The sequence below is a fragment of the Callospermophilus lateralis genome, unplaced genomic scaffold, assembly GCF_048772815.1.
Source record: "Callospermophilus lateralis isolate mCalLat2 unplaced genomic scaffold, mCalLat2.hap1 Scaffold_86, whole genome shotgun sequence".
Classification (NCBI taxonomy): domain Eukaryota; kingdom Metazoa; phylum Chordata; class Mammalia; order Rodentia; family Sciuridae; genus Callospermophilus; species Callospermophilus lateralis.
The window spans coordinates 2,777,171-2,849,259 of record NW_027516693.1 but is presented as its reverse complement, the minus strand read 5'-3'; the positions used below and the strand labels follow the sequence as shown (position 1 = coordinate 2,849,259).

The following is a 72,089-nucleotide window of genomic DNA, read 5'->3' as shown; positions in this document are numbered from 1 at the left end:
TGCATCTGAAAATATTGTAATATGCATAAAGCTCTGTTAACACAGTTATTTATATAAAAAGTGTAGCTGCCTTACCTTTTATTTAATTTACATACTTTTTTTTACTTTCTGACAGGTTCTTCTCTTTGCATGTTTATTTACATACCAAAAAAGTCTTTTCAGATAAGTCAACTAAAACTTTGATGTACTGTATAATTTAAAACTCCATAAAATGTTTTATGTGTTGCAGGGCTTTATATGAACTTTTAGGCTGATAATATAGAACTTTGGGACTATTTCATCAATGATTACTGTAAAATAACACCATATTTCTTAAATATGATGACAAAGAGAATATTGTCTTTTGTCTGAGATCATGTTTAGGAAAAATTATAAAATTTATGTTCAGTCTATTTGTTTCAAATAGGAAAACAAATTTCTATTTTTAAAGATGTTCTTTCTTAACATATGATTATGAACATAATATGAGCATCTCGTATTCTTAGATAATCTTGTATTTTTGCTCTAACCTATACAAAAGATCATGATTTTTCCTTGTAAATGTTAGAAACAATAGCATTTTTCCTTAACTGTTTCTAACCTGTAAAAAGGATTACTGGCATTTCAAGTTATTTGGACACAATGTGTCAATTCAAAGATGACCAGTTTTAGGAATACAGACTGAACTCTGATTCCCTCAAAGCCTTAGAAAAAGAAGAACAAATCAGCAGCAAATACAATTTAAGGCAAGAAATAATTAAAATCAGAGCTGAAATCAATGAAATCGAAACAAAAGAAATAATAAAAAAAATTGAAAAAACTAAAAGTTGGTTCTTTGAAAAAATAAATAAGATTGATAGACAACTAGCCACGCTAACAAAGAGAAGAAGAGAGAGAACCCAAATTACTAGCTTACAGGATGAAAAAGGCAACATCACAACAGACACTTCAGAAATACAGAAGATAATTAGAAATTATTTTGAAACCCTATACTCTAATAAAATAGAGGATAGTGAAGGCATCAATAAATTCCTTTAGGCCTATGAGCTACCCAGATTGAGTCAGGATGTTATAAACAACCTAAACAGACCAATATCAAGTGAGGAAATTGAAGAAGCCATCGAAAAAACTACCAACCAAGAAAAGCCCAGGACCGGATGCATATACACCAGAGTTTTACAAGAACTTTAAAGAAGAACTAATACCAATTGTCTACAATCTATTTCAGGAGATAGAAAAAGAGAAAGAACTTTCAAATTCACTCTATGAGGCCAACATCAGCCTGATTCCAAAACCAGATAAAGTCACTTCAAAGAAAGAAAACTTCAGACCAATATCCCTATTAAATTTAGATGCAAAAATCCTCAATAAAATTCTGGCAAATCGGATACAAAAACATATCAAAAAGATCGTGCACCATGACTAAGTGGGATTCATCCCTGGGATGCAAGGATGGTTCAATATAAGAAATCAATAAATGTAATTCACCACATCAATAGACTTAAAGATAAGAACCATATGATCATCTCTATAGATGCAGAAAAAGCATTCGACAAAGTACAGCATCCTTTTATGTTTAAAACTCTAGAAAAATTAGGGATAACAGGAAATTACCTCAAAATGGTAAAAGCTATATACGCTAAGCCTCAGGCCAGCATCATTCTAAATGGAGAAAAATTGAAGGCATTCCTTTTAAAATCAGGAACAAGACAGGGATGCCCTCTCTCATCACTTCTATTCAATATAGTTCTTGAAACACTAGCCAGAGCAATTAGACGAAAGAAATTAAAGGCATAAATATAGGAAAAGAAGAACTTAAATTAGTACTATTTGTCAATAACATGATCCTATACCTAGCAGACCCAAAAAATTCAACCAAGAAACTTCTAGAACTAGTAAATGAATTCAGCAAAGTGGCAGGATATAAAATCAATACCAATAAATCAAAGGCATTCCTGTATATCGGTGACAAATTCTCTGAAATGGAAATGAGGACAACTACTCCATTCACAATATCCTCAAAAAATAAAATACCTGGTAATCAACTCAAAAAAAGAGGTGAAAGATCTATACAATGAAAACTACAGAACCCTGAAGAAAGAAATAGAAGAAGACCTTAGAAGATGGAAGGATTTACCTTGCTCATGGATTGGTAGAATTAATATTATTAAGATGGCCATACTACCAAAAGCACTTTACAGATTCAATGCAATTACCATCAAAATCCCAATGACATTCCTTGCAGAAACAGAAAAAGCAATCATGAAATTCAACTGGAAAAACAAGAGACCCAGAATAGCTAAAGTAATTCTAAGCAGGAATAGTGAAATTGGTGGTATAATATATACTTTAAAATGAAAAGAATTTAACTTCAACTGCATGGGAAAAAAAACTGAATGTTAACTTCTTTCCTCCCCCATATTTTATGTTATTGATGTCATATATTTCTACATTGTCTATCCATTAACAAATTATTGTAGCTGTAGTTACATTAACAGTTTTGTCTTTTAACATTTATAATAGAGTTAAAAGTGATTTATGCATCACATTACATTACCTGAGTATCTGAATTTTATTATATTTATATCTTTGCAGAGAGTTTTATACTTTTATGTATTTTAATGTTAGTGTCTTTAAATTTCAAGTAGAAGAGCTCCTTTTGACATTACTTGTTAAGCAGTTCTAATACTGATGGACTCTCACAGTTTTTGTTTGTCCTGGAGAAAAATCTCTACTGTTTTTCTAGATGACACACTTGTTATATATAGTATTCTTCCTTCCCAATTTCTTCTTTCAGCACTTTGAACATAGTATCCCCTGCTCTTCTAGCCTGCAAGGTTTTTGCTGAAATGTCAGCTGATAGGTTCATGAGAGGTACTTTAAATGTGATGAGTTGATTTTGTCTTGGTGCTTCCAAAATTCTTACTTTATCCTTGACTTTGGACAATTTGATTATAATATATCTTAGTAAAAAATCACTTTATAATTTACATATTTGGTATTTGTGTGTATTCATTGATCTGGAGCTGTGTTTCATTATTTCTTTACAGAATATCTTTATCTTTTTCTCTTTTCTGCTTCTTTAGGGACTCTCTGAATGCATATCCTGGTTCACATATTATTGTCCCATTAATCCTCTAGGCTTTCTTCACTATATATATATATATTTTAATTTCATTTTGTTCATTTTACTGGGTAATGTCAAATGACTTTTCCAATGAGCTTGGTGATTCTCTTTGTTATTAATAAGTCAGTTGTCAACACTCTGTGAATTTTTGTTGTTGTTAGTCATTGCATTCTTCTATTCCAGAATACCCATTTGCTTCTTTTTGTTTCTGTGTAATTGTTAAGCTTTTCATTTTGTTCTCATATTGTTTTCCTGATATCATGAAGTTATCTGACTTCTCTTACAGCTCACAGTTTGAAAAAAAAATAATTTTGAAAGCATTGCCATGCTGTCCATAGGTCTCTATCTTTTATGGTCAGTTACTGGTGCTTTACTTTATATTTTTTTCTTTTGTGATGTCATAAGTCCTTGATTATTTGTGACCCTTTGGCCTTGCATTTGTTTCTGCATATTTAAAGAAGTAGACATCTCTTTCTTCCTTTATAGGCTGATTTTGAGAGGAAAAGCCCTTCACCACTTAGCTTGTCCATAGGTTCTCGGTGTGCAATTTGGCAAGATTCACAAGGGTTTGCTGGACATGGGCAGGTCAGTCTGGTGCCTGGGTCATCAGGTGAGTGAGCAAGGGCACACCTGGACCTTGGGTCCACTCAAATGGACCTGGACCCCACTAGGGGCCAGAGACTTTGAGGCTGACCTTGAGTCTGGGTCTTTGGGGGAACAGCTAGCATTGAGTAGGGCTTTGAGCCTAGGGATGCAGGTCTGACCTCATGAATATGGGTGCTAGCTAGGTACCTAATCTACAGAGCCTGTTCTGGTACTAGGCACTTGGGAAAGAGCTTGGCATTAAGGATTCCTGAGTGGACCTTTTGCTAGCGTCCATGGTAGCAACCCTGCCCTTTGGTGGTCTTACAGCCAAGATCTGTTAAAGTCCAGTCAGGTGGCAGAGTTCCCTAAAGAAGACCAGATGCTGGGGTTCATTTTCCAATCAGATATTCTATTTATTTACTTCTCCCATGATGTGGTATCCTTTTCTATGTTCTGTTGCCTGTGTTCGATAGAAAGATAATGCAGGAAATGTGAGATTGTCCTTCTTAGTGAATATTTTCTTATTTGTGCTCCATTTGGTGATGAAATCTTACACCTGGATTCTTAGTGTACGTAGTTTTTCAAATTGGTGTTTCTGTGAAGGAATGAGCACTGGAAAGTCCTAGTTTTTCATCTAGCTAGTTTCATTCTGAGATTTTAAAAGTATGCATCCTGTTTATATTACATTATGGTATTATTTTTAAAATATGGTTATAGAGTAATGGCTTAAAATATATTTAAATTTTTGAGAAACCTTTCAAAGTTTTTAATCTTAAAATATTTTCTATTTTAGTAAGGATATATCTATCAATAAAAGGTATAAAGACATGAGCTTAGGAGTTCTCGTGTCTTTTAAATCAGTTCTGGTTCAAATCCTAGAAAATTCATGATACCCTGGGCAGAGACTGAAAAGAAAAATCAACCAAGCATGAAATAGTGTCCTTTAGTTGCCCATTAGGCTAATAAATGATGTGAATGTAAAATGCCACCTTGAAAATTGCTGTTTTTATTTGTATAGATAGTTGCATTAGATAGGCAAATAAAGGGATAGAGACAGGAATTAATTTTGACATGGAGAAGTCTAGACACGAAAAACAACCATTTTCTGCTGTTTTAGGGGTTAAGCATCACTTTAAAATCTTATTTAAAGAGTCCTAGTGGACTCCTGGGAGCCAAGGGTGATTCCTTGTTCACTGTTTGAGAAATAGGGAGGAGAATTCCATAAATACTGACTGAGGTGATTTGAAAGCCACAGACATCACATTTTTTTTTTTGCATAGAGGAATTCTTTATTACTTTTGATTATTTCCCAAAGAACATATATTCTATGGAAGGTACTAATAGTCAGGGTTTTATTTTCACCTCTGAGATAGAATCAGTTGACCTTATGCAAATAACAAATCTCTGAACTTTTTTTAATCTGTTAAGTAGGAAGAATGCCCTCATCCTTTGTAGGATTATTATTGTACTTAAAAAAAGAGGTGGGTGTACAATTCCTCTAAAAATGATCATGTTATGATACCTATCTGAATATATATATTTCAGTTTTTGAATGCATACTTTTATGGTCTGATCAGAAGTAACCTCAAACATATGCTCCAAATAGTCAAATTAATTGAAGTTTGTTCATTCAGTAGCAAGACTATTTATTAGTATCCAAGAAAGGTAAAAAGTAAATATCAAGTAATGTGATTAGTAATGAGTTAGTCACATAATAGAAGGGGTAGCATGTAAATGACTCTACTAACATGGAATATCAACACTAAGGAATTATTGGACCCATGCATGCAAACCCATATGGAAAATAATACAATGCTTCTTTTGCCTTAGAATCAATAGAGTTCTTTTCTCTGACATAAGAGTATAACAGTTAGAGATCAATATGATAAGGGAGCCTAATTAGGTAGTCAAAAATTCTTTACCTTTTTTTTTCAATTTTGAGGTTATATATATTAATCACTAATAGTTTTTTCTACCAGGCAACTCTAAACCCAAAGTAGAGATAAGTCTTTTTAAAGTAAAAAAGTAAAAATTAATTTATTTTATCTTAGAACATAACAAGCAATGTTGAAAGTTGGAGACTGGTGAGGAAGGAATGGATTATATGGAGATGTTTTTAGTTCAGATATTGACTCTTTTGCCACACATAAAATCGCCTAAATGTTAACCACTAATAAATAAGATTTTAACTTTTTCCTTTAATATGAAGCTACTCTAGCAAAAACTCAAAAAGTTATGCAAAGTTTACTTTTAGGCTAAATTGTTCACATTAGTTATATAAATGTTTTTGTGATCATCATAATCTTACACTTTTGATCTAGAAATATTTATTCATATATTAAACATCAAGCTTTTGAAACTTTAAGAATGCAATGGAATACATAAAAGCTAATAAATTGGCAAGTGGCAAAGCATGACATCAACCCATTTATCTTTTAAATACAGCTTTATTCAGGTAGCTTTAAGTAGAAAACCTTTACAAATGTCACATTTTATTTATAAAGCAAAAACAAGTAGTTGGTCCTAACTCTGTTCCTTAATACTCTAATTACTGGCCTTTCACCTATTCTGACCTGGGTTATAATATATTACTAGAAAGAACAATAAGGCAACATCTAAAGTAATACTACTTCTACAACATTCCCAGCTATTTTTTTTTTTCATCCTGTAAGGAGAATTTTTTCTTTAGGGAAGTTTAAGTAGATAGAGAAACTGGAAAATTATCTATGAATTTGGAAAACACACACTGTGACCATTTCATTCAGTGTTTGGATGTACATGTCTCAGGTGACATTAGACCACCTGATGTGAATAAATCAGTTGGCACACAAAAATACATTCCCCTCATCCATGTAAACTTTTAAGAGAGTGTTTCACCTCATTCCTCAAAAAAGTGGGGTTGCAGTAACCATGTCTACAGTAGAAACCACTTGTTCCCTTCCCACCCTGTAACTGTATCTCTTGTTCTAAGTTGAAACACTCCAGAAATGCACTCTCATTCTCAAGGAGAAGAACATCGCACCCAGAGCTGGTAAAAATCGCTTTTTTGGTGGGCAAGCATCTTAAGTATTATTCCAAGGATCCCCCATACACAAACAAATTTGTAGTACATCTGTGCTATTAAAATTATATGAAAGCAGGATTATAAGAGGGAAAAATGTCTAAAGACTCCTTTTTTCCCCTCTAAATAATGAATAAAAGGTTGAGAAACACTGCTTTGGCATAATAGAAAAATATGACCAAACATTTATTCATCTTGTTCCAGCTTCAAAATTAAATAAAATGCAATTTTAAAATGTAAATGGCTAATGCAGTCTGAAGGTCACTTAGGTAGGCAATAAGTGGGGAAAAATTATGTGTTGGGGGGAAATAATTGTCATTTGTTAAAATTGATGAAAAACTGACTATTCATCAGAGCTGACAAATTGCTAAAATGGGGTGCACTCAGGGGTGTAGAAGGCAAAGGACAATGGAATCCCTGTCCAGGGGGCTCCTGATGGCAGAACTCTTGTGTACAGTGTGGTCAGTGAAGAATGTGGTATTTGACTATCTTAAAAGATAAGCTAGGAGAGAAGAAACCAGAACCATATATGTTTCCCAGTCAGTATTGTCAGGGGCAGGCAGACACGTGTGCAAAAGGCAGACACCTGCTCTCAGTCACAACTTCTCAGTTTACTTAATGCCTCAGAGAGAGAAAAAGTCATGGCATTCCAACAAGAATGTCCTGTGGTTTCATTTCAGCTTGTCATGAACTTAGAGCCATTGAATGAAAAGATAAATCTGAAACAGATTGTATTTTCACCACCACCCTCCCCCCTCATTAAGAACATCTTCCTCCAGCTGACTGAAGGCCTGTATCCCCCCGCCACCAAACCCTGTCAGGCAACAAGAAGCCAGGAGGGAAGATTGCCCTGTCCTCAGGCCTGTAGAGCACAGGTTAATTAAATCTGTATGTGAAAATTTCCTGCCTTTGGTTCCATTTTGCTCCCTCTTCAGGCTAAATAAACCTGCATATTTGTAGCACCTGCATTTGTTTCTCTAAATTGTAAATGTTTCTGCGGGATCAGCGGGGAGAAGTAATCTAGCTCTTTCTCAGTTTGATCAACCTACATAAAGGCCATTTTTTTCTATTTTCATCAGCTGGGTGGATGAATCCAGCCATCCAGAATCCAGGAAGTGTTCCTGGGCTAGACTGCCAATAACAAATCCAGAAATCTCTTTGGCTACAGTTTTCTGGTCCCAAAGTCAAAATATGGGTCTTGGTGTGTTTTAATGTTTGCAGATGAAATTATGATCAGAATTAAAGATAATATTAGAAAATGTAAAATCAATCCTCTAATGTGTGGGCTGTGATATAAAACTAAGATCCTAGAAGTTACTATAAAATAGAACAAAACATAGCATTAAAATTTCACTGTAATAAACTACCATTGCAAGAAAATAGGGGCATTGCTATGCTCTGTGAACTTTTTCCCTTCAGTTGCATTATATATTATTGTACTACCTTGATCCAAGTTTCATTCAGAATGACAAAAATTTTGGAAGGTTCAGTTATTCTGATTTTACTTTATGTTTTCTTCTCACTTTGAAAGGGTCTTTGAATGAAAATATAAAAATAAGGGAACTCTAATGTCTGCTTGTCTTCTTGGCATGATTATTTTGTTGTTTATAAATAAATATACTAAAAAATGAATTTCATAATGTCTGTTTCCTATATAATCTTTCTTCATTTTCTACGTAGCTGTTAATGGCAATTCTTTTCTTCTAGTTGATTGGGCCCAAATCCCAGTCTTTTAATCTCAACTTTTCTTCAATATTCTAAATTAGTTTATATCATAAAGTTGATAGCTTTTGTTTTCAAAATATATGCTGAATTACCACTTGTTAACACCCCACTTTCACTCTTGGGTCCAAGCCATTTGGGTTTTTGTATTAGTTTCTGGTCTGGTCTTCTTTCTACATCTGCTTCTAAAATCTGTTTTCAAAAGAACCTTCAGATCATCTGCTAAATCATATCAGGTCATATTTCTCCACAGGTCAAAACATATGGCTATCATCTGAGAGTAAAATGTGAAAGTTTTTACTATGCATTTAACCTGCCCCCCACATGAGCTCCTACCCCATTTCTAATGCTCCACCCTTGGCTCACTGTTCTCCAGTTACAGCATCCTCCTTGCTGTTTCTCAAACTTTTCAAGGAGGGATCTACCTTCAGAATTTTGCATTTGCTGATTCGGCTTCCTGGAATGATCTGTCCTTAGATACCTTCCTGACAGGTCCCTTTCTTCCTCCATGTTTTTTATTCAAAAGTCACCTTCCTGTCTGTCACCACCACCCCAGCACCAAGCAACTCATAGAATTATATACCCTTTTTCTTTTCTGACTTTTATCTCTTTTAACGGGTATACATTTTACTTATATATATCTTGTGTTATCCAGTTTCCTAATACTAGTATGAGAAAGAGGATTTTGTCTATTTTATTCACTATTGCATTTCCATCATACAGAACTGGCCATGACATTTAATAGACACACTCCAAATAGTTGTTAAGTAAATGAATACATTTCCTAGGTTTTCTTTTATTATCCCTGATTTCAAAGATTGCCCAGTTCATCTAACAGAGGAGAATATAGCATTTGGAGACAATTTTTAAAACAATCTTATAATCTTTGATCTGCCTTATCTGTTTCAGTGCTCTGTAGGGGGACTTTGAGTGTGCATTAATTTAGGAAATTTTTGAGGCAAAATGATTACTGTATTTTGATCATATTGGGTTCTGACTTCTTTCTGAGTCTTACTACCTTGCTTAATCAGGTTCTGTTTCACCTATTTGACCCAGAGAAACTGGAGTCATCACAGTCTCTTTCACTAAATTCCATTTTGGAGCATCAGAAAGGAGTCCCCTTTGGCCCTATAAGAGGGCTAAGGTTAATTATAGTGCTCAAGTTTCTCAGACTACACAACTTAACTTCATTAGCAGATGCCTTTACTCCAAATTTTCTTTTTCTTCTTCTGGGTAGAAATCACACCTTTGGGTTTTGAAACTAGCTGATATATCTAAAGTCTCCACCTGGTACCTCATCTCCCTCAACTACTGCAGGTATAACACACAGCTATAATCATGCAAGTGAGCTCCAGCTGTAAGAGCTCCCTGTGTTTGTGAATGAATGGAGAACATGAAAAGAGAATCTAAATGTTAGCAAAAATAGAAAGAAGGGAGAGGAAGGGAGCATGGATGCTATGGAGAGGTCCAACTTTGTGAAGCCTCGGTAAACCTGGTGGCTTGGCTCAGCTTGAAAGGGGAAGGAATTTGTGCTTAACTAAGAAATTCAGGAACTGAGTCATGTTACACTGAATGCTTATTTAGGTTTACCTGGAATTACAGACCCAGGTATTTACTGAATTGTGATCACAGAGGAAAACTTTAGTCAAAACAAGTAATAGTGTTATGTATCAAATGTTGGGGGCAAACAAATACATGGAAGCACAAGGAGGGGCCAAATGGGTAATAGTGCAAAGAAAACACAGGGAAGTGGTTCATAATTGAGAAGATAAATGGCCAGTGGGTACTCAGGAACTGCTTTCACATAGAGTAACATTAGGGTGGATTATTCGCCTTATGGTAATGCCAGGGAGATCAGGAGACCTTTTCTGTGATGAGGTGGGACGATGCCACTCTTCCTTAAAGACCCTTACCAAACAAACAACAGAAACCTGGTAGCATGGAGGTTGACTTCCAATGGCTACAAACAGTATAAACTCAGTGCAATATCATTAGAAAACCTTTTGGAGGAGTCTGTTTAGTCATATGAGGAAAGACAAGAATGTTTTCTCCAACAAGCAGTTTAACAAAAGATCCCTCAGCTCTGCCTCCTAAAAATTGGGAAACATGATGGACCAAATTATTTTGCACAAGGAACCCAAGGAACACCAGAGACATTAATGGCATCTTTGGAAGTGACTGGAAGTACAAGAATAGATTTTCACCCTAAGCCTGACAATAGTGTGACACATGCTTTCAGTGTGCCAAAAAGCATCATTGCTAGTACTTGGATAGTCAAGTGTAAGTTGTTCCAGTGCTTTAGCTCATTCTTGACTAGTCAGGTGGATTCAACGTTCAAAGCACTTCGGATCTGTCAAAAATGACACCCAGAATCCAACAAAGAGAGGGAAATGCTCATTCAAGGTGACCTGAGTTCATGGAGCCCACGGGATAATACACACAGCATTTAAGTACCAAGTCAATATGAGTCAAAATCACAGTAGTCCAGGTAATGATCAGCAAAGCAGGCTTGGTTCAGATTGTGTGTGTCAAAATCCCAGCTCTGCCATTTGCCCACTACTTGACCTTATAGTTATAAAATGAATCCAAGCATCAAATATGAACTCAACATGGAAAATAGGAAAATTAAAAACATGTTCAGAGGCCAATGTATGGGGAGATGTTTAAGAAGGGATATAATGCTAAACTGACCCAAAAGCATGAGATTCAGGACTGGTGTTCCATTTTTACATGCTGCCATTTCTGAACTATTAGGCAAGCTTTAGCAGTTTAATGAGCCCAGAAAGAAGTTGACATGAAGAAAAGTTAAATATATACAAACAATAACACATGCTAACATCCATGGAACTTTTATATACTTTACAGCACCTTTATGTAAATTGATGTAAAGCACTTACATCAACTATGTGAACTAAATAATACTATTCTTATTCTATGGATTATAGATTTTAACGTTTTTTAAAGCCAGAAATATTGCTGCACACCTGTAATCATAGAGACTTGTGAGGCTTTGGCGGAATGATTGGAAGTTCCATCCTAGCCTTGGCAACTTACTAAGACTCTGTCTCAAAATTAAAAAAAAAAATTAAAAAGGTCTGAAGATGTAGCTCAGTTGCAAAGTAACCCTAGGTTCAATCTACAGTCCCCCTACCCTCATAAATAATTTGATAAATAATATGCACTTGGCCTCTAGCTAGTTGTGTAATTGTGAAAGAAACAGGAAAAAACACAGTCCTGTCTGACTCAAAAACCCATGTTTGCTTTCACTAGAACACGTCACATCACAACACAGCCCAGCAAGAGGATTATTTGTCAGGTAATGAAAGGAAGCTTGTCTATCTTCTGTGTCACTCATCTGTGAATGAATACAGAAACCCATTTTTAACAATTACTATTCCTGAAACCATTCTAATATTTCAACAAAGGGTTAGGCAGAGATTATGATAGAGAAACAGAATAGAACCAGGAACAGAGAAGCAAAGTTGAAAGCAAAGAGGGGAGACACACAAAGAAGATACCCTAGACAGATGACAAAAACAAAGTCCCAGGCCTTCCTCCAATGCAGGGAGAGAGGGATTCTGCTCAAGTGTGAGCATCCCATGGGAGGTTGCAAGGAGAGAAAAATGAGAGAAGGAAACTAACTAGCCAGACTGAGGTCCTTGAAAACCAATTATTTCAAGTACCTAAGTACTGTAGTGACTTAAGGATGTGAACTTGGATGTCAGACATGCTTCTTCGTATTTCTTTCTGAAGAGTTCTTAGAGGTTATGAATGAACCTAAATAATTTTATTGTGACACATAAAATTTTATACCCAATAGGAAAAGATTCAAAAACTTCTTAAGTTTGATACCAATTCACTGAGTCACCAGCATGTGCACGTGTATGTGTGCACACACACAAAACTCTCCTTGTCGTAACTCTCAATACCAGCATTTTAGTGTTGAACTTTTGGCTTTTTAATTGGAACTTTCACTAGTTACATTTTCCATCACACTTTTCAGAGTAGAATGACGGTTAAGAAAATATATTTTTAGCTAAACCAGTAAAATTCTAAAAGGCGATGTTCATCCTCGCCCATAGAGTTATTTCAGTATTTCAACAAATGTTTTCTTTAAAATGAGACAATGCAAATGAGCTCCTGTCCCATGCAACTATTTGTCAGATGGAACACTGTCTGAGCTGGGGAAGCAACTGTGACCTCACTAACTGGCAGTGTTTCCACTGTTACCAATTCTCCTGTATCCATTCATTTCCAGAAATTGCTCTCTCCCACACACTATTTTTCTTCATCTTTTAACTATCAACTATTCCATGGGTTGAATTCTTGACCTCATTGCCTAGCCTTTTGCATTCACTTTTCAGTGTCAAACTTTTACCTTAGTAATTGCTTCATTCATTTTTTCCAAACATGAGTTTGTTCAGGTCTTTCCAATGCAAGATCTATTCTCTGAATTGATTTCTGTAAGATCTACCTTTGATTTTCATGTTAGTCATATTTTTAGTTTTATCCCTTGATTGCCTGTTTGAACTGCCTAATATCACCTCAGGGAGAGAGCCATGGGAAATACACACATCTCTCTCTCTCTCTCTCTCTCTCTCTCTCTCTCTCTCTCTGTATGTGTGGATATATGTACACATACATATCTATCCAACTGCTATCAACATATGTATTCATTCTTATGTATTAATCATACTGAAGAATTTAAATAATTGATCATATGTTCTGTACCTTGATGTGCCTGTTAGAATGAGACACCCTCCTTCTGGTGTCAGGGAGGTATGGCAGCTGTTGTCAAAGAAGCCAGGAAATAATACCAATATTACACAGAGATTGTCAATGGAATGACTTAACCTCCACAAATATTACTGTGATTTTGGATATTCTCTTCCTTAGATTTTTCTCTTTTCCTGAGTTCTATATACTGGTGATCTATCTTGTGCTTTCTTCATTAGGACTATAGTGACTTACTCTAAATCTCAAACCAACTTTGTCTTTGGTGTTGCCAGTATGATAGATCAAATAATACATCATAATTTTTGTTTTTTGTCAAAAGCCATAGGATAGAATTGAAATCATATAGTCTACAGCCAGATGTGCTGAATTCAAATAGTGATCATTGTACCATTTGCTACTTTATGATTTTCTGTGGCTCGACTTCCTTATTTGTAACATTGGAGAAACTGCAGTACTTACCTGCAGATTAAATTATGAGGAATCTGTGAGCTAACTCACACATGGACAGTGTTTTGTACAATATCTTCCACACAGAAAATGCTATCTATGTGTTTGCTGTTATGATTATTAAATAAATAACCTGCTGAAGAGCTCATTTCAAAACATAAATCCCTCAGTGGTCTCTCCTATAAAATTGAAGGTGTATATTTTCATGAAAAAAATAAGCCTAGAGATACAACAAAAAGATATTTTAAAATTCAGCAAACTTTTAAAAATATATGCTTAAAGGAAAAAGTGAATGATAATTTTCTGATGAAGTTTTAAAACAATATTCAAATCAAGTCATTGAACTTGAATGGGAAAGTAGCCAGGGCTGTTTTTTTTTCTGTTTGACAAATAAACAAGACTAGGGGGAAAATAGAAAGCTAAACCTTTCATAGCTCTCTGTATTGAGAAGTAGCTCATTATATGCCCCTCCTCAGCATCTCTCAACAGAATAACAACACTTGCAGTATTTACATTCTGTATCCTGCCAAAGTCTAAAAAAGAAAAAAATCATCTGGGCTGAAGAGAAAGATTGCAGCAGAAATCTTAACTTAGGTAAGACTAAACCATTAATAACAAAGGGGCATCATTGCAAAAACAACTAAGAGTCCTGCAAGTGTCATGGTAGCATCACAGCCTTTGATAAATACAAGGATTTATTTATTTGTATTATTTCATCCACCTTGTTTCCTGCATTGCAATTGTTCCTTTGTGTAGTGCCTTTGTTCTGCTCAAATATTATTTAAAGAATGTATTTTTCCTATAGGAGCCAGTGATGCTAGGTTCCCATAGATGTCTAGCTAATGCTGAAAATAACTTGATTTTTATGATTACATGAACCTTGACATGGGGCTCTGTCTTTAAAATACATTCCCTACCTGGTTATTTTCACCATTATTTTTTTTCACTAATTAGTTAAGCATAAATCTAGGAAAGGTGACTGATTGATATATTTCTTTCCTAATGGAAATGGTGTTCCAGGGAACAAGCAGATGTAAGGAGACCAGTATTAGTGAGTGTGGGAATAAAGATGAGCTGTCATGAAGGGAGGAAGGAGTCAGGCTGTTGAAGAAAAATATTCTTCACTCCCCTATTGACTCTGCCATTGGTGTGATGAAGCCAGTTCCCACTTGAGTGAGGAAAATAAGAAGGGAGACACAGAGACAAGATGGAGAGGCAGGAAAAGAAGTGGCAAAATGGCAGAATAGCCAAGCTGCCAGCTTTATTTATGTCTATAGGTTACTTTAAGTCATTGGCATCATTAATACATATAGTTCACTGTATTACTAGGCAAGTTAAAGACTTAGCAATATTTTGCAGCTTATTCCTCAGTTGCATACTACAGTTACAATATGCAATGTTAGGAGCTTTGTGCAGCTCTCAAGAAAGTCCATTGTCTGAAGTTACTGTTAGGTGGGCAGATCCAGGAGCACCTGAGCTTGAGGAAACATTGTAGCTATCTAGCAAGCAAGTTCCTTTACTCCCAGGAACTATTTGCCTGCAATCAAGGTTGGAGGATGATGGGGCTCTAGCACAGAGGCTTCTCAAGCAGGGCATTGCCATACCAGTTAGACATTGCATATATATGTATTTATTTTACTAGATCCTAGGAGAGTTTGCAGGGCATTCTAAGGATGGGAAACAGAGCCCCTATTACCACCTGGGAGTTTGCTTACCAGGGGAACACTTCCTTGTACATATCCACAGTCAGAATCCCTACACACTTGCTCTTGGGAACCAATTGTAATCATATTTTCTCATTGCCATGTAATTTACACCATAGTGACAATGCTTCAAATTGGGTCTTTTTTGTTTTCCCCTTAAGAGCGTCAGTTTTATAATACTTACCTATGCAAAACTTATTATGACTAATTAAATAATATGCCTAATATGCCTATAAGCTACCACTAACACCCTCACCTGTTAGTTTATTTTGAAGAAATAAAACACAGGACAGGTATATGTTGAATTGGTGGCAGTTTATTTAGAAATGACAATATGTGTGAATTCTTTTTTTGGGGGGGAGGGGTACCTGGGATTGAACTCAGGGGCACTCAAGTACTGAACCACATTTCTAGCCCTATTTTGTATTTTATTTAAAGACAGGGTCTCACTGAGTTGCTTAGTGCCTTGTGATTGCTGAGGCTGGCTTTGAACTCAAAATCCTCCTGCCTCAGGCTCCTGAGCTGCTGGTATTATAGGCATGATCCACTGTGCCCAGCTGTGCTATTGTTTTAAAGAATAGATTTCTGTTTCATATTTTTAAAAAATTCTCAATCTTGTCCCTATCGAATCCTCTATTATATATTATAATCTATTTAGATAAATCTGGTTGTCCATGACATTGTGAGTTCTTTACTGGTGGAACTATTTATCTTCATCTATGTAGTGTCTAGTTGTATGTAGCAGACTCCTCATGTTTTCTTGACTTGCTGCTTGCTTATCTCTTTACTTTTAACAGAATGAATATATCACCTGTCCCAACAATGTCAACATTATCATGAGAATCAAACAAGAGAATGGATTCAGCCACTGTCCGAAGTAGAAACCTCACATAATTTTTTAAAATGTGCTATAAGATGAAGAGCTTGATATGAATATCAGTATTACTAGTTGCTCTTTAGAGACAGATATTGTAAAAAAAACTTTGGTCCATATAATGATTTGCTGCTTCCTAAATACATAATCTTTAGAAAAATGATAACCCTGAGTGTTAATGCCTTAAACTCACCAATCAAAAGACATAGGTGTAGATTGGATTTTAAAAAAGACCCATATGGATCACTCACTATGGAAATAGGCAGGGATTTTCATTCTCATACCAAATAAAGTAGACTTCAAGCCAAAGTTAATCAAAAGGAACAAAGAAGAACATTTCATACTTCTCAAGGGAATCATACACCAACAAATAATAACAATTATAAATATATACACCTCAAACAAAGGAGCTTCTATGTTCATAAAAAAAACCTCTCCTCAAGTTCAAGAGGTAATAGACCACAGTGCAATAATTCTGGGTGACTTTAACATACCTCTTTCACCACTGGATAGGTCTTCTAAACAAAAGCTGAACAAAGAAACTATAGAACTCAATAACACAATAATGATATACAAACAATGATCAACAAATATATGAAAAAATGTTTAACATCTCCAGCAATTAGAGAAATGCAAATCAAAACTGCTCTAAAATTTCATCTCACTCCAGTCAGAATGGCAGATATTAAGAATACAAACAACAGTAGGTGTTGGCAAGGATTTGGGGAAAGGGGCACACTCTTACATTGCTGGTGGGACTGCAAATAGGGGCCTACAATAAGGAAAGCAGTATGGAGATTTCTTGGAAAAGTGGGAATGGAACCACCATTTGAACCAGCTATCCCACTCCTCAATCTATACCCAAGGGACTTAAAAACAGCATACTACAGGACACAACCACATCAATGTTCATAACAGTACAATCCACAGTAGCTAATTTGTAGATCCAACTGAGATGCCCTTCAGTAGATGAATGGATAAAGAAAATATGGCATATATACACAATGGAATGTTACTCAGCAAGCATTAAAAGAGAATAAAATCATGGCATTTTCAGGTCAATAGATGGAGTTGCTAAGTGAAGTAATCCAATGCCAAAAAAATCAAATGCAGAATGTCCTTTCTAATATAAGGATGCTGATTCATAATGGGGATGGAGCAGAGACTGGTGGGAGGAATAGATGAACTTTAGATAGAGGGAACTTCTAGGGGAAGGGGAAGATGGGTTAGGAAAGGCAGTGGAGTGAGATGGGGATCATTACCCTAAGCACATAGGGACATATATGAAAACATGAATGACAATTTAAAAGGAACCCTTCAGCCAGATACAGTGGTTACACACCTGTAATCCCAGATACTATGGAGACTGAGGAAGGAGGATCCCAAACTTTGAGGCCAACCTGGGTAACGAAGCAAGAATCTGTCTAAAATTAAAAAAAAAGAACAACTGTTTTAAAGGGCTGGGGATGTAGATCAGTTATATAGCACCCCTGGGTTCAATTCCTGGTACTGCAAAGAAACAAAAACAAAAATGTCAATTTTGCAACAGTCACGAAGATTTTATCCATAGGATTCCAGAATAATGTGTTTTCTTTCCTGGAAAAAGTAAATGTTTACCTTTCCTGTAGTCCCTGATAGTTAACAACAGAGCATGATGTTTTAAAGCTATTTGTGCAGTGACCTTATGTACTCAAACCAAACTTGTCCTTAGTTGCCTCAGGCAGAGCCAAGCATTTGCCCTTGCAGACAATGGGGGTGGTACTTATCCCTAGTTTTTTCAGACTTCTCTTGCTCAGCACTTTTCAGTGACTGAAAGTTTGAGCCTGCCTGCTTCTGTGCATTATTCTTACCTCTTTTATTTATTATAAAAACAATAAGCAATTTTTGGAACAACTGGAAAAAAACTACCCCAACGATCCCATCACCCAACTGCAAAGGAAATGTAGTCTGTGAGTGCAATCCTGAGTGTTCTCTGTGTTAACAAATATGTTTAAGTTAAAAAAAAACATGAATGATGTGACTCTACTTTGTGTTCAAAAAAAAAAAAAAAAGGACTGCGGACATATAGCACATTCTGGACAACTGTTCATTCACTTTTCTCCCACGAGATTGAACATTCATACATTGTTTGCAAAATAATCTAAAGAAGTTCATCCCAGTTATCTCAATGATACTGCTTATTTTGTCATCACCACTACGATATCTGTGGTCAAGAAGATTTCCAATGTATTGATCATCCAACCTATCAATAGGTAATAATTTAGAGAAGGTACAAACCCAGCCTACTTTAAATGCATTTCAATTCCATAAAGGATAAACAAAATTCCAATTCAATTATTTACCATGTTCAACACCAACAGACAAATGTCTTCTAGCAAAAGCCTTTGGAAAGTTTTAGGCAGAACATAACTTAATTTTTGTAGTACTGTTATTCAAAGTCCCTCTGCCATCCTCTTTTACAACAACATAATATGGTGCTTGTGAAGTCAGAGGCAGCAGCCTTTAAATTTTTGTACTTCATAGAAGATACCTCCTTAAACCAGTGTGTCAATCTGCATGTGTTTGACAGGTAGTCTGCTTTCCCCATTTTTCTTTTCTGCATCTAACCTGTGGATGGAGCTATGTAAGCTTAGGGCTGTCTACTTTTCAAGCAAGCATACTAGACTAAAATCTGAAGCACAGGAAAAGACATCTCTATCAGTACCATTTTTGGCCTTTGCTTTACTTATGGAAATATTCACTCTAAATCATCTAACTGCACCATTTTTTAAAATGTGTATATGAAATTATGTCTGATGAAAATATGCATACTCTTTGATGCATATTTTCTAGACCCTAGGATTCAGTGGCAACGTGCTTTTGCTGAAGCTCTGAATTAGGAAAGAGAACATCTTATATGTCATCATCTATCTAAAGAGAGACATCAGAGAGATTCATTAAATTTCATGATAAAATGCCAGGAGAGTCACCAGATTACATGTTTGCAAACAAACTTGTGCCAATTGAAAACAAACACAACTTTCTCAATTTAAAAAAGTCAGTATCATTATCCTGTTTCTTCAGTGGCTGCCAAAGTTTACTAGAAAAACATTTGAATTCTGGCTTGTGAAAATGTTTGGATTCATCCTGGCTCCTCTGGGCTTTTGAGCTCCTTACATATACAATAATCTGCTTATGTATCTGTCTCTTGGTTCAGTCTGTAAACTCTTCTAGGCTTGGGGCTATAATGTCTTCATTTTTCAATTTTGTGGACCTTCCATGGTAACTGGTGCATAGTAGATGCTCAAAAAAAAATCACGTTAGTTCACTCTTCCTTTTGAACCCAAGTCACAACGGAAAGGCCAGGAGAAAAGGTGATACCCAATAAAAATTGTGTACTAATATTCAGTCAGGTGAATGAAGCTGTGATCACTGATATCTGTAATTTCTACAAGTCGATAGTTACCTCCCAGGGCACCTCTGGACTAATTAGATTAACTGTTACTGTCAGGGCTATCTAATTGCCTGTACTGAAGAAAGCAAATTGCAGACAGTAGATATCAGTGTAAAATCAAACAGAAAACAGGTGTTTGCTAATTAAAACTGAAATTTTAATGAATGATCCGTGCAGTTTTGGTGAATAAATACCACTCCTGGCATCTGCTGTATAATTAGGTTCTATCTCTTTCTGTTTCTCTCTGTGTGTCTGTCTTTTCCTCTCCCTCCCTCTATCCATCTTTCTTTGTCTCTGTTTCTCTCCCACTCCTTTTTTTCACTCCCCTCTTCTGTCCTCCCTGACCCACTCTTTCAAAAACATTCTGGCAAATAGCTGTGAAATGTCAAATTAAAAAAGATAAAGCCTAGTAGTCTTTGTTACCTGCAAAGGAGGCAAAAGCAGATGTTGCTGTCTACATAACTGTGAACAAACCAATCATAAACACTGAAAAGTCTACAGGTCATCCATTTATATAGACACACACACATGCATATATATGTGTAAAACAAGCTATTAGATAACTCAATATAAGCTATTAGATAAATTTATCTAATAGTTTATACATTAAGGACAATAACATATTGTTAAAAAAAAGGTGACAGAACTTAAGAGGATGGGAAATGATCATATTAAAACCTTTTAATGCACAGCTTGGTCATAGTACCCTGGGGGAGGCTTAGTCTGAGTTCTGGTTCATCTACCATTTGAGATTTTATTTTGAGTTAATTGGGCTTCCTGCTGAGATGACCTCATCTGATGGATGTTGCTTTTTGCTTTTCGATCCATTTGAAAGTGAAAGAGGAAAAGCTAATTTAAAAATATAATAATAAGTCTGTGGAATATGCTTGGTAAGCAGGTTTAACTGTATGCTTCATTTTTAGGCAAGCTAAAACAGGGAACTGACTTAGACTGGCTTAATAGTAAGGACATCAACAAACACCAGAGCATTTTTGTTGAAATCATCACTGTAGAAACATTTTCCCCCCATCAGTCTTTGTGTGTTTGCGTGTTCTAGTAAGTGAATTTCTAGTTGCAACTATTTCCTGCAATTAAATCTGATTGCAGTATCTCAGTCACAGGAGTTCTGAGGAATTGGCAAAACAACTGAGTCAACTAATAAACAATCAAATGTGTTGAAATTTAAGGAAATCCAAGTGGCTCCTGGACAAGTCTCTACCTTGTCCTTAGGTGCTAGATAGAAACCCAGAGGCAAGGAGCATGGTAAGCATGCACTGTATGTAGGGACCTTTGAGCAAGCCACCATCGTCACGGAAGAATGGAATCCAGGCAAGGCCATGGTCCAGTGGAAGAGCACTTGATGCACGAGGCCTATCCTCACACTGCAAAAGAAAAAAAAAAAGAAATCATGTAAATGTAACTGGGAAATGGAGTATGTACCAAAGCTCTTAAGCAAATATTTCAAATAATTTCTGCAACAGTTTTTATCCTTTTTTCAATTTCTTTTTAATGAATACATATCTTCAGAGAACTCAATAGAATTGATTCTGTCTTTCAAAATCAAAATGCCACAAAACATCTTACAGTGTATACACACACACACACACACACACACACCCCACATACCCACACACCACACATTTTTTAGATGATTATTGTCTGTGTATTTTTGGTCATGTATGAAACACACTTTTATATGCATATACACAATATCAACTGTGTTAAATGGCTATGGATAAAAATAGACTCATTAGGATATTTCAGGGCAGGATCTCACCTTCTTCTAAGTGATTTATGATGTTAATTTTGGCACTCCCAAATAATTATTTCCCTGGTCCCCAAGTCCTCATGTCAGCCTCAGCCACCATGTGACACTCACTATGGTTAGCCTCTCGGGTGCTGATGGTCATTCATATTTTTCTTTGCTGTTTGTGAGGAACCCAGAAGGAGTTCCACACTGATTGGGACATTGACAGTGTCCATTAGGAAAGGTCAATGTCTCAACCAGTGTTCTCACTTCTCTCAGTCCTCAGTCCTCTACTTCTGGGTCATATGTTGTCACAGAGGCCCTGAGCAGTGTGTTTAGCTTATTTTCAGTGTCTCCCAAAATCTCTTATGAAAAATAATTCAAGCAGCTAAGGGTCCTCAATTCTTGGATTCCAGAAGCTACAACCTAGTTTTTTTTTTGTTGGGCAAAGAAGACTCAGCTTTGGCCCCTCTTCCCCTATATGCCTTCTCTTCTACTGTTCTTTCCCTGAGAAAATTTGCCCCTAGTTGAGATTATTTCAGTGTTATGCACTTATAGATTATTTTTTTAATTAAATATCAATTACATATGAAAGGTCATTTGTGTTGATATGTACAAAGTCTGACTACAACTAAAATAAGCTAGGCTGTTAATCACTGATAAAAATGAAGGATACTGACAATATTTTTAAAGCCCCTTGTTTCAGAGATAACCATTTCTCTAAATTTCTAAATTTTGTTTATCATGGATTGAACCCTGAGGCACTTAAGCACTGAGCCCTATCCCCAGTCCTTTTTATTTTTTATTTTGAGACAGAGTCTTCCTAAGTTGCTTAGGGCCTCACTAAGTTGGTGAGGCTGGCTTCAATCTTTTGATCTTCCTTCCTTGGCCTCCTGAGCCTCTGGGATTGCAGGTATGTGCCACTGTGTCTGGCTTATTGCTTTAATATTACTAGTTTTAAAACATCCTTAAAAAGTACACTTATTACTTTAGTGCATTACAAACCATACATCAAAGATTCTTAAGTCTGGTGCTCTTCTATAACTTGCTTATTTTATTTATCATTTTGTCTTGAAACCCATAAATAAATTTCAAGGTGTTTAATTATACGAATTGTTACCAAATGGTAAATCAGCCTTACATACCTGGGAACATTAATACAGCCATTATGCATTACCCTTTTTATATATTGTTGAATTTGATTTACTAATTTTTTTAAAGATCTAATCATCTACATTCATGAATGAACTTTGCCCCAGTTTTCACATAGTGTACTATATATCTTGTTTTGGAGTAAGTAATTGGCATATGTCTCCTTTTCTCTTCTCTGAGGGAGAACATTTATTGTGTTATTTCCTTACCTACTTTCATCATTGTATTCCCTTTGGCTTTATGCCAATTATGTTTGCTGTCATAGTTAGGTAGAAGGTATCTCAGTCTCTGGTCATTGTGTGAAAGATCTGTAGATATGGAATATTTAATTAACATGACACATGAAAAATATTTCTACTAATTTTGTGTTAATTTATTAAGAAGATGAGATATATCTGTAAAAGTAGCCATCACTGCCTCAATGAACACACTCCAGTTTCTTTCTTTTCTCCATCTACAAATTCTGAAGTCAAGCTATTTTGTCACTTCAACATACATTTATCATAATCACTTTTTCATATGCCCCTTCTCTTTTTTTTTGGAGGGGAGGCAGGTACTGGGAATTTAATTAAACTCAGGGGCACTCAAACACTGAGCCACATCCCCAGCCCTATTTTATATTTTATTCAGAGACAGGTTTTCCCTGAGTTGCTTAGTGCCTCACCTTTGGTGAGGCTGGCTTTGAACTGGCCATCCTCTTGCCTCAAACCCCTGAGCTGCTGGGATCATAGGTGTGCATCACCATGGCAAGTGCCTCTTCTCTTTTGAACATTGCATCCCAGATAATTTATTTCCATCTGCCTCTCACTTCATTAAATGTCTCTTTCACATGTCTCATCTGCTAATTTATCATGTTACTTATTTATACAAATTTTACTAAATTAAAACTCTTTTGTCTTTTTAAAATTTTTCAGTTCACGTTTCCTTATACCTTTAAAATACCTAGAAATATTAGGCCCACATTTATATGGTCAGGTTATAAAATTTTTTGAGTACCTACATCTATAATCTTTTTTTCCTGCCAACTCTTCCTTAGCAATCGCTAATGATTTTTATCATTCTGCAAACTCATTTCCTCTGCAACTTTATTGTTGTTGCCTGTGTTTCTATATCTAAAGTGTATGGTTTGAAAGAAAATTTGAATTCACTTCTGTCTGGTGGCTGAGGACACCAGCAACCCAGGACCAATTTAAAGTATCCAATTTAAGGTGATTCTATTTTAGTGTTGTTAGGATGGAATGAATAATATGAATTTACCACCCAAAGTAAGCATAGGTGGGATTGCAGTTGACATTCCTATGAGACACTTTTCTTTTTCTTCACTTCTCCTCTTTTTTCCCAAAACGGAGATTGGCAACCAATCCTGTTTCTGTTTTCCTAGGCAATAAACAATTTTGTTGTTGTTTTCATTTGCTAGTTATTAATATGTTTGCTTGTTTTTCTTGGTAGGATGGCAAGGGGGATCTCAGCTTCCTGTAAGGGTCTCTTATCTGACCTCCCTCTTTGCAGTTTTGTTCCTGCATGTTCATCCAGCAGTCTATTAAGATAAAGCTCTAGCCTCAGATCAGCATATGCCCCAGAGAAAATATTGACTTTGTGGTTTTATGTATTTCCACTAGTTATTATTCTTATTTCCATAAATTATTTCAATAATCCTTTTTCTTAGCATTTCTGTCCTTGGATGCATCATGTAGTTGTTCATTCATGTATTGTAAAATATGCTATTCATATTTTATGTGAGCCACATAAAATTTTATGTGTTTTGTCTCATGAAGTCCCTGTGACTGTCTAGTTTCTTGTTTATTTTTAGTATATTTTTAAAAGCAGTTTTAGAAACACAGCAGAATCTAGAAGGTATAGAGATTTTCTGTATTCTCCTTGCCCACATAGAGGCATAGAGTATATTGTTACAATTGATCAACCTTCCTTGATACATCATTATCACCCAAAGTCCATATTCACTTTAGGGTTCACTCACTATTGTTCAATCACTATTCTATGGATTTGAATTAACAAATGGTAGAATATAGTAGCAAACAGAGTAATTTCACCATCCTGTGCTTTGCTTCTTCATCCCTCCCTGCCCCTCAACCTCTGGCAACCACTGATCTTTTCATTTTTTGCATAATTTCGCCTTTTTCATGATGTCATATAGTTGAAATTTAGTTAGTAATATGTATTTAAATTTTCTCTTTTTATGACTTGATAGATCACTTCTTTTTAGTGATAAATAATGTGACATTGTTTAAATATACCACATGTTATTTATCCACTCACATATTGAAGAAGATCTTGCTTACTTCCAAGTATTAGAAATCATAAACAAAGCTGCTGAAATCATCCATGTGCATGTTTTTGTGTGGACCTCAGTTTTAAATTCATCTGGGCAGATATCAAAGTACACAACTGCTGGATCTTATGATCTGAGTATGTTTAGTTTTGCAAGAAACTGCCAACTATTTTCCACCATGGTTGTACCAGTTTGTGTTCCCCTTTGTAATGGAGGAGAGCTTCCACTGTTCCACACCCTTGCCAGCATTTGGTTTTGTCAGTGTTCTGGATTTCAGCCACTCTACTGGGTGCAACGTGCATTTTGTTATTGTTTCAGAGATGAGATTCCCTCTGCTGTCTTCATAGATAATAATCGCTATGAACAGTATTATGGTGGAGAGAAGAATGGTATTGCCTTACTAGTTGTGTTTCAGTTTCAACCAAGTCATCCAAACTGTGTTGCTACACACAGAAATTTATATTTGTGGCCTTTATCCTAAGAATCAGTGAAGTGGATTAACAGAATGACATCTCTGTCTCTGCTCCTGTGGGTAAATTGTGGAGGGCCATGAAAGCAGAAAGCACTCAGGAAATCTTGAAGGATGATGGTAGAGGTGATTACATCACTGGGCTAAATAAAGAGATGATAAAATTGTGTTGGCAAATGCAAACAATGATGTAAATGTAAATGTCAGGGTGATATGGTGGTGATTCACATTTGTACAGTGGGATGTAAGGGGAAATCCACAAGGAGCCATGCCAGTTAGTATCAAGAACCTGAGAACTTTCAAACCTAATGGGAGAGATAAAATAATTTAAAACATGCTTTAAATATTATTTATTACCACGTTGCTTCAAAATATATTTTAGTTGGGATGCTTATAATTTTTTCCTTAGCTACACATAACCTTGCAAAATGGGATCACAAGACTTAAAGCTTGATGGCCAAAGCAAAAGACACATTTTCTGATGTTTCTTTGCTCACAGTGGATGTTTATGGCTATTGACTTTTCTTTTTGTTAGCATTTGATTATTAATTTTGAATGGTTATTTTTAGTTATATACAACATTAGGATTTATTTTGTCATAATCCCAAAACACATGGCTCACTTCAAAGGTGAAAGCCTTTCCTTATTCTGACAGTGTCCACCTTCAAAAAGTCTCTCTTAGTATCTCTGCCATTATTTAGAGAATGACTATCGTAAAAGCTTCAGCCTCATTAAGTCAACATAAGAGATTCTGATTAGTTTTAAGGAAATAACCCCTTTTGATGATGCTTGCACATGGGAATCATGCTCGACCATTGCGCATCAAAGCCATATTCTTGCTTTGTTTTGCTCATGGAATATGCAGAAGACATAGCACATGTAATGAGCAGATCTAATCTTAAGAAGTGTGCTCACAGCCTTGCATGCTAACAATAAGATTTATCTCCAAGCTGACAGCTTCCAGGTAGTGTTTTATTTTCCCAAGACAAATTTGAAAATTAGCAAATTAAATCACACCGTTTACATGGTAGAGAAGTACCTAGTTTGAGGCGTTGTTCTTTTTCTCTTTATGCATGAGAATATTTTTCATAGCTAGAAGAGGACCAACCCCTGCTATTTCCCTGCTCCTGGCAGCTGGCCAGCTCTTCCATCTAAAGTGATCAAAGACTGTAAACACGATGTGATAGAGCGAGAGATCGTTTTTTTAAGTAGTAGGGCTTTATTGTTGTTTTATGAAGCAGTAAAACTCTGCAGGCATCATAGGTGAGATTTCGGGAGTCCAGGGGTCGTTTTTATCTTTTAGGCTCTAAATGACAGGATCAAAAGGGAGTTACTTCATAAAAATTCCAATTCCCCATCCCTGAGCAAACTAGTATCTTGGGAGGATTTAGCAAACCTGATGGGGAGACTCACCACGAACACTTTGTACTCATCATCCTGCATGAGAAAGGTCCTCGTTATGACAAAATCTGGCCTTGGGGAGATTAAAGTAACATGTTCTTTATTGCCAAAAGAGATAACTTATGTGAGCCTGACAGGAGGTTATCGTGTTGTGAATGATCTCTAATAAAGGAGGACAGATGCAAACCATGAACATTATATATATATATATATATATATATATATATATATATATATATATATATATATATATATGCACTTCTCCCATTGTATTTATAGAACTCAAAATGTTTTCACTGGCTCCACTTACTGTACATAAATTAGCTCAACTTAAATAAATTATGAGCATTTCTATATCTTTTAAGAATATTTTAAATGCCTTAATTTAAGCTTAGAGAGGTTCTTACTATACTCAGAAAGTATCTTTAGGGTATTAAAAGATTACTTTATGATGAGAATAGGAATAAAAAAAATGATAGTAAGTAAGGAACTTCGGTGGATTTGCCATTCATAATTCAATGGTTCTCCCAGTCAGTTAATTTGATATTCAGATTCATGATTTACCTTCGGTCTTAATGGACATTATTTGTGCCAATAGATTGAAATACATGCAACGCATTGTCTTTGTCAGTTTGTATACTATCAACAAATATACTGTAAACTGTGTGGTTTAATTTTCAAGCATTTATTTCTCACAGTCTGGAGATTGAAAAATTCAGAATCAAGATGCAGGCAGATCCTGTGACTGGTGAGGGCCCCCATCTTGGTTTTCCTCATATCCTCACAATGCAGTGTCCGAGGAAGCAAGCTCTCTTATGGGTCTTCCTTATAAGCACAAATCTCATTCTCAGGGTCTCCACCCTCACAACCTAACGACATCCTGAAGGTAACACCTCCAATTGTTAACACACCAGGGAAAAGGCTTCACATATAAATTTTGAGGGAACCCAAGCATTAGTACATATCATATCCTATCAATATATTTTAAATACTTATCCTTCTGGAAATAACTACATTAATAAATTGACTTATAGTTGTAATAATCCCCCAAACTCAGAAGAGTTGTAGGAAATGAGTGTTGTTTTAAGTTAAATTTTCCCACTTCCTGTGATTCCAAATCCCTTCTTGTGGAGCAAGTGCCTATGATCTAAGATACTCTCCATGTTCATGTCCCCCCTTTTCTGCACCTTGCATGCTGTTAGTATATTGACTACTTCCCTCTTGTCAAGTCTCCCTACTGGCCCCATTCAATGTGTCTTTAGTACCTCACATTCGTTCGCAATTGAACATTTTAAAGCCATTCCTAATTACTTTCTCTACCTCCTTGTTTAGTTACTTCTCATTTTCCTGAAGCTCCTCAAAATGTGAGAGAATTTTTCCCATTGCTTCTTGGCACCAGAAAATATGTTAGCTTGTTGATTGGATTTCTCATTAGTATCTGCCTTCTCCATATCCTTGTTGCATATACTTTGTTTAAAATAACAAAACAAAACAAAACTCACATGGTCATAATTCTGACCATATATCACCTCGGACTGCCTCAGTTTCAGAACATTCTCTGTCTAGAATTTGTACTTTCTGTGTTCACTTCTTTACTTTCACCTGGCCTTCTTTCACCACTCTAATTCTGCAGTACCTCATAGTGAAAGTAAAATATTTTTAATATAGTTTAAATTAACTCACCTAGAATCACTAGTGCTGATCTTCAGCCAACCTAAATGTCTTATTTTCCATTCAGTATACACTCATTGCTCAAGACTTTCTATAGTTCTTCCTCACTTTTTTTCAACCTTCACCCCTATCCCTTGCACTACTTATTTTTAGCAGGTTTTTTAAACTTGCTTTTCCTCAATTTTCTTCTTTCACTGCTTTTTTGACTTCTGAATCTTGAAATTATTCTTTTCTAATTTTTTCTTAAACTTGAGAAAGAAGTTACCTATCCCTTCTGAAGCTAAACACTTAATTGATGTTCTTATCAATGATTTCCTTTATTTATTAAAGCTTCAGTTGTAAAACTATAGACATGGACATCTCTCATTCTCTATGAATATACTTTAAAAGTGTTTTATTTAAATAAATTTGTTTTCTGTATTCCTGTTTCCATTAGGATATCTTCATCTTATTTCTACATCACTTCTAAACACCTAGTTACACTATCTCAGAAAAGTATTGCTTCTTTTAAAAAAAAAAAACAGGAATTAAATCCAGGAGCACTTAACCACTGAGCCACATCTCCAGTTCTTTTTTATTTTTTGTTTAGAAACAGGGTCTCGCTATAGTGGTTAGGGCCTCACTAAGGTTCTGAGACTGGCTCTGATTTGCAATCCTTCTGCCTTATCCTCCCAAGCTGCTGGCATTTCAGGTATGCAGCACTATGCCCAGCTCTGCTTCTTTTTTACACCATCAAGTTTACATACCCATGTACTCATATACTTTGTCTTTTTTTCCACATTAAAAAAAGGAGAAGCCTATGCTCCTATCTCACATGGCTGCTTCTGCATTTGCTCTGGATTTTATACTGTCTTACCTAAGATGATTAATATTATCTCCTCTTTGTGGCAATATTTTTCCTCTCTACTGGATTCTTCTCCAAAGCATTAAATTATGAAAATATAGCCCATAGTAAGTATGCAATGACCTTCCCTTTCCCACTTACCTGTCCAGCTATCATTCAATATCTTCACTCTTCTACCCAGTAAAATTAGGAATCATTGCCTAATTTTGTGTCAGCATTTGCTTACCACCTACTATTTCCTCAACTTACTTTAATCAGACTGTGTCCTTATTACCAATGCTGGTCTTCTGGGGCTACTGTAATGAAATGTCATAAATTTGAAATAGCAGGCACTTTATGCTCTCACAGTTCTGCAGTGGAGGTCAGAAGTTCATGATCCAGGGGTCAGCTAATTTGGTTTCTAGTGAGAATTTTCTTCCTGGCTTATAGTTTGTGGCCTTCTTGCTGTTTTCTTACATGGCCTTTTCTCTGAGTGTGCAAAAGGAGAAAGAAAGATGTAGATCTTTGGTGTCACTTTCTCTTTTTGTAAGGACACCAGCTATACCAGATAGAGTCTCAGCCTATGACCTCATTTAGTGGTAACTGTCTCCATCAAAAACTTGTCTCCAAATAAGTCACAGTGGGAGTTGGAGTTTCAATGTATGAGTTTGGAGTGGGGTCTGCCCCTTTGTCCACAGCACATATTTAATGAAATGGCTCTTCTAACCATCATTCATACCTTCCATTTTCATATTCTAGCGTTGGTCTCTCTCTGCCTCCTTCTACCTGTTCACATCATTAAACATAGTTGAGTACACTGCCCTTCCTCAAGCACTTGATCATCTTCCATTTTATTAACATGACTAGTTCTTAAGATCTCACATGTGCCCCTAACATTAGAGCAAATCAAATTGAATCAAAGTCATCTATTAATTACTTGACAAAATTTTGCATCATTTTCTTGCTTGATCAATTGATTTCTTGGCAACATTTGCCACTCTAGAGCAAAAGTGGATAAAGTACCCATGCGACCTACATGGTGATCAACATGATCTATGGGTGTGGGGAAAATACATAGAACTTTTGTTTTACTTTAATTTTAAAAAGAAATTAAGCACTAAAACATAAAGTAGCACACGCTGTAATCAATCCCAGCAGCTCAGGAGGCTGAGGTAGGAGGATTGCGTGTTCAAAGCTAACCCCAGCTATGGCACTAAGCCACTCACAGATATCCTGTCTCTAGATAAAATACAAAATAGGGCTGGGGATGTGGCTCAGTGATTGAGTGTCCCTGAATTTAATCCCTGGTATTCCCCACAAATACATATATAAAGTATATGGACTCACCAGAGCCCACAGAAGTTTCATGTTTTCTAAGATCCAGGAGTGTCCTAAGGAAAGAAGGAGTCCCCTGTGCAGATGGATGTCAGCCCTGGTGACCCAGCTTACTTAGCTCTTTTCAGCATATTGAGAAGAAGGTTTATTTAAGCATGGCCACCTAAGTGGATTTAAGCAATATAGAAATTTTAGGTGTTAGAACTCTGGCATACTTTACACTGAGATAAGATATATATTTTTGCAGCATACAGAGGTTGAGTGTTTGTTCATGGTAAAGAGCTTCAAATTATTTAGTTTTACAAATTATTAAGTGCAAAAATATTTAAAAATCATGTTATGTTACCCAACAGCTATTGACACACATACGTGTGCATGCATGCACACGCACACACATGTTAAGTCCATCAAAGGAAAGTTAGTGTTGATGAGGAGGGAGTGATATTAATTTTCAAACTAGTTCTAGAGAATATAATCATCAATGTGTGAAAAAATTGAAAATAAACCCATGAAAATGATTTTTTAACTCTCACATTTTATTCTACCAAGATTTTAGTCCATTTGTTATCCATTTATTCATTTTTTATTAATCACAAAATTTTTGTTGAGCCCCTACTTTTCTACTTTTGAGCTACTTTTCTAGGCACCCCTGGGGTACATTCATTAACAAAATAAGGAAGATCTTTTCCCTCATACAAAAAACATTTCAGTAAAGGAAAGACAGAAATTAAACAGCAATCACAATGAATGAGCTAATTGTGTGTATTTTAGATGATGATAGGTGCATATAGACATAGAATAGTAGGGATGATAGAGGGTATAGGTTGCAAATTTAAATGGCGAATTCAGATGAAGAACAGTTTGGGTAGAAGCCGCAACAGGTGTAAAGGTAAGACAACATACTGGAGGAATAGCAAGAGCAGGCTGCTGGGGTGGGTATGCAAGGAGTGAACCTGAATAAAAGTCTAAGGGATGACCAGGATGCCCGGGGAGACCATCCAGTCTGTGCTGGACAAGGACACATTACACATGCATTCCTGTGTCCCTGTTCTATATTATTGAGTACCCTTTGATTTTGTTTTTGCCCTTTCAGAACTTTGGATAAGGAAATCAATCATGTCACAGGGTGCTTTTATTACATATAAGTGAAAACCTTAATTTTAAAGCTGTCAATGAATAAGGTGAAGTTCAATTAAAATAGAGCACCCACCACTCCCTGGTGTCAGGACCAGAGCATAAGAACAGATTGCTGAGTTCAAATTAGACCTTCGAGTATCTTTTCTCTGACCTTGGACCAGGCTTTGTTTTTTTTTTCTTAGGTTGATGTTAAATCCCAGTGTTAGACTTTCTCTAGTTAAACTCATGTTTCTTTACCCAAGAAACTGATGAAAACTCTGAACTTAAACCACTGTTTTGTTTTCTAAAATTTCCCACAAATTATTGTGAAGTTCACCCTATGCCTGTTCTGAAAAACAAATGCATAGCAACTGGGTAATTTACACTAAAAATCTTGAGACCTAATTTCTTAAGTCCTTAAATTCAAAATTTCAAACCTCATAAACTCTTAGTCTTGAGAATAAAAAGCTGCTGCTCTGGCCTTGAATTTTCATTCTAATTAAATGCTGCTTTCTGAGAGTGAGCAACTCCTCTAGATGTTAGAATTTGTTTATTTTATTTTTTCTTCAATTTTATCCTTTAACAAAAATACATGATGATTTCTCCCTCATGAATAACTGATCATAAGAGAAAGTCTCAAATGAATTCCTTGATTAGCATCTCCAAGTGAAACAGAGATTTTAAATCCTGGCTAGGTTTTCCCTCTGATTATTTCTGAGAGAAGGAAAATACAAAACACCCAGAGGAGAGACTTTAAGTTTATTTCTCTTTTTGTACTTTATACAATAATGACTTTCTTTCCAAACCAAATCAGAAGCTCATTGACCAGAACCCAATGCTCGCTCACACGAAATTCAAGCCTGAAATGGTCAGAAGGAAGCTGTCTTTTCATTTTTTCCTTTTGTTTTGTACAATATCTTAGGAAAAATAAAACAAATTGCATCATCATGAATCATCTGTCACCTCATCACTGTTGTGTACTCCTCAACGTCTCCACCATTTAATGGTCAGCAAGACCTCTGAGCACCGGCAACTTACCATGTCCTACCTTGTGATTAGCATCAGTCACTCCAGAAACCTGCCAAGAAATCTCAAACAACTTTTTTTTTCTCCTGAAAATAGAATAAGAAAACATTCTGTTTGAGCTGACATATTCTGGGTCCTCTTTCTGTGCCAGACTCCATGCTAGATGTTTTTGAGGCCAAATATTGCAGAAGAAGGCAGAATGAAAAGCTGCCCAGACTGTGCTCAGTGCAGGATGAATTTTCCCCAGAGGGATAAAAAAATATAATTAGAAATCAAGACCTTCAATATATTGCATGTACTTAGGCTGACAAAACATTCAAAGAGCCAGCGGGATCATTTCCTGTAATGGAAGAAGAAGAAAAAGAAAGCTTAATAAAATCCATTTCAAATATCTGATTAACCTAAAATATGAGTTGATGTTGATTGTTTTATTTGGCACCTAGGTATGTGATTTTTTTTCTTCTTTGTCAATTAGAGGCAGTGGCAGGACCGTGCAGAGCATCTGGCATGGCTGGGTTTTAGCACAAACCTTTTTTTTTTCCAGATTGAGTTTTTTTTATTTTTTTATTAGTTGCTCAAAACATTACAATGATCTTGACATATCATACATTTGATTCAAGTGGGGTATGACTTCTTTTTGTTTCCACGTGTACAGATTGCAGATTGAGTTCTGACTGGTACAAAGTAGAAGAAAGAGTTAGAGCAGTGGGGGTTCTGAATAGCATCCCAGATACCAGCAGAGTAATTAAGCTTTGGCTAACAACATTTAAGTAAAGGGAGTCTATGGCAGGCATCTTAAGTGGGTACAACGTTTTCCCCAGAGCTTAGCAGAAGTCTTTAATTGTATTATTTTCCCCCTTTTATCTTGTTATCTATGGCTGTCCTAGAGGATCTAGCCATCAAACTTGTCATGCTGAATGGAGAGCATAAAGCCTAGGTCTCTGAGAATAGTAACAGGTGGACACAGTAAATATTTGGGAACAGAAGGACCTGAATTTTATATCCCTCCAATCTTTCGGCTTACTCTACATGTGCCCTGCATGCTGCACTTCACTTTGCAAGTGTCCAGAATTTGTATGTGGAATCATGGAATAAGCACTATGGCTGCCCCACCAAAAACACCCCAGCAATTCCCAGTAGCCATTAGAATAATGTCTAAATCCTTAACAATGTGTGCTTGTTCACTCTCAGTCCTGTTCAGTGGAGCCATTCTAACCCCAATGAAATTGCCTTCAACTTTTCTCTTTCCTTTCACCCCATGCTACTTTCACTCCTCTATTGCCTCACACAAGAAAAGGCCAAGCACGGATAAAGAAAGGCTAACTCCCCCTGGTTTATGCTGACTTCACAGTCCTTCCCCATCCCTGCCCCACTGCCAACCCTCCCCTTAGCTCTTCTACCACAGCTCATTGAGCTAATGGCCTTTCCTTTTCTTTGTTTTTCACTTTGGCTTAGTGCCTGGCACAGTGCCTGGTGAAATGAACTCCCTAATTCACCATAGATTTGTTTAATTTAATTGAACTGTTAGGGAAACAGGAGACCTTGGTGCTAGTATCAACTCTGGTGTTATAGCTTGAATTAACTTTTCTGAGCTTCAATATCATAATCTATAAATCAGAAAATTGATAATGATCCTTGTAGTAGGATACTTTGGTTTCTAGAAATATTTTTTTTCCCCAAATGATGTACAACCCACAGAATTTTGGACATTTCCTTATTACCAATATCCAGAAATTACAGACTGATGAGCAGATTAGAGCATTATGACAGAATTGGCAGAATATATGAATTGATATCTTAGGGAAGTGTCATATAATTTTGACTCTTGATTTTTGGAAAATGCCCCCATTATTATAATAATGATTAAATTCTCATTTTTAGGATGCCTCTATTCACAGTTCATGGCCATGCTCCATAACTTCATCAATCTTTGTAGAACATAAAATTTATTGTGTGCCTGAATTAACTGTGGGAAGACTGTCTTTTTCTCAATTTGAAAGTTGATTTGGTAAATCCTCTCTATATGACTTCTAAGCAAAACTTGTGGGAAGAAAAATGAGAAGAAGAAAAAGTAGACATTTTTATTGTTAAAAGAGAGAATAAATCTCTCCTGGATAGAGGTGCTATTAATATTCTGTACCACATGGTCAAACCAAGTTATGTTTCCTGTACAGGCTAAGAAACTGTAGGGTAATAAACAAGACTTTTCATGGCTTCATTTTTCGACCTGTTTGTGGAAACACTTGACATTTAGCAACATGCACTCGGCTGTTCGACAGAAAGTGGAATTATTACATCTTTCCAGCAACTGTCCACAAGGCAAATCTCACCCCACACTGATGCTAGATGTCTTCTCGAGCCTCGAGTGGAATTCCCTGCAGAGGAAATTTCAAATGCAGTGAAAATAAAGGGTGGGGGACATTTAAAATGATGGCAAGAAATAGCACTTAAGTGCATCAATTTTCTAGGTTCTGTCTTATTTTTCTGATGAGAATGAAAAAGAAAATATAAAAAGATCAATGTGTATTCTGACACCTCAATCATCTCTCCTACCCCCAGTCTCACAAAAGGAGCGATCTTTAGTAAGTAAAGATTTTACTGAGTAATTGTCATCTTTACAAAGCTCCTGCATTCTCTTCATAAGTAGGGAGAGTAGAAATGTATCATTCTATTGCAAAAGGTACAAAAATGAGATGTTGGGAGTGTACTTAGTAATGTTAGTAATTGAAACCCCCACCCTGGCAATTTTTTCTTTGCTGAAATCCTAAGACTCCTGAACAATGCCATTGCTAGGCAACAGATCAGACATGTCCTTTCAAGGCGCAGGTGAATAGGAAAGTATAATGTGTGCTCAATCAGAACCCTCGTGGCTGAATCAGTCCTCTGCATATCAGGGTATGGATATGGAGGACTCTTCCCTTGTCCTCTGCACTCTTTGTGGTGATATGTGAGAGGTACATTTAAGTCACAAGAGCTCAGGTTCTGACCCCAAAGGTGGCATTAGGAATGTTAATTTGTCAAAACCATAGAATGTCTCTGCACCTCAGTTTTCCAACATGTGAAAGAAGGCATTTGGGCTAGATTAGTACTTCTCAAATATCACCCGCATCAGAACAATCTGAAGAAGTATGCCCATAATTTCTTGTTCAGTAGATTTTAGAGATTACCCAGGCATCTTTATTTTGAAACAATCTTCCCTAGTGATTCTCATAGAAACTAAAGATGGGGATTGTTTACTAAACACTTTCTAAGAATCTTTTCTGTTCTGACTTTCTATAGGTTTAAAATTTTGAATTCAATGAGTTTGAAATGGTTTGTAGGTTACAAATCTAGTGGACAACTCCTCAGGAAGAACTTGTCATCCCCAAACCAGAAAAGCTTTGAATATTTTGTAAGCCCCATTTAACATTCCTTTCTAATCTCTAGAAGCAACATTCCTTAGCTCCTATCATTCCTCTTTTCTTTGCTTTGTGCAATTGATGGCTTATACTTACATTATCCAAATTTTATGCTAGGATTTCTTCTAAGTCTTTTATATTTATTAATGAATTGAACCTTTACATAATTCTATCAAATAAATGTAACAATTAGCCCCATTATACATATGAGAAAAATTAAGCAACAAAAACTTTAAGTAATCTATTCAAGGTACAACAGATAATAGTAGACTAGGCTGTAAGTCAAATCACTATGCTGTTCTGAATACAACTTATTGGTACAGTTTTGCTATTTACATAATTTGTGGTATCCTCCTGACTTATTCTTATATTTTAATTCCTTTACCAAATCCCTAATTTAAGTTGATGTCAATTTATCCTTGTAAAACTTAGGAACTTACTGAACATTTTAAAACGTGAGAATTGTGCTACCATATGTAGAGGTAAATATTTCTGTTTTCAATTGCATAGTATTTTCGATGACATACAGGTTGTTCTGTAGTTCTGTTCAAAAATCATTTCTACAAGTGGTTTTGACCATAACTTTGCTTACTTCAAGAGCACAAATTTGCTATCAACATCCAGATGGTTGACATTACATGTTAAATTGCAGAATTTAAAACTCTTTACCCTCTATTTGTGTTATCTATAAAGGTACTCATTGTGGATCACCTCCAGGCTGAGCTCTCATACAAAGCAGTCAAGATACTACAGATAAATGTTACCTGTTCATAAATCTAAATCAGCCTTTCCCCAAATCTTTGAAAATCCTATTAGAATTCACATTTCCTAGGAAATCCTAATTCAAACAAAACAGAATTGAATTTCAAAGCATTTCTAACTCCCAGAAGGATATTTTGCAAGTGTGATTGTAAAGTGTTTGAATACATTTGTGGAACTTGTCTCAGACATAGATACTATTCAGAATTTTATATAAAAAGTTTCTTTTAATTCTGATCTTAGCTAGTTGAATCTGATATCATAAATACAATCATGTGTCCAATGCAGTTCTCAAAATATTAAAAACATAATTCTTATATAGTGATAATTTGTCGGATTTTTATTTAATTCATTAATGAGGGAACCAGCAATTTGAGAAAACTAATTCAAAACTATGTAAAAGAAATATATAAAAGAATTGTGTACATGTATTGAATATATCACATTGTAGTCCATTAACATGCAACTTTTATGTTTTTATATATTAGTTTAAAATAAATTAATTTTAAATGTTAAAAGAAAAAAGATAGGATTTTATATAATCAATGAACTAGGAATGCTAATGTAAAATTCTTACATTAAATTTAAAATAAACTTCTTTGTATCTTAGACTGCAATAAAATCATAAACTTTAAAATTATCTTTCCTGGTTAAAGAAATAAAGTCATCTTGTTTTATTGTTATTCTAAAAGTTAACCTATAGCTTTATGAATTGTAAAATAAATGAGGAATAATCAATAGTAAATAATATGTTGAGCATATTTACAATCTCCAAGGGAGTTGGCCCTTGCATAAAATGATGAAAAATTCTCCAGCATAGTATTAAACTTTTACATAGTCTATATTTTGCTTTATTTTTAATTTTTAGATAATTTGAATACATTAATTCATAAAGCCATCAAGCATTCAGAAATTCAGTTCATTTTGGTGGATTATAGTTATTTTAAGTGTTCAGGTTAGTATTATGGGATAGATTTTTTCCACCACAGAAAAATGTATTATGGATCAGGAGAGATTGTATTAGTACAGGTGAGAACAAAGTGGATGAGACCATGAAGAAAGGTACTGCAATAGTCTAGGCAATAAATGCTGGACGTGGGGATGCCAAATGCTTGTCCAGAATTTATTGCCTGGACCAGGATAAATGAGAGTCCATAATTATTTAGGCCATGAGAAGTGCATAAGTAGGGAAATGTAGTGACTGGTACATAGAAGTTGATGCATAAATATTAATAAATAAATATGTCTGATTTTAAACAACTGACTCCAAAATCTGGTCTAAATGTTGGTGTCCCCTTAAAATCCATATGTTGAAACCTAATTACCAAGGTGACAATATTAGTGGTCAGGAGTTTTTGGGAGATGCTTAGGTAATGAGGTCAGAATGCTCATGAATGAGGTTAGTGCCCCTATAAAAAGGCCCCATTACCAGCCTCCTTTTAGGAATATCAAAACACTGTTAGATAAGAAGAAAAAAACTTTGGCCTTCTACACCACAGTAGAGTGACTGGAGTTGATACCAGGTTCTCACATTTTATAAGCAACCAGAAGAAAGGTGTCTGCAGGCTTCCCTGTTCAGACAAAGAAATGACAAATGATGAAGAAATGAAAATGCTAATTACCCTAATTTTATCATTCAGCATTTTATACATGTATCAAATTTTGATTCTGTACCCCATAAATATCTATAATTATTATTTGTCAATTAAAAACTTTAAAAAGAGGCCCCATAGAGCTGTCTTACTTCTTTCACTATCTGAGGATAGGGAGAAGTCATCCCTACCAAATCTGCTGCCACCTTGACCTTGAACTTCCCAGCCTCCAGAACTGTTAGAAATGAATTTTTGCTTTTTATGAGCACCCACTTTTTGTTCCTTTTTGTTATAGCAGCCCAAATGGACTGAGACATTACTCATTGGCTAAAGTGAATGAAAACACGAGTAAAAGATTGAGTACGTGGCCATTTCTTTTTAAAATATTCTGAGGTTTGAGATTCTGTTTCTAACTTGTTTTATGTGTCTGTCATTACCACATCTACTTTTTGGCTAGTAACTTTGGTTAGTGCACTTATAATTTTTTTGCCAAATATCTTCTGTGATCACACATCCTGTCTCTTCTGTGTGGAAGGTTTTTCCCTCAGAGATCTCCATGGTTCTCTCCTTTCCTTCATGTTTCTGCTCATATAGCATACATTCCCTTGCAGGTACCTTCCTAACCAAATCTGAAACAGCAATCTCACCCTAGGTTCTCCTTGTCCTGCTTTTCTTTTCTTCATAGATACAAGTATTAACAGTAGTATTTCTCATTTTTTAAAAACAAACTTTAGTTTTAGAGGACTTAGGTGGTTCACAACAGAACTGTTTGGTCTTGTCAGCCCTCTGCTCTTCCACTATCGACATCCTCCACCAAAGGTGGTATTTGTTAAAAATCAAGGAGCCTGCATTGACCCCTCCTCATTATCACTCAAATTCCATAGTTTTTACACTAGAGTTCACTCTGGATGTTGTACCATGGGCTTTAACAAATGTACAATGATGACTATTATCCTAGTATTCAGAACAGTATATACAGAATAGCTTAATTGCATTAAAAATCCTTTATGCTCCACCTAACACTTCTCCCTTCAACCTAAGCCCTGTAACCCACTGGTCTTTTTAATATCATGTGAATCAAAAGCAGCTTGCAACATTCTTAAATTAACTCTCACAAACAATAGTAAAATACTTAGAGTATAGGAATCATCTTTCATGCATGTCTTATAACACCTAAAAAATTCACGTTATTATAGAATCATAGACTTGCTGACTGATCAATTGATTGATTGACTTTGGGAAGTGGGGGGTGGGAAAGGATCTGACACACAGTTGTTGTAAATAGCATAGAAAAGGGCATCTAATTTCTACCAAGCAACTGCATTATTATTGTAAAATGTCTTGTTTAATTCACCCATCTATTGTTTTTTTATAGAAATGAGACTAGATCCAGAGGATGATTGATAGCTGTATTTTCAAAGCATTCATATTAGAATCTTCTTTAATATCAGAAAATGGCTTAAAAGTCCAATCTATACGATCTGTATGCACCTGCAGAGTCGAGCGTGTCTGAGTTGCTTCTGCTAATGTTTCCAGGAAACTAACCTCCATGCCAAGTACATGACTTGTTGCCTGGCAACCTCAGGAGCCAAGCTTTCACTTCCTTCAGCAAGCACATCTCCTATGTGAGTCCATAGTTATTTTGGGAACTCACCTCAGAACACTTTGACCTGGTGTTCTTAGTCACAGCAAAGTCAAAAGAGATTTTTTCCAGAAAAAAAATCATAAAACAACTCTGCTCTAAATATCTCACACCATTAAATTTCTAAGTAGAAATCCTCATATTTTGATGCATTTTTATCATAGTGAAGCCTAGGCTACTTCATAGGTGCACAGAATTCACTTCTTTTCAGTATGACCTAGAGTGTTAATTTTTAAATTTTGGTTCAGAGACAGTAGCAATGGTAAGAATGAGAAACTTGCCTATTTCAATAGCTGGGCATGCTTGACTCTTAACTGCTTGGGAAATGTAATTGTAGATTACAATTTGCAATGCTTAGGTGAATAGGCAGTAAGTTTAGCTTTTCATAAAAATGACTTGTTCAGTCACCACAGACACTAGATGGGGTAGGTGCTATTATTTCATTTCACAAGTGAGAAATCTGAACCACAGAGAGATTAAGTAATTATAAGAAATTTTGCAAGTCACAATTGACTGTTAAAGTAGTATTTAGATTTATGCAGTTTAACTCTTTTTTTTTTTTGCATTACTAGAAATTGAACACAGGGGTGCTCTCCCACAAAGTTACATCTTCCGCAGCACTTATTATTATTATTATTATTATTATTATTATTATCATTTATTTTGAGATAGCATCTCACTAAACTGCTGAGTTTGGCCTTGCACTTGCAATCCTCCTGCCTAAGCTTCCCAATACACTAGATTACAGACATATACTACCCTGGCTGGCTCTAGTTTTTCTTTCCTTAAGACACTGGAATCAATTCTGATCTCAAGAAGTTTTAAGAAATTATTTTTTGTGACATATATACACAATGGAATATTATTCAGCAGTAAAAGAGAATAAAATCATGGCATTTGCAGATAAATGGATGGAGTTAGAGAAGATAATGCTAAGTAAAGTTAGCCAATCTCCAAAAAACAAATGCTGAATGTTTTCTTTGATGTGGGGAGGTTGATTCACTGTGGAATAGGGAGAGGGAGCTTGGGAGGAAAAGAAATTTAAAAAATTCTAAGCCACACCAGTGGCATCAAGGAATTAATTTGTTTTCTAGCCAGCCTCTATCTGTAAGGCCTAACTCTTATAACTGGGTTCTGCATTGTTTCCCAGAGGGAATTCCCCTCCTTCTAAAAACACTTTATTTATCTCATCTTCACTCTTCCCAATCAGAAGGATATACTTCTACACAGCAACTTCACAAGTTAGGAAAGAAAGATTGGGTTTGTAGGTTGGTTCTCTCATTGGCACATTCACTTATTCATCAACTATTATTTAACAAGGATACACTTTGTGCTGAAACTACAGAGAACAATTCCAAAAAGGCATCATTTTCAATAACAAAAAATACATGATCTTTGGTGTCTTGTGACTTAACCCAATCTTGTGACTTAATCTTGTGACTTAACTCCATTTTTTTCTTTGATAAAATCATAACGCTAACAGAGTTGCTGGCTAATTGGCTTTTGTGATGATTAGATAAGGTAATTCAGGCAGAGTGCATAATGCTTAGCAGAGCATTTAGCAGAGATTATTCAGTAGAGATACATATGGTTTCAGCTTTCTGTAACACAAAGCAATAGGCATAGAGAATATCATACCCTAATACATTAAAGTGATGATAAAGAGAGACGCAAATATTAATAGAAATAGTTTGAGGACATCTAACTATATCTTACTCCTAGGAAGGTGGAAACCATATTTGCATTTCTTTTTAAACATGAATGAGGAGGTAGCCAGTTAGAGGAAATAAAGACAGTAAGGAATACGAAAAGAATCCCAGGTAGAATGGATATTACAAGCAATAGCAGAAAGATTAACAAATATTTAAAGAGTGCCTCCTATATGTTGGGCATTTTTGTAGGCATAGGGCATTAGGGTCAATGACCAAAACAAAGTTCCTGCTTTAATGGAACTTATACTCTAGTAAGAAGAACTAAAAGAAAGATATGCCATAACAAAACAGACATGCTGTGTTAATATTAGAAAAACATTATGAAGCCAACTAAATAAGGGTAAGGAGAGTAACAATAATGAAAGGTTGACAAGATAATATGAAAAGGTCAGGAAGGACTCCCTAAGCTGAACGCAAAATAGAAGGCCAGAGAGAGCAGGCTGAGCAGACAGCAGAGGAGTGGGCATAGTTCAGAAGGGAAGAACAACTGCCCAGAACCTGACATGTGATCATGCAACAAGGAAGCTGATATGCCCAAAGAGAGGGAGTGAGCAGGAGAGACGTAGGAGATGAAGCTAGAAAGATGTCTGGGTATGGATTGCACAGGACTTTGAATGACTCCTAAGGACTTAGATGAGGTTATATTAAGAACAGAGTACACATATTGTTGACCTAGTAAAGTTATTCATTAATGTCCATAAATCAGGTATTTGAGCATTATGAGTCTCATATTCTCATAGAGTCACAGAGTATTAAATATGGACATTCACCGTGTCTGTTATGGCTATAAATCTTATACTTGATTATATAATACAATGTCAAAATAATTATAACAACACTATTGACTACTAAGTGAAAAGTGAGCATTCATATGTAACGATTGTGCAAAAGACTGAACTTTTTTTTTTTCATTTCAGCTTAAAAAAAATAATAAAGCAAATGCCTATCATCCCAGCAACTCAGGAGGCTGAAGCTAAAAGAACCACAAGCCAGCCTCAGCAACTTAGTGAGGCCCTAAGCAATTTAGCAAGATCCTGTCTCAAAATAAATCTAAAAAAGGGATGAGGATGTGACTTAGTGGTTAAGCATCCTTGGGTTCAATCCCCACTATCAAAAAAAAAAAAAATAAGATAAAAATAAGTCTCAGAGTTAAAGTGCTATCATTGCCAGAGACCAGTCAGTCCTGAAAGGAAAGTGACTACAACACTCAGAGTGACCAAGAGATCTTTTTTGTGGTGGTGTCTGATTGACAGGAGAAAGAAGAAAAAGAGAGAGGGGGGGAGGAAAGAGAGAGAAAGGAAAAAGAGAGAGAGGAAAGAGAGAAAAAAGAGAGGGAGAGAGATAATGAAATGAGAGAATAAAGAGGGAGCCCGGCAGGAGAGAGTGTTTATAACCAAAATCTAATGGAGTCTCTGGGTCTGCAAGCTGCCTTGTTGGTGTACAGTGATAAGATCATACTAAGGGTGTCATCTTCTCCCTTCAGGCAAACCAGGCAGGGGCCAGATGTGGATTTCCCTTGCACAAGACATGTGGGGGTGGAGTGCTCAGCCTTGAGTGGGGTTGAGTGTTCAGCCTTGAGGCAAACAAGCAATAAGGAACCAGATGGATGGGGGTCCAGTGTCCAGGCTATCCTGCAGCTAAACATTCGTTCAGCCTGCTCTGCAACTAACAAGTTCTCCTTGCATAATGCCAGGGAAGGGAAGCTTACCATGTTAGAACACAGCTGACAATGTGATGTGCTTTGTGATGAGATGGGTTATTATGCCTCTGTCCTCTGCACCCTGGTCTCCCCCTTGTTTATGAAGATTAAATGTGTGTGCTTGTTCATGTATGTTTGTGTGTCTTCTTCCCTAAATAGGTCTGACTGACATGTCAATTAGGCTAGTTTGAAGAGGAAAGATGAATGTGCCACAATGAAGTTTGGGAGACTGGCAGTGTCTTAAGAGCCCTCATAGGGCCAGTTTTAAATTTTCCAAGGTCAAGTGTAAATTACTTAGCCTTTTAAGCTCAGAAACCTTAGGACACACATTGTTCAATCAAACGAAGATTCACATTAACTGAGGTCACGGACACTGAAGTATAAAATCATAAAATTCATTTATTATTGTGCAATAAGAATTACAAATGCGAAGTGCACTGAAATCTTGAGTTCTTCATCCAATGCATTTTTTTCCAGAGAGCATGCAACACAAAGCTGAGTAGGAGATTTCACAGAACCAGAAAAAAAATAGGTAGATAATTTAAATTCCTACTGATATCAAGTTAAGTTTTTGTTTCTGTTTCCGTTTTTGGTTTTGGTGCTCGGGGTGGGATCTGGGGCCTCATGAATGCAAGGCAAATGCTACCACTAAGCTATACTCCCAGCCCAAGCTAAGATTCTTAATATCAATAATTCAGATGAGTTGAATCTTTAGGCCTACTAGTCTACCAGACAGTGCTCAGATGAGCACTGCAAATGTTTTCCAGAGTATCTCTCTATTGTCCATGGTTTTATGATTGAACTTCTTTTCTTTCTTTTTTATGTAATGCAACAATAAACAGGGGTTCCTATATGGCCCATTTCTTACATGGTCACACTTTAAAGATACCATAGTCTAGCAAGAGTAATTAAGAAACAATTCCTGCGTTTACTTTTAGCTTTCAATGAACATTAATGAGGATCCAATTCTTAACCCACAGCAGGAATCCCACCAAAAGAATTCCTTTTCTATTTTTCTCTAATTCTCTAACAAACTGCAGGTGCCTTGAGACTCCCATTAGGCAATTACTTTCAGCTGTCTCCCTGAAATACCCTGGGTCATCCACCCTGTTTGGAATCTTGGCTTTCTGCTTTCCCTAGTGTCCCTCTGCAGCTCTACTCCTTAAAAGCAGCTGTTCATATTTATAGTCCTGGTTCCCAGCTGCGCCAAGTTGGTCTCCCAGGGCTGAAGGAACCAGCAGCCTTCCTGCCTCAGTCTCCCCCAATCTGTAATAATCAAGACTCTCAGAGTGCCCCGGGAATTGCATTTCTTCTAACACTCAGCCTGGTTGTCTCAGGAGAAATTCAAATAGAGAATTCTCAAGGATGAATTCTGGTAAATAAAATTCTTCACTTTGTTATATCTCTATATAGAGTAGCTTATTCAAGAAGTTAGCTAAAGATCAGGTTGGTTTCCTCAAGTGACCCTGTTTATCTCTACTCTGGAATATTATTGGCAGATAATATAATCCAAATACCTAAGAAAAAATATATTTTTTTTCACTGTAGCCCCTGGGACCTTGGGACTCCAAAGGGACTGTTAATATTTTCATGACACTTATGAACCTCCCCCATGGTTCCATTTTAGTTATGTCTCCATTAAAACAGCAAAGAGAGCAAACAAACATAACTGCCTGAAATCTTTCTTGAAAGAACTAAGATAGCTTGTAAATTTGTTATGTAACCTTTTATTTTATTTGGCTGCCAGACCCAATCTAATCATATATCAACATACTTCTGGCAAAAAAAAAACACAGGGGAATCCCCAATTTTATCATACAACTGTATATTCAGAGACCACAACCTTGCAGGCAATAATTCTGGAGTGCTGATTTCTTCCTGGCCAGTAGCCAAGTAAAATAGGGTAACATGAAAATAGGAACTTTATCTACATTGAGCTCTTTTGTAGAGATTCTTTTGCTGACAGTCCTAAAATCAGCCATGGTGAAGATTTCTGGAGAATCCCAGTTAAGACATTTTTATGGAGGAGGGGTGCCACTATAATACAATCATTAAGTTATGGAAGTTTATTTAAATGATTAAAACAGTATGCATATCTTAATATTACTTTTGCATTTTGTTTGAATTGGTATGCTAAAATTTTATTAAGAACTTGTTTGTATGTTAATGATAGCCATTTTTTACAAATTGAAATCTAAATTCTTTGTTGGCCTCATACATGTATTAATGTTCTTTCCTCTTCAATTTTGTAAAAAATGTTTATAATAAAATTTCTGTTATTTCATTGTTTCACATTTGGTAGAATTCACTAGTGAAGCCTTCTGAGATGAAGATTTTAATTATGGGAAGGTTTTGACTGCCAATTCTGTTTCTTTTATCAATGTGGATTTTTTTGTTTATCCAGTTGTTCTTAAGTGAAATATGTCTGAAGTGGATATTGTACATTTTATTTAGATTGTCAAATGCATTGAAATAAAATTGTTAAAAATATCCCTATATGGTATTGTCTTTATAAGATCTATCTAATGCCCAGGGATGATACATGTCCACGATATTGGCAATTTTTGCCTGTTCTCTATCTTTTCTTTTTAATTTCCTAATTAGTTAAACTAATGGTTTATTCATTTACTTCATCTTCTTAAACAAGCATCTTCTAGTTTTATTGATTTGTTCTATTGATTCATTTTTTACTGCACTTATTTCCACCTATACAGTTATTTCTTTTTCTATCATTTACTTTTTTGGGTAATAAATATTTATTATATTTAAATATGTGTTTAATGCTATACATTTCCCTCTAATCACTAATTTAACTACATTAAAAATTTTTGATATGGCTAATTTTTTTTTAAATCTACACAAAATTTTATTGCAATCATACAAGGGTTACATTAGGTCAAATACAACAAATACTATGATGCAATTTTACATTTATTAAACTACAGTTCAAAGCACAAATTTACACATTCTAAATACACTAAACGTATCTAATGAAGTCACATTTGCCTTCCACTGACATCTGATGTATCTGGGTGAAAGACATTAACTTTACAAGACTTTTTAACACGAATCCTTAGTATAAAAACTGTGTACTTGGTATGTAAACGGTTTAATGGGGAACCCAATTAGTGGGCTTCCATCTCCACTAAGTCATCCATTTTGTTGCATATTTTATTTTAAACACTTAAGGGGCTGTTCAAACTGGTAAGTTTAAATCTGGATTCTTTATCTAAATCTCCCATTACCCCCAAAATGAATTATAAATGAAAGCTGATTTCGTCTGGTCCCAAATAGCTATTACTATTAATTTTTGTTTCCAAGAGAATTAAAAGAATAAGATTGTTTAATTTTTTTTCACCGGAATGTAGACCAGACAAGCTTAACCTGCTAACTTCAGATCTAAAGAAGCGTGAATGCCTGTTTAAGCTTCAGTGGAAAAGCTGTCTTTTTGGCTCAGCTGAATGCAAGAAGGCACAAAGAAGAAGTTCTTCATCATTGTGTCTGAAGTAATTCTAGCCTCTTGCATCTCATACCAATCACTGAATGACATCATGTAATAAATAGCTGGCCTCTGAAAATCATTAAAAGCAGATGGTTCATGGAAAGAATCTGCTCCCATGTTATCAAAGATAAGCCAATCACCCACATTCAGCTCAGGAAGTAGACAGTTTTCCACAATCTGATCAAGCTCATCACAGGATGGACCCCAAAGGCTGCTTGTAAAGAGAGGCTCATCTTCCTTGTATTTCTTGTGAACCTCTGGAATGGAATTTAAGTCCTCAGATAGTTTACTTGCAAAAGAACCATAAACACCATCATTCATATAATACATGAAAGCTGGTTCATCACTCCCGGTTTTTCCTCCAGAGGAAAATTTATCATTTTCAACAACTTTCTTTGCAATGATATTAACTGCAAGTGTAAATGCAGAAGACACATAGTAGCTTCCAGGTTCTGAAATTATCTTAATGCCAGAGCCTTCAGGAAAGTAGATATACAACAGAGGGCTGATAACATGATTAACCTCTTCCAATTGAAATTCAGTTCCTGTAAAACCTCCACCAATGTCTAACATGTTCATTGTAAAACCAAATTCTCCAGCCATGTCAAATACACATCGAGCATCAGATAGAGCATGTACGTATACTTGAGATTCTTTGCAAGCACTTGAAACATGAAATTTGACCCCAATTATTTGGACATCAAGTTCCTTAGCACATTCCAAGAGATGCCTACAGTTCTTCAGTGTAGTGCCAAACTTCATGCTACCCTCTTCACCTCCAATAGTATCTTCTGTTGCAATATGTAGTAAGACCTTGGCATTTGGATGATTACGTGCGATTTTCTTCAATTCAATCTCACTGTCACATGTCATGATATTTACTCCAATTTTTGCTGCATACTTTATCTGAGAAACTTGCTTGCAAGGACTTATGTAAATGATATTTTCTGGAGATACACCCAATTCCTCCAGTAAAGCCATTTCATTTTTACTGGAACAAGCAAATCCAATTCCAAGAGCTGCCAAAACCTCAAGTACAGCTGGAGTAGAGTTGCACTTCACTGTGTAAAATGGCTTTATCTGAGCCACTACATTCTGCCATTGACTGTGTTTCTTCACAATCTTTCCAAGATCCCCCACGAAAAATGCATTTTTCCCTGTAAGAGTATGTTCATAAACATAGTTATCAATAACATTTCCAAGGTTTGTTCCTTCATCCAACAGGCCAAAAGAGTAGTTTGCATCGTCAATAAATATTTTCATCTCAGCCGTATTCCACAAAGCCGAAAGTCATAAACCAGAAAAAACAAGAGACGGGCCACCAAGCCTATGTCTGGGTCCTTAGAATATGCAACAAACTGCTACAAAGGCTTCTACAGTTGATTGTACTTCAGAAGAAACTGATACATCTTTCAAATAATCACAAGATAATTCTGGCAGCAACAGCCCACTTGACACCAAGCTGGATGAATGAGTCTTGGATTTCTGAAGTGAAGACCTCCATGGACAAGTTAGGAGATGGAACCCCCCTATCATCAGCTAGGTTCCCAAGGTGGCTCGGCGTTAAAGTCGAACTGCTCTCTATACAGCACTTCTCCTAGGCCTTCTGGGTAGTTGTATACTTGGTCAGAAAGTTCGCCATGAGATACCGGCCCAAAGAGTCGGGTAAACAGTCTTCTCTTTTTCCGCGGAATTTTTAAAGAGGGATGTGGTTACCTTGAGCAGAAATACCCAAGGCGGCCTGGGCCATAGGCTGCGGGGACGACGTGGGGAGAAAAGCGCGGCACCGACACCAGCTGAGCAGCAGTGGCAGCGGCGGCCAGAGAGAAATGGAGCAGCGCGGGTAAAAGGAAAAAGTCGCGGGCTGGGTGGGGAGAGGATTTGGCCTCGTCACACCGCAGAGCAGCAGAACGAGAAAGGAAAAGAAGAGGCAGAGAAGGCGACAACAGGGTGAAAAAAAAGGAAATGCTTCAGCCGCGAGGAGAGCCAAAGAGTGTGGAGATATGGCTAATTTTATTTTCCTTCAGTTCAAAGTATTTTCTAACTTTCCTTATAATTTATCTTTCATGCATAAATTATATGAAAGTACTTTGTATAATTTCCAAATATTTGTAGATTTTCCACATATCTTGTTTATTTTTTAACTAAACTGTATTTTGTACTTAGAATGTTAACTTTGTATAATTTCAGCCATTTAAAATTTATAGAGATATATCATGTATCTTCATATTTGGTTCATTTTGATAAATGTTCCAATTTCACTTGCAAAAAAATATGTATTCTGCTATTGTTGGGTTAAGTATTCTACAGATATCAATTAGGTAAAATTGGCTTATATTGTTCTATTAATCATTGAGAATGAGGTGGTGCATCTTTATTTCACCTTCAAATTCCTTCAGATTTTTGCATTGCATATTTCTGCCTTTTAATTGGCATACCTAGTTAATTTAGTTTTAAGCTATTCATTGTCATGGAGGGTTTAAAAATTTCACATTGCTGTTTGTTTTCTTTTAGTCTTATATGTTCTTGTTTCCTGTACCTTTCTCTTTTTCTTTCAAATTGATAGATTTGATTTTTTTCATTTTTATCATTATTATAGATTTATTATTTATACTGTATTTTTTCATAGTGTCTGTTCTAATGGTTAAAGTATACAGTTTCATTTTGTTACAATCTGTCTTCAAATATTGTTATAATGTTACCCCTTTGATATGAAAACCTAAAACAGTAAATTTTCATTTTCTCAATTACTATGCTATTATTTTCATACATAAAACTTACATATATATTACCATATAATGCTCTTATTTTTGCCCCAGTCATATATTTCTTTTAAAAGATTCAAAAATTAAGGTACTGTTTTTAATATAACCACATATTTTCCTGAATTCATTTTTGTTCTCTGTGTGTGTATACACACACACACCCACATAAATTTCACTTATTATTTTTGGGAGTTATTTTCTATAGAGTCCCATTCAACACTGAATTAGCAAATAATGAGCTATTGCTCCAGCAATATGCATGGGTAGTTTCCTGCAAGCCCTCTAGTCACAACATTTTCATCAACTGATCAACACATGGTTTTATTTTATATGTGTTTCTGTATGAAGACACCCTACTAGTATATATATTTGACCCATTGTGACCAACAGGACTGTATCTCATGTGTGAAAAAAAAAAAAAGCTTTTCTAACACATATTTTCTTTGTAAAGCACATCACAGCCTCCTCATCAAGACTGAACAGGAATTGAATACCATTTTAAATAGCAAAATCACAAACACAAAGCACAAATATCTGAAAAAAAATTAGCATTAAATAGATTTAAAAAGTTTACATAACTAATTTACTGAAAATTTTTTCTGGATTATTGCCTTCATTTTCAATATTATTCCTATCATCAAAATTAGATACTCAAAAAAATAATCCAACACATTAGACTCTCAGTCCTTTGAATTCCTCTATTTTCATGATTTTGTCACCCATTCTACTTGACTCCTAAGGTCACAATGCATATATTTTAATTAATAATAATGGTGCTACATCCAAAATCTCAGTGTCAAGCATCCTTCTTGTTGACTATCAATTTATACTTCTTCACTTCACTCCTTGTACTAACACATCCAACAATCCAATTACCCCAGTGAGATCTACAATGAACCCTTCTATTCTCTGCTTCTAATACTTAGTTACTTCTTTTCTTCACTTAGGTTGCCTGTTCTATCATCCCTCACATTTTTCCTCAACTTCCATAATTCCCACATCTCTCCATTGTGCACATCTGGCAAAACCCTAGCCAATTAAATCAATTTATTCTCAGTCTATACTGAAAGCAGGTGAAAATTTGGAAAAACAAAATGAAACAAAACAAAAGCATTTATATGTACTACTGATATATAGTCAATAAAAATTAAGAAAATCTTGAGTGCCCCTTGGCAATTAAAAGCCTTTTTAAAATTGATTCATCCTCTAAATCTCATAATGAAACAATTATCATCTCTTTGTAAAATTCTAAAAATAACTCTCTTAAGTGCTCACAATGACTACTGTTTTACTGATAAATCAGAAGAACCCAGAAGAGAACTTTTATGTATACCTAGTAAGTAATCTGCCAAAATATATGCTTCTGTGCCCCCCAAATTTTTTTCTTTATATCACTATGAATAAATTATTTTTGTTCTTATCTACGGATACCTTCTTTCTCATCAGTAAATCTACTATCACTTATTTAAGGCCCTTTTACTGAAATTATTTTCATTCTTTTGTTTATCAAAAACTTTCTTAGTTCCCTCTGTAAAGGCTAATTTTTCTCAGTTACACTTCAATGTAACTGAACCTCTCTCACTGTCCCATTTCACTAAAGCCTTTCACAGCAAAAATGCTCAAAGGTGTTGTTTGCACTGGCTAAGTCTAATCCATTTCTGAAATTATGACTTGACACCCTCCAATCAGGTTTTAGACCCCCATATTTTGCACCAAAATTTCCCTTCATAAAGTTGTCAATTATCTATACATTGGAAATTTATACTTTTTCAGTTCATATCTTATCGCAGTGTCTTTTGATATCATGGTTCAGTTAATCCTTCCTGCATAACATACACACCTTTGCTTCTACAACAACACGCCATCTTGCCTCCATGATTTCATGGAAGGTTTATTTTTAACCTTATATGATAAAGTTCGTCTTCATCACAAGAGAGGGATAGAATATCAAAAGTTTTCTGGGTACAAAAATGAACTCAAGTCTCCATAACACACACACACACACACACGCACACACATACACACACCTCTTCTTTATGTGTTTCCATCACAATAAATGTTATATTTATTCCCTCAGATGCTGAGAACACAAGCCTCTGAATGACTAATTTCTGACAGCCCCCAACACACGAATTTCCCTGTATGAGAAGAAGTTTTTAGTTATTTTACCCATATTTCCAAGTGCTTTTCTGTTCTTCAGTCTTCTCCATATCAAGTCAATTCTCAAGATATTTTAGATCAGTCCTTGTAAGCCATCAACTATCTTTGGAATTCACTGTGTTACCTGGAGAAAAAAAAGCAAAACAAGACCCTCTGATCACTAAATAATCTCTCAAGATCTTACACTATCTCACCCCAATATGCTTCATGGAGTTTCTTTCCTGCTACTACATTTTATAAACCCACTATTCCTACCAAATATTGATGTAGTATACATGTTTTGAGTGCTTTTGATATTCTCTTCCTTTAATTTTCTTTTCTCCCTTATAATGTCATATTTCAATATCTCTTTGTGAATATACTTTATAATTGTTCCTTATAGATACACTTTTAAAATCTAAGTTACTACTATGTATTCTCTATTAAAATTCTTTGTGTTTTCTAATTTTCAAAAATAATAATTTCTTTACTATAAATTGCTGTAAAACTCATTCTATGTAATATTCACAAAGAAGTTAATGTCTTTTAACTATTATAAACATATCCAGGTTCCACAATTTAAAATTTTCTAAATACTCACAGGTGAATTTATGCCTAATAACTTTCTGAATTCCTTGTAGTGCCAGAAGCAATATATATATATATATATATATATATATATATATATATATATATATATATATATCTGTTAGATACCAAATAAATATTATGAAAGAATGAATTAGTCTTACACATCAATTTAATCTCTAAATAAAAAGATTTACTTCCACAAAGAGGGCAATTATTCTATGGTTGAGGATAACAAAGAGCACTAGACGGAGTGTAATTAGAAGGAAAAAGAACACACCAGTTATTTTATGAGAGATCATTTAAAATAATGAATCGTGTTCAAGGTTTCAAAATACTGAAATTGCAGAAAGAACCAGTGAGATATCACACAATTAACAACTACTGGAAGTTAGTACGATCCTTCATGCTGAAGACAACGGGGCAAAATTGCAGTTATTAAAACTTGGAAAACTGGCAAAGGATTCCTGAAACTGAACACAGACCTTAAGGAGGATGCACTTCTCCACGAGGGTGTTTCCAAGCTCAGAGAGGGACCTGGAGCTAGCCTGTGGACAGTGGAGGGGTGTCAGTTGGCTGGGACTGATGGCATTGAGAGCGCACAATGAAATGAGCCCTACAAGTACTTTTACAAAACAAACTGGAACTAAGTGCTGCTACTGAACAAATTTTACCTGCCAGGATGACACTAGGAAAAAAAATGGAAACCTGAAAAGGAAGAAAAGGTAGTGAATGAAAAGAAGGGTGACTTCCTTCCTTCTGTGTTTTCTGTCTCTTCCTAGTGTCCTCATTGGCAGAATCTAAAGGGAAACAGCTGGAAAAAGGGAAGTATGGTTGGCAGACTCCTAACCCCAGCATTACAAAGTAGAATATGGAAGACTGAGTTTGAAACAGGAAAAATAGTTTAATTGCTAGCAACACAGACACCCTTTAAGCTCCAAATGCTGACTGCTCGCTTATAAATACACAAAGGAAGGTAGAATGAGCCAAGAAAAAATCCTTAAAATATGTGGACATATTGAGGTATTCAGTAATATTTGTAAGTGTCTCTGTTATTTTGCAATACCAACACCTATGAATTATGAAGGACAAATGACGAAAACGTTGATTTTCCTAGAAAGTTCTTTTTGATTAAAAAGAGTTTAACAGAAAAAATTTTTAGATGCATTTCATGGAATGATCTTTGGCTTGCCAACTGGAAAATTAAGTGGGGTTTATAATATTTCTCTTAGTTTTTCTGTGTTTTTTTTTGTCTTTGCTTTTATGTCTTAAGAAATTCTTGCTTATTTGATAGCATTCTATCAACCTTGCTTCTAGTATATTCTCAGCTGTTTACTGCAGCTATCCTTTGGAATATTTTCTTGAAGAACTGATCTACCCAAGAGGAACAAGTGTATTACAGCAAACCCCTCAGAGGCTTGCTCAAAATCCTCTGGTTGAAAGGAACATATATGCACTAGACAGTATTTCTTCTGAACTGAATTCCTAAGACTTGTCAGCAGGGTTTGGAGAATTGCATTTGGGTGCCACTGCTAAGTCAGGAAGATTTGTAAACCAAGGAACAAAGGAAAGGGATCCTATTAGTTATATATAACTATATTGTGGCTTTTATGTTCTCTGCACCAGTTCAAGTTATTATAAGGGAAATGTCATGTTATAGCAGAATTAAAACTGTTCAAACTGAATTTATACATCATTTTTCTTTCAAAAAGAGATGGAAAGGAATACAAGAAACATAAATATTAAAATTTTATTAAATTAAATATATTGTTTCCCTTGAATGGTTTGAAAAGGAAAAACTTTATTTTACAGGAAATCGTTTTGTATTTTCCAAATCTCTTGCCACCATGTTAGAGAATCCCAAATATAAAGGGATTTGCACAGTAGCATGAGTCTATAATTGCTAAACACTGATCAAATTTTCAGTGTTTAGCAAGAATATGTGATATAAGAAATTATTCAGTAGATTATATAATATTTACTGAATTCTCACTATTTATAAATCACTACATCAGGAAATTTAGGGCCTTTTCCCTCTATTCCAAAATGGAAAAAGCTTACTTCTTTCTCTTTTGACTTACTTTTGCCCTTTTTGTAAAGAACTGCATTCAGAAAGAAAAATAAGAATTTCAGTTAAAAAGATCAATCCTATGTAAGCAGTTAACTGGGATTTGTTCTGAGGTCAACAAAATCTACTCTTGAGTTCTCCAATTGTTAACAACACAGGATAAAGCATTATTTTATGGCTCATACTGGATAGAACATTGCCTATTCTTGCCTCACTTGCAACCATAGGTGATCATTTCTAAGTGAGATAGATGTAAGCAAAATGCTTATTGGTAATCTTTAAGGAAACACATTTGTCTGAAAGAGTGGTTTGGTTTTGAGATTTTACATGTTCTTTTTCTTCCAGTCAGAAATCCAGAACTCCACCAACTATCTTAGACTTCGAACATGAACTTGAAGAAGAAACACAGTGCTGAAAGCTTGAAATAAATGATTGCTGAGCCACCCTAGTAATCTTGCAGTGACTGCACCTTGGTCTACCATGACAAAAATTTAATTACACTTTTTGAAAATCACTAGTGTTTGAATTTTTTTCTTATGTGCAATGATACTAGTAGTAATTGAAAAATAACAACAAAAATTATCTTTACTTTGTTCCACAGCATAGTAGTGTGATTATAGTTCACAATACCCTACTACTTATTTTATGAAGAACCATAAAAGAGCTCAAAGAAATGATAAGAAGATGGTTGAATAAGGAGATGAAGGGATAATTACCCTAATTAATCAGTTCATGTTGTACACATGTGTATCACACTGTACCCCATAAATATGAATAATTTTATGTCAGTAAAATTTTTTTAAAGTGAGAGAGAGAGAGAGAGAGAGAGAGAGAGAGAGAGAGAGAATTTTTAATATTTATTTTTTTTAGTTTTTCTGCGGACACAACATCTTTGTTTGTATGTGGTACCGAGGATTGAACCCGGGCCGCACGCATGCCAGGCGAACGCTACCGCTTGAGCCACATCCCCAGCCCATGTCAATAAAATTTTTAAAATTATTTAGAATTTCTATTTTCCTTTTAAATGTGATAAGCATATAATCCTACTTTATCCATTGCACAAAAGCCCCATTCATCTTTCCAGTGTCATCAGAGATGGTTCTACCCTTTTTAAAAAAAAAAAATTAGTTGTAGATGGACACAATACCTTTGTTTTATTTATTTTATATTGATGTAATGAGGAGGATTGAACCCAGTGCCTCCCATAGGCTAGGCGAGCGCTCTGACACTGAGCTACAGCCCCAGCACCTGGTTCTACCATTTTTATGGTAAACACATAAATTTGTTTTAAATTCACATTTAACAATAATTATATTTGTCCAAATACATATTGTTTTCTGTGTCCAATGCTCTGTCTTGAATGCCTTAACTTCCTTCCATGTTGTAATTTTCTTTTGTAATGCTTTTCTCATTACTGATCTATCTGGATAAAAAATCATGTTGTCTAAAAAAATTTATGTCACAATATCTTAAAAGAGTTCAGTTCAATAAAAATGGTAGGGTCATAATAATTTCTCTTGTAATTTGAAAGCATCACTTCATTGTCTGCTGGATTCTATTGTTGCTGAGAAGACATCTGCTACTCCATGGCTTTTGAGTGAGCCTCTATCTTTCTCTATGATGTCTTTCTTTCTCTTGATGTTCTCCGTTTCACGGGAAGAAATCTAAGGATGATTTTCTTTATACTAGTCCACCTTGATTCTTGGAAGTTCTTTTCTTTTTGTATTTTTTCAATTGTGAGTGATCACATCTTTAACTTGAATAGTTCTCAATTTATTATCTCTTTGCTGGTACTTCAGTTTGCGTTTTAGATACATGCTAGATTGGAATGAATTGTTTTGTATGGTATAAATGACAATTCAAAGTTTAGTGACTTGCATATGATTGTTCAATTTTTACAGCACCAGCCTTAAAGACTGCTCTTTCTACACTGAGGGTTTGCCTTTGGACTTTCCTCAGAAATCAGCTGTTTATATAAGTGAGTCTAATTCTGGATTCTCCATTCTGTTCACTCTTTTTTTCCATCACTGTACCAGAGCATTACTTGTTATTACAGTAGCTTCATAATAATTATTGAAACACATCATTAACCCACCAACTTTACTCTTTTCCCACATAATTTTAATTGACACATAGTAGACAGATTTATGTGCATCATATCATATTTTGATACATACATAATGTGTAATGATCAAATTCAAGCATATAATCATCTCAAATATTTTACCACTTCTTTATGGTGAGAACATTCAAATTCTCTCATCATTTTTGAAATACACAAGGTACTGTTGTTAACTATAGCTATCCTACTCTGAAATAGAACACTAGAACTGCTTTCTGCTACCTATAGTTTTATACTTATGTATTCGATCCTACCTCATCTCCTCCTTCCTGCCACTTTTCCCAGTCTCTAGTTATCATCATTCTATTTTCTACTTTCATAAAATCAACTTTTTTAGATTCCACAAATGAATGAATTCACGTTGTGTTACTTGTATTTCTGTGCCTGGATTGTTTTATATAATAAAATGAGTATGTATCAAAAGGAAATGAAAACAGTATATTGAGAAAAAAAAGCTGTGCTCCATGTTTACTGAAACATTATTTACAATGGCTAAATATGGGATAAACCCAATGTCCATCATTGATGGACAAATTAAGAAAATATAGTATATATACATGATGGGATACTATTCAGTCATATAAAGGAGGAAATCTTTTCATTCACAGAACATAGATAAGCTGAGAGAAAAAGATTTTTAAAATTTATTTTGGTTATTCTCAGTCATTCATATATATATATATATATATATATATATATATATTTTAGAACAATTACTCATTTTATGCAAAAATTCTACTAAGGTTTAAATTGAGATTGCACTGAATTTATAGAACTATTTGGAAAGAATTGATACAATAATATCATTTTTGTTTTGGACTATGAGGACCAAGTATAAGATTGAATTTCTGTTGCACTTCTTAAGTTATTTTAATCAACATTTCAAAATGAGTTTGGTACAAAATTTTCACACATTTTGTCATACTTATTTCCAAGCATTTTGTATATGTGAAGCTAGTGCATATGGTATTTCAAATTTCAATTTCTAATTGCTTATTGTATATATATAGTGAAATAATTGATTTTTGTACATGTATTTTGTATCTTACAAATTTGTTATACTTGTGATCTAATGGGAAAAGTACTCTCTTTTATCTTTAAGTATAATGCTTCCTGTAAGTTTTCTATAGATCTACTTTATCAGATCAAAACTCCTTTCTAGTCATAGTTGGCTAAGAGGATTTTTGTATGTTGTTTTGTTCTTAATCAGCAATAAACGTGAGCTTTGTCTCATGCATTCTCTACATCTACTAAGATAATCATATGGTTTAATTTTTCAGTTTGTTAATATGAAACATTAAATTGGATGATTCTAAAACTTTATATTGTTCAATTCTGATATAAACCTCACTTGGTCTTTGTATTAGTTTTCTATTGATGCTGTAACAAATCATAAAATAACTCAGGGACACAAATACAATGTTGTGTGGTTGTAGGTCAGAAGTTCAAGAATCAACATGCAGACATGACTGTGTGGCTTCTTGAGGATCCAAGGAAGTCAAGTTCCTTTTCTTTTCACATTTCTAGAGACTCGCCTACATGTCTTGGCTCATACTACCCAGGTTTCTTTTTAAGATATTGGAATAGTAACTATAATAACTTTTGCATTAACCACATAGTTACCATATACAGTGTGTATAATTCCTATGTAACTCCATGTTGCTATATTCTTCACCTTCTACTAAAGGATTTCTTGTAGTGCCCATCTGGTGACAGATTTTTAAAAATCTTTTGTATATTTCAAAGTCTTCCTTTTGACTTAATTTTCCCAAGACATTTTTTTGTAAGTATAGAATTAATTATAAGTTAAGGAGGTCTTATTTATTTCTTTTTGTTTTCAATACTTTAAAAATACTTCTTTACTGTCTTATGACTTTTTATCTGATGAGAAATCTTCAGTCATCTTTGTCTTTGATCATATGTCACTGTGTTCTTTTATCTCAAGGGATTTCTGACATTTTTCTGTTTGTCATTGTTCTTGAGTAATATTTGACATGCACTGGTTGAGATTTTGTCATGTTGCTTCTGCTAGGGGATCACTGAATCTGTTGATTTATAGTTTTAATAAAATATTTTTCAAAGTCATTATTTCTCTAATATTTGTGTATTTTGATCTTGGAACCCCCACAATGATTCCGTTCACATATGTATAGGATATTTGAAGTTTTCCCAGATGTGATTGATAACCTTTTTATTTTCTAAAGTTCCTTTCTTACTCTGTTCATTTTGGACAGTTTATATTGCTATGTCTTCAAGTACATTAATCTTTAAAGACAAATTCCACACTATCTAATCAGCCATTAATTCCATTCAGTGCATTTTTTACCTTATACATTTTAGTTTTCATTCTTAAAATTCAGACTGACTCTTCCATATCTTCTGTGCCATTACTTATTTTTAATATAGATCAGAGTTAGGATAATTGTTTTAATGTGTTTTTTTCCTTGCGATTTCTAGTATTAGCTTGAGTTTGGGGTGTCTATAAGCTATAGTTTCCTTTCTATTTATTTTTAATTGATACCATATTTTTGGCATTTTATCACCTGGGTACTAGACTTTTATGTTCTTTTAACTACTATTGAATTTTTTTTCTAAAATTATTTCGAACAAGTATGATTTATTCCTGTCTGATTGACTAGTTATCACTCCTGTCCTTATTTTGCCTCACTATAAAAGAATTCATTGCTTTCTTTTGTGAAGGAAGGGATGTAGGCCCAGAATAATTGATTCCTCTCTTGCTATTTATGTGGTTACAAAAGCAGGTTCCAATATTTTACCTTGTTCTTTATGGAATATGCTTAGTAGAATTGTCTCTAACTATTCTGTTGTATTTCCAGGAAATATTTATTAAGAAATTTACACTCTGAGTTACCTTGTAAATATGTTTTGCTCTTCCCATATTTGCTTCATGAATAAAGCATCAAATTATGAACTATAGAATAAAAATACTTTGTGCTTTTTTCCTCCCCCCTCACACCATCATATATGTAATTTTGTATAACAATGAGGGTCTCCTTACATCTTCTGTGCAATTCCCCTTCTCCCTCCCATTCTCTCCCACCTCTCCTCCCTATTTAGTGGTAATCTTCTTCTAAGAAAAAAAGAGAGAGAGAGAGAGAGAGAGAGAGAGATATGTGTCACAGTAGATTGGGTAGAGAGAGGTAATGGGAAGTGAGGGGAGTGGAGGGGGACTAGGAAGGGCAGCAGAATACAACAGACACTAGTATTGCTGTATGTATAAATGTGGCTGTATAACCAATGTGATCCTGCAATCTGCACATGTCGAAAAATAAGAATGCATACCCCATTTGAATCAAATGTATGACATGTCAAGATCATTGTATTGTCTTGAGCAACCAATAAAAAATACTTTGTGCTTTAGCATCTTTTTACATATAATAAAACTGACAGTGTATATATGTCCCATTAAAAAAAATCAAAAATTGTTTCCAGTATTATGATATGATACTAATCTGCAAGGTCATACTGATCATTTATATAAAGGTCTTCCAAACTTTTACCCCATTCTATTTTCTTTTTAAAATTGATATAATTATATATATATACACATATATATGTATGTATATATATATATATATATATATGTTATACAGTACAATTTGACACTGCAATACCTATAAACACTGTATACTGATTCAAACATTATAGTTAGCATTTCCATATTACTTCATGCATTCATCATTTCTTTATAGGAAAAAAAAATGTTCAAACTCCTCTTTTCTAGCTATTTTGAAATAAAAATACCTCATTGCTAACCAAATTCTAACCTTACTGTAGGTTAGAATATATAAGGATTTGCTGTTGTAGTTAAAAATAAAAATTGGATTCCAACTTCCAAAACTTGACATTCAATCTTGTAAACTCTGATCCAAAACAAACAGCAGGAGGACAATGCAAAAACATCAACCCTCACTTCTTTTCTTGACCTCCAGAAATTCTGAATCTTAAGGAGATAGAGATGAGTCATTAGTCTATAGAGGCCTATATTGCAGGGTTTCTTTCCACCTCTTTCAACCTGGTTTCAAATTTAAAAAAAAACTCTAGAAAAATGAGATAAAGAAAAGTCCTAATTTTCATGCTCTAAAAGAAAAAAAAAATTAGTTTAAATGAAATTTTCTGAATCAAAGAGGAAAAACATGCTTTAATACAGAACTCTAATAAACCCCAAAGCACAGAAAAGCATACCAGCATCACAGCTCCACTACAGTTCTAGGAAATTAACATTTTCATGAAGATTCTGAGGCACTGTACAATTTATGAAGGTCAGGTACCACCTGGAATGTGTTAAACAGAGAAGTGCAAACTTTAGCTTCATTAGTTCTTCATTGAAGATCTTTATTTCAAGTCCCCAAAGAAAATGTATTTTTTAATAATTGTAATATTACTGACCTTTTCCAACAGGCTGTTGATTGATTATATAACCTTTCAGTCCACTGTAGAATTGTGTGCTGTCAGCCTGTGTCCTGGCTGCCAATTTAACTCCATGGGAGCAAGGCATAGAGTTGACCTATGGAATAATAACTCTAAAACATTTGGGCTCATGGGAAAGCCTGCATTCCAGAAAAGATTAAAAAAAAGAATTTTAAATGGTAATTAACTCTTAATCAAGAATAAAAATCGAGACCATGTAGGTTTTACATTCCCTGTGGAATACTAGTTTGTCTAGGTAATTATACCCGGATTTTGGATTGTAGATTCCCAGATCTGAGTTTTAAAAAGAGAATGGCTTAAAAACAAAGAAAGAAAGAATAAGAAACACATTATTTGAATGTAATATGATGTGATGTGTGTGTGTGTGTGTGTGTGTGTGTGTGTGTGTGTGCGTGTGTGTAAAGAAATCATCAAACATTAATTATTTGGAAAGCCAAAAAAGATTTTATGTACAAAACTCATAATAACTGAATAATGTAAAATGTATCCTGGAATGGTAATTATTGTGGGAGAAAGGACAGATTTTTTAAAAAATAACTTCTTGAAAACATTGGGGATTGAAATCCAGAGCCACACACATGATACAAAAATGATCTATCTTAAACTAAACTACATCCCCAGCCTTAAAACTATTTTTTAAAAAAATATCACAAAAAGTTAGAATAACTGTTTTAATCAAGACATTTAGAGTCTGGTGTCCTCTAATATTAAAGAGGAAAAAAGCAGAAAAAAAAGAAAAGGATAATGTCAGTAATATCTAAATATCTATTATATTCCTTTAAAAATTTAAAATTTACTCTAGGTTCTATTCCTGTTGCACTTTCCATGTTTTACAAAAGTCAATTATCACATTGAGTACCTCTGTCCTAGCAGAAATTAATTTTGTATAGAGAATGATATCAAATACACACACTGTTTTATCATTAGGATGGAGAAGCTATCCATCATGAATAAGCTTTCCTGTTGAGTCTCCATTACCCTAAATAGCCATCTCTGCCCCTCAGAGATAGCCATTAGGAAATGTAGGAAGAGGTTATTAGAGAATAGGAAGGGAGAGCAACTACTAGATTGTTTCATAAGTTTATTATGTCAAAAGTCAGTTGATGTTTCAGAGTCAAGATTTTTATTTGTTATAAGGTATTTAAAGGATTTGGGAGAAATTCGAGTTATGTATATGAGGATCCCCTTCTCAGCATTTCTTGGGAAATTTATATATTTTTCCTAATCCTAATTTTGAGAGAAACCAATTGAGAAATCAAAAATGAGAAGATAATTCTCCAGTGAGAATTAAAGCTAACTCATCCCTGTAGAAATATAAAAACTTTGAATAATCCATTTATGTCAAAATGCAAGCAAGAGAAAAAAACATGCCATCAGATAAAGCAGAAGATTATGGGTAATATTTGTAGAAATTATGTTTTTCTAGTGTGTCTACAAATCCTATTTTCTGTTGCTACAAACTGGGTCTGAGATCCTGGCTTGGCTACTCAGAGTTGTCTGGAATTTCCTGATCTTGAGTTAGAGGTACAGTTTTTCTTTCTTTCCTATTGCATTATTGAAGGTAAGTTCAGAGTTCTAGCATACATGGTGATTTGTTATATAAAAAAGCTGAAGGATATGTCAACACAATGACAGAAACTGTGACAAGAAACTGAGAAACTGAAAGAGAAAATCAAGGCAGATCCAAATGGGTGATGCTGTTAGATATCGGAGATTCAGCTGAAAATGAGCCTAACTGCACCCATTATTTGAAAGTTACTACCATGTATGCCTCTTACCTATTCTTTTGCTGTTTAATTAAAGTTTGTTTGAGTTGGTCTTTTATCATTTGCAAGTAAAAGGAACTGCTATGGCATGGATAAGTGTCCCATCAAAGTCCAAACATAAAGGCTTTGTCCTTAAGGTACAGTATTAGTGGTGCTATGGACCTGTAAGAGTGAAGTCTAGTGGGAGGATTAGGTCATCAGTTTGCCCTCAAAGAGGACTGTGGGAGACTCTTGGCTCTCAGTATCTCTATGCTTCCCATCGCATGGTGTGAACACCTTCTTGGACATGAAGTCTTGCAATGACATGCCACATTCACCAGAGGCTGCAACCTCTAGGGCCATTCATCTTGGACTTGAACCCTCAAACCTATGAGGAGAAATAAACTGTCATTTTCCTCATAAGTAGCCTGTCTCAGGTGTTACATCATGGTGACACAAAGCTGACTAAGACAGGAACCTTAACAAATATTAACTATTTCTCTTTTACAAAGGCAGCATTTTTCCTATTCCAAAACTGAGGGAGTTTATGAGCAACCCATTTCTAAATTAAATACATTTGGCAATATATTAGTAAATAATTTCTCTGTTTTGTTTCATGAATTATTACTAATCCTGTGTGGACTTTCCTAGTATTCTTTAAAATATAAGTGATATAGAAAAATCTTACATTTATCACAAGTTTTCTTCATATTTATTTGAACAAAACCAATATTGATTTATTTTCTGAATTTAAAAGAAAACAATAGGCATATCCTCTTCCATTATACATTTTTCTTATGCTTGTTCATTAATGTAGACCCCAACTTTTTGCAGATGATGACAACACAATCTATTGCATTTTCTATGTTTCTCCTTCCTTTTGATTTTACAGGTAACGTTATAATCCCACTCATCATCTCCCTAGTTTCCAGAAAGCACAATCTCCTTTTATTCACACCCCACTGTCCACGTTCCCCACACCTTCTTGCCTCCCCAGAAGTCATTTTAACATGTTTTTTATGTACCTCTTTTCTTCTGTGTGTCAACTATACATTCCCTCATAGTTTCTTCTTTCTAGAACTTTGTTCTCCTTCAGTCATTTTTGCAGCTCACGTATTCTGTGAACATTCATATGCATCTTCCACCTGGGGCTCCTGCCACTCCACAATATGCCACACACACAACAAAACATGGACTCTGCCTTCAACAAGCAGCAAGTTCCCTTCCCTAACTTTAAAGATAAGCAGAAAATTTTAACCAAAGGAAACAGAAAATATGAGGGACCTCCAAATAAATTTTGATCTCTATTTCAATTTCCTGTTAATTCTTTCAAAGTATTTATATATGTTTTTCATAGAGTCTGTTCAGAAACATCTCACATGGCCAAGCAAATGAACCAGGCACACAGAGTACAAGTTGTACCTTCTTGTAGTTCACCATAAAGCAGTGGTCAGGCGAGAAATGCACCACTCTCTTCTAGCATCCCATCTTTCTCTGACTTGCTTCTATTTTTCTGGGACTGCAACTTCCAATTAAAAAAAATTGTATTTAGAATTTACTTCACACTCCATTTTGAAAGATTCTTCAGAGTGAGTAAACATGCATTGTTGCAAACTGTGAATTGTTATTTTGTGTACCTAGAAATTTTGTTGTTATGATATTATGTTTCTTTTTATCACTGAACATTTGATTTTTAAGATTCATTCATGAACCCATATATTCAAGTATTCTATTGCTTCTAATTGGTTCATAGTACTCTCATTGCATTTCACATATCCATTTGATGATAGATTTCCTCCAAAATGCTTACTACCACTAGTAACTCCTTGATAAATATTCTCAAATTTGTCGGGGCCTATATTGATGAGAGAAGTTTTGTAAGATTTATATTTAAAAGTAGATTGGCTGAATTTCTGTTTATATTTAATTCTACAGTGCTTGCTCCCTCTGTTAGTTTTTGGTCACTGTGACCAAAAACAACTAATGAGGAAAAGTTTATTTTGGCTGATGGTTTCAGAGAATTCAATCCATGGTCGCAGGCTCCAGCTCTCTAGACCTGCAATGAGGCAGAACATCATATTGGAAGGGGATGGCAGAGGAAATTTCAATTCAAGACAGCCAGGAAGCAGAGAGGAAGGGAGAAAGGGACCAGGGACAAGATAAGTCCTCCCAAGACAAGCTTTAAGTTACCTACTTCCTCCAACTATGTCTGATCTCCCAATTATCCCATTCAATTTATTAATCTAGTCAATGTATTAAGCCACTGATGAGGTCAGAGCCCTCATGATTCAATCGTTTCCTAAAAGCCTCACCTCTGAACATTACTGTATTGGGGACCAAATCTTTGAGTGCATGAGCCTTTGCGGAACATTCCAGATCCAAACCATAATGTCTGATGCATGCATAGGTCTACATCTCCCCTGGTACCTTAGGACAGTTCAGTAGTCACACATCACTGCAGCTCCAGGGAACATTGAGCTCTCTAATATAAAATGATATTTCATTGTTGGTTTAATTTACATTTTATTTTATATTTTTTTAGAGAGAACTTTTTTTTAATAACTATTTTTTAGTTTTCAGCAGACACAACATCTTTGTTTGTATGTGGTGCTGAGGATCGAACCCGGGCCGCACGCATGCCAGGCAAGCGCGCTGCCGCTTGAGCCACATCCCCAGCCCTACATTTTCTTATTGTTAATATTTGAATTCTTTGCTGACAAGGTAACCATTTAATTTTCTTTTTCTATAAATGGCTTCTTCAAATATATTTCATATGTTTTCCCATTTTATTGTTGTTCCTTTTTTTGCCGCTGATTTGCAAAATTTTATTTCTGGCAATTTTCTCTACAAGAAGCACCATCATCTGTCCATTAATTTAACTGAACAGACATCCTTTCTTTTTGATATTAAAAAAATATTCATGCTTCTGTCTCTTCACATATTTTACCTCTCCCTGCTTCCATCTTTTTCTCTATTTCCCCTCCTTTCTATGTCCCTTTATTTCTCTGTTTCTTTCTGTCTCTGTCTCTGGTCTTTATCTCTCCTTTCCTTACTCTCCCTCTCTCTCCCTTCCTTTCTCCCTCCCTTTCTATAGTTTGTGTTTTTTGGGGTCGCATTTAAAAATATCTATTTGACTATCCAGGAAAAATGTTCTTCTACATTTTTTTCTTAAAAAGCAATGACAACAACAACAACAACCTAATTTAATTAAAAGTTTCTATTATTTGTATATATTTTTTTATATATTTATGTCCTTATTGTGTCTACTGTTTTCGTGGTGTTAAGTGGAGAGCCAGGCTTTGAAAAATATCTACTATACCATCCATCCCTCCATAGTGAATGGAGGAAACCATTTGTCAAAATACAAAATATTATGTAATAAATAATATTATCTTTGTTTTTGAGATTTTCATTTTCTTAGCTTGATCATATTGCCCCTTCATCCTTCATTATTATAATGTTTCATTCCTAAGGCATTTTAATAAATTGTAATATTTTATGGTAGTTTACTTACCCTCCCTTATTATTCTTTTTCAGGGATGATTCTGTTGATTAAAAATCCGTCTCTTCAATGTTTATTTTATATTTTCCATGTTCTGCAAATAATGTTGCATAAGTATTTTAATTTGTTAACATTTATATTCTTAGATTAATTTGAGAAATATTCAAATTTTCCTAAAATTTTTCTTCTAATATAAGAAGATGTAAATTATCTACATCATCATCTATGTCTTTAATCAATACATTAAAATTGGGTGTATGAAAATATTTTTTAAAGTTAGATCTTTTGTTGGCTTTTCTGAAGTTATAAGTGTTATCTTGTTGCAGTAGAATTCTGTAAGTTGATCTGATTTTTCATGACTACTCTTATTGTTGATTTTTGTCATTTTGGATGATTACTCTTATTGCCCTATTTTTCTATACTTTCCCATTTTTGATGCTTACTCTTATTGTTCTAAATTTTTCTGTACTTTCTCTTCCCTCACAAAATATACACTTTTTATTTGTCTTTACTTGATTATTATGTATGTCACTCTATGTTTTAGGATCAAGCTTTCCATTTGAGATGAACATGTTAGAACCAGCAGAATTATGTTGAACATTTGTGAATGTCCAGAACACGTACATTTTTCCCCTCTTAAAAGAAATGCACCAAGATTTTCTCTAATCATATTGATTGCTATAAATTTTGGAATGTGGCCTTATTGAGATGAGGTCATTCTTCATTCCTTCTTCTTTACTAAAAGTTATTAACAAAACTTTTAGGTATACGGCTGTGTCATGTATTTGTCTTCATCAAATGTGAAAATTAAACATTTTAATATGGTGAACTATGATAATGGGTTTTCTGGTCTATCCTCATGTTCTTGCATAATTTAGTAAAAACCTTTACATAATGACTTTTTAAAATATACTTTTAATTCAGTAGATATTTTATACAACAATTTTGTATCCATTTTCAAAGTGAAATCAGCTATCAATATTTTAAAGTTTTATTTTCTCTGTTTGTAATCTACATTACATGAATCTCAGAATGAGTTATACAGTTTATATTCTTTTCCTAGTTTACATACATATTTTAACTGATTTTTAATATGATCTACGTTCTTCAAAATTTGTTCATATAGATACCATTTTCATGTTTTTTATTATTCATATTGCTTCAGCTTTGAAAATTGTGGGATTTTAAGTTGGCGTCTGTAAGGAGGTGTGCATTTGTGTGTGCATGTACATGTATGTATTTTGTGCATTTCCATAGATTCCCGTATTACATATTCTCTGACTGAGTCCTAGAATCAGCCATTTCACACACAAAAAAAATTGATTCACATTTATTGTAGAATAAATTAGAAATCAAGAAACAGATGCCTGGTGTGTCCATTGCAATTGGAGTGTAGCTGCTTCTAGAGCCTTTCACCTACAAGAGTAAGAAGAAAAAAATATGTGCATTAACTCATATATAAACATAGTCTATAACTCTGTCTATGTGTGGGCATCTGTGTCCATATTAAACAGTTCATACTGATTTCTATGACTCTAATTCATTTCCAAAGGAATCATTCCAGCCTTCTCCACTGTTCTATCTGTAATCTGCCACTCCAATAGTCGATAAACCTGACTTTTATCATTTGCCATCCACTTCTTTAGTGGTTCAATTATAGATGTATATATAATAGTGTCATTTTTTTATCTGTGACTTTGTGGGAAACTGCTTCTTCAGCTAGATCAAAACCTTTCTGTGCAGTTGTTTTATCTTTGCTGTTGCAGAGTCCACTCATTTCCATAGTTACTACATCAGTACATTCCTCCATCACCCACTACCATTCCCAATGATGTTATTCCATGCATCGATGTAATCAAACTAAAAGGCTTCTTTTTGTTTGTGCCATTTTGCATTATAAATTGTAAAATTGTTGGGTATATTAAATTGAGTTAAATTGTTGGGTATATTCTTCATTCCATTTGGAGATCTGAAAACAATTAGTTTTCAACTCATATTCATAAAGGTTCATATTTTGTTTTGCAAAGTTCTATGGATGTGTCAAATTCATAGTGTCACCATTAGACTATCATATGGGTTAGCATCACTGCTTTAAAAAATTATTTGTGTTTCATCCAATAACTCCTTGTAACCATTCCATTAACACCTAGCAACAATGGAACATTTAACTCTCTTAATATGGTGTTTTGTAGAAAGTCACATAACTGAACTCATATGATTTTTAATCCTTAAAGATGCATGCCTTTCTCTTAGCAATGTATTTTAAAACTTCATCTATAATATAATAACTCACCTTTCTTTTTGTCAGTCCATACTATTGTATTCTATGGTTACATCATATTTAATTAATTTACCTATTGAATTTAATAGGTAATTGACATTTTGGATGCTTCCAGGTTTTGGTGGACATGACTAACGTTGCTGTACACACAGTATGCAGACTTTTATATGGGTATACATTTTCAAATCAGTTATGTAAATACGAAGGGCATAATCATTGGAGTATATGAAAAGATTTTGCTTTGCTTTGTAAGAATTGGTCACGTTGTATATCATGATGTTTGTATCATTTGCATTGCGAACAGCAGTGAACGATAGCTCCTGTTATCGTCCACGTCAGCAATTTGTATTTTTACATTTTTTAAAATTTTAATCAATATAATAGTTTCATAGTTCTATTTCATTATTGTTTTAATTTATAAATTCCTAATGAGACATGATATTGGGATTCTTCTCAGATGCTTATCTGTCATTTTTACCTTTCTTGTGTGAGTTATTTTTTTCAAACATTGTGCCCAGATTTTAATTAGGTTGTTTGCTTTTTTGTCTTTTTTTTTCATTTGTTCTATAAGGTTATACAGGAGAGTAGAAAGTATTTTGGCATATCATACATACATGGAGTATACCTTAACTTCCCATTATTGTGGTTGTACATGATGTGGAGTTACACTGTTGTGTATTCATATATGAATATAGGAAAGTTATGTTCGATTCATTCTACTGTCTTTCCCATTCCCATTGCCCACTCCCTTCTCCCACTACCCTCTGTCCAATATGGTGAATCTCCACACTTCCCTACCTCCGGCCTATTGTGAATCAGCATCCCCATGTCAGAGAGAACATTCAGCCTTTGGTTTTGAGACATTGGCTTATTTAAATTAGCATGATTCACCAGATTCATCCATCTACTGGTAAGTGTCACAATTTCATTCTTCTTAATGGCTGAGTAATAGATCATTGTGCATATGTACCACATTTTCTTTATCCATTCATCTGTTGAAGGGTACCTATGTAGGTTCCATAGCTTAGTTATTGTGAATTGAGTTGCAATAAACATTGATGTTTCTGTGTCACTACAGTATGCTGCTTTTAAGTCCTTTGGGCCAAGGAGTGGAATAACTGGGTCGAATGGTAGTTTCATTCCAATTTTTCTGAGGAATCTGCATACTGCCTTCCAGAGTGGTTGCACAAACTTTTTCATATATTTGTTGACTAAACATATTTCTTCTGTGAAGTGTTAATCCAGTTCCTTTGCCCATTTATTGTTTGTTTCTTGTTTGTTTGTTTTGTTGTTGTTGTTTCTTTCTTTCTTTTTTTTGAGTTCTTTATGTATCTTGGAGATTAGTGCTCTACCTGAGGAGAGGATGGCAAAGATTTTCTCCCATTCTGTAGTCTGTCTTCACATTCTTCATTGTTTCATTTGCTGCTAAGAAGCCTTTTAGTTTGATTACATCATATTTATTGATCTCTGATTTTACTTTTTGTACTTTAGGAGTGTTGTTGAGGAATTCAGTTCCTAGGCCATCATGATGTAGATTAGAACCTTTGTCTAAAGAATGAGATAACTGTATTTATGTGGATTTGTCTTTGTTTCTTCTCTTCTGTACCATTGGTCTTCATGTTTGTTTTGAATGCAATTGATTTATGGGTGTAAGATCCCTCTTTTTTTTTTTTGTTCACCCACCCTGCTGAAAAGCTGCCTCTCTGATTTCTTGGTTTTATGCCTCATAACAGCCAGGAAAGTGACTTCCTGCAGTATGCCATCTTGAAACCCTCCAGTTTGTTTGCACATTCTTGATACAAATCTTTTATCCAATATGTTCTACAAATATTTTTACCTGTCTGTGCTTTGACTTTCCATTTACTCAATAGTATCTTTCACAAAGCACATAGTTTTTATTTATTAATAAGTCCAACTTGCCACGTTTTGCTTTCATGGATCATATATATGATCTTATACTTAATAACTCATCACTAAATTCAAGGTCAAAAAAAGTTTTCTCCTGTTTTCTTTTAGAATTTGTATGCTGTTGCATTACACATTTAGGTCTATGATTCATTTTTAGCTTTATTTAAAGATGTGAGATTTGTGTGTGCATTCATGTTTATATATATATATATATATATATATATATATATATATATATATATATATATATATATACATTTCATTTGTTCTAGCACCATTTATAGAAAAGGCTATCCATTTTACATTGAATTCCTTTGTCCCTATGTCAAAGAACAGTGTATGATATTTGCATGGACCTCTATTCGGTCATATATATTGGTGAAGAATATATATATTGGTAGAAGACTGCACCCCATGGATATATATATATATATATATATATATATATATATATATATATATATACCTTCAAGAATATATATATTCTTTACCAATATAGCCTTCTTTTGATTAATATAGTTTTATAGTAAACTTTGAAATTCAATAGTGTCTGTCCTATCAAATTTTTCTTTTCAATTTTCAGTGTTATATTGGCTACTCTAGATCTTTTGTCTTTCTACATCAGTTTTAGAATCGATTTGTTAATATCTAAAAAACAGATGACATTGTTATTAGGGTTGTGTTTAATCTATATGGATGAGTTTGATAGTATAATATATAAGAAATATCTATTTTTGAATGCATGAAAACATTACCATTCCATTTATTTAGGTTTTTTAAAAATTTCTTTCACTAAAGTTTTATAACATTTCACATAAAAAATGTTTGTGTTTTTGTGTGTGTATGTATGTGTATGTGTGTGTGCGTATGTGTGTGTGTGTGTTTGTGTGTGTGTGTGTGTGTGTGTGCATGTGTGTGCATGTGTAGTTGGATTTCTGCCTGGCTTAATTTGTTAATGATCTTTTTAACATTGAAAATCATAATTTTCAATGCAAATATATGAAAAAGCAATTAAATTTTCTATATTTATGTCAATTTGTGATTTGCCATGTATTTACTTTCAAGCTATATTTTGGTTGATTCTTTGGGATTTTCTACATAGACAATTACGACATTTGTAATACAGGCAATTTTATTTTCTTATTTCCAGTAGGTATACATTTTATTTTCTGTTTTTTATTCGTCCACTATTTACAACTCCATTACAATGTGGTGAGAGAGAACATCTTTGTTCCCAGTCTTAGAGGAAAAACATTCAGTTTCTCATCATTAAGTTTAATGTTAGCTGTAGGTTTTTGTAGCTGTTATTTATCACTTTGAACAAATTTCTCCCCTCATCATAGTTTGATAAAAATTTTTATCAGAGATGAGCAGTGGATACTGTCAGTTCTATTTTTTGCTATTTTTCTTTCTTTTCTTTATTTACTTTTGTGGTGATGAGGATGGAACCCAGTGCCATTTTGCATCTTTTGATTTGATCATAATGTATTTTTCTTTGGTCAGTTGATGCAATGGAT

The 72,089-nt window shown here is 34.8% G+C and overlaps 1 pseudogene; it reads right to left on the bottom strand.

The window, feature by feature from the left end:
* Positions 1–46,846: 46,846 nt before the first annotated feature.
* On the bottom strand, positions 46,847–48,265 carry LOC143387828 (antizyme inhibitor 1 pseudogene; annotated as a pseudogene).
* Positions 48,266–72,089: the final 23,824 nt, after the last annotated feature.